The sequence below is a fragment of the Elaeis guineensis genome, chromosome 3 (genome assembly GCF_000442705.2).
Source record: "Elaeis guineensis isolate ETL-2024a chromosome 3, EG11, whole genome shotgun sequence".
In the NCBI taxonomy this organism is placed as follows: domain Eukaryota; kingdom Viridiplantae; phylum Streptophyta; class Magnoliopsida; order Arecales; family Arecaceae; genus Elaeis; species Elaeis guineensis.
In genome coordinates this window covers 120,123,769-120,195,569 of record NC_025995.2, presented here as the reverse complement: position 1 = coordinate 120,195,569, position 71,801 = coordinate 120,123,769, and the positions used below count along the sequence as shown (strand labels likewise).

The window sequence follows — 71,801 nt, the reverse complement described above, 5'->3', positions numbered from 1 at the left end:
TGCAGAGTAATTATATCTTAATTCTAATTGATGACGATGAAGATGTCAAAGAAATGCTGACATTTCCTTTGAAATATTCAGAATGTCGATTTTTAGAATTATATATTGAAAAGGAAAGATGTACCGAGCTTTAGATACCATAGTCGGCTTTTAACTCAAGCGGACAATAATGTGGGGCCTTTCTCACCTTTCGTAACTCCTATGATGCAAACCGATAGTGTTGAGGCCGTATTTGCAGAACAATATTCCACTACTGTCGTCCTAGTTGTCCAATTATTCAGAGTCCTATGGTGACTTTTCCTGTGTCTTCTGCTATGGTGACTTCTCCTTTGCTAGAAGTAGCGATAAGTGCGGAAGACGACACTCATATAGGAAACGATGACTGAGTAGTCGGTGGAATAAATTTTGATAATCTAGATTTTGAGTCAGATGAAAGCGGAGATGAAGACTATTGGATGGATGAGGATAGTAGCAGTAATGATGATGGTGGTGAAAATGAGAATAATGATGAAGATATTCGAGCTAATATTAATGTGGGAGAACCTCAACCTCGTTAGCATGAATCTCCATAATTTTTTAACGATATAAATTTAGATGATGGTGGTTGTGTTAGTGCTGGTCGAAGATTGAACTCTGACTATCAGTTTTGGGACTCCTTGATGACTGAATTTTCTAAAGGTCTAATATTTGAGAGTAAAGATTATGTAAGGTGAGCTGTTGATCTTTATCACATTATGAAGCATCGATATACAATGTAGTTCAGTCGCATTCAAAATTATGGTCCGTACGATGCGCATCATCAGATTAATATTCAAAATTATAAATGGAGGCTTCGTGCTGCATTGTTGAAAAAATATGGATATTTTCAAATCACAAAATATGAGGGTCCTCACACTTATTTGTTTATGAGATTGAGTCGAGACCACAACATGTCAGTGGAAGAATGATTGGCACATTAGTCCGACATATTGTTGAGAAAGATCACAGTATTAAAGTTGAAGCTATTGTGGCAATCGTTAATGATCAATTTAATATACAGTGTTATACAGGAAAGCATAGTATGGAAAGCAGAAGGCATTGATTGATATTTATGGAGAATCGGAGCCGTCTTATGCTAAATTATCCTACTATATGACTGTACTTCAACATGCAAATCTCGATACAGTTGTTTCATGGAATTTTTTTTTAAACTATGAATTTCAATGTCCGAGTTTTAAATTATATTTTCTGAGCTTTCAAACCATCTATCCAGAATTTTACGCACTACCGTCCTGTAATCAGCATTGATGGCACGCACTTGTATTGAAAAGTTTAAAGGTAAGATGTTAATTGCAACAGAAATTGATGCAGAGAATGGGATATTTCTATTAGCATATGTAATTGTGGATGAGGAGACGACTGCAAGTTGGAGTTGGTTTCTTTTCCAGCTCAGAACACATATCGTCAAAGATAGAAATGGAATATGCTTAATTTCTGACAGACATCCAGGTATATTAAATGCCATTGCAGATGAGTCTATTGGATGGAGTCCACCACATGCCTAGCACCGATACTGCTTAAAACATATCTACAGTAAGCTCAGAACACATATCGTCAAAGATAGAAATGGAATATGCTTAATTTCTGACAGGCATTCAGGTATATTAAATACCATCGCAGATGAGTCTATTGGATGGAGTCCACCACGTGCCTATCATCGATACTGCTTAAAACATATCTGCAGTAATTTCAACACTCATTTTAAAAATGTGCAGTTGAAAAGAGCAGTATGGCAAGCAGGAAGCACTCATTAAGTTCGCAAGTTAACTTTATCATGGGTAGGATCAGAACAGTGAATGAAGAGCTTGGAGCTGGTTGTCCGAGATAGAAAAAGAGAAGTGGACGTTGGCACATGATGATGGCCTACGCTATGGTGTCTTAACTACAAATTTGTCAGAGATTTTTAACAGTATTTTATGAGGAGCTAGAAATGTATTAATTACAGCTTGTGTTCAAATGACATTTTATTGTCTTGTGAAATACTTCGATACGAGGCATGCCCAAGCCTTGAGATATGTAGAGAAGAATTCAAATAATCTTTTTACTACTCATGTTGCAATTAAGATTGCTGAAGATCAAGTTAAAGCTAACCAGCACCGAGTAATAGCATTCAACCTTCAAAGAGGCATATATGAAATGCTTACGAGGAGAGCAAGCGCAGGGTTATGAGGTGGAAAAATTCTCATACTGTTACTTTAGCTGAAAAAAAATATTCTTGTGAAAGTGGAGTATGAAAAAATATCCATGTTCATACGTCTTAGCTGTGTGTCAAGAAATTGCTGTATTTTAGTGGTTTTGTAATGATGCATATACAATTACAGCATATATGAATACTTGGAGTGGTGACTTTAATCCATTACCACATGAAGATTATTGGAATGCATACACATATTTCAAATGTATTCCTGATCATCATCATTTGAGACCCAAGCAGAAAGGTAGACCAAAGTCAACAAGACTACAAAATGAGATGGATGATAGGCAAATAAGAAGTAAGAACCACTGTGGTATTTGTAAGGAACAGGGTCATGACCACCGTCGCTATCCTAGGATACTTCAACACACTTCAACTTCAAGCAATGGAAGAAATTAAAAGCTCCAAAGATATATTTTCATCATTGTTTTATGTATTTCTGTGAGATTGTATTTGAATATACGTTTAATATCCAAGATGAACTGAATTTTGTGTTTAAGTTGTATTGTGTGACAATATTGTGTTTAAAATATATTTCTCATAAAATAAATGGCTATCATATTTCTTATTTTTTAATACACTTGTGATAATATCATTATTTTAAATTCATTAGTGTATTATGGCTTACCATCCACGATCTCGATCCTCAAGACAGTAGTATTCTTACATTGTAGGAGCACCATCGATCACAGATTATTTTAGATGGCGGTGTAAGCATTTCAATCTATTTACTATTTAAATTTTTTTTTGAAAAGTTATATATATTATCTAATTATTATATTTTATTGCAGGAGCCCAGATATCTTCGTCTACGACGATCCGATGCTGACTTCTAGAGGACAGAGGACATCCACATAGAGTGCTGGATTATTTACGATATCTTGAATTTTATGGAGTATATCGGATTGGTTGTATACAGATGGACATAGTCTTATTACTGCTTTGCTTGAGAGATGGCGTCCAGAGACACATATTTCATCTTCATTTGGTGAGGCGACCATCACTTTACAGGATGTCAGCATTCTTACTGGACTACTAGTTGATGGTGATCCAGTTACCGGAGTTGATCCCATGCTTACCATTTCGGAGTGGCAGGCTTTGTGCTTGCGATTGCTAGGGTTTGAGCCCGACGCATACTTTTTCGATCATTCACGACTCAGGATTGAGTGTTTGGATGATCATTATCGATATTTTCATATTACGGATGATACACCAGAGGAGATGGTGCAACAGTATGTTAAGGGTCAGGTGCTGCGGTTGTTAGGTGGTGTCCTGTTATCCGATACTTCATCGTATAAGATGAAGTTGATATTTTTTCATTATTAGAGGATTTAGACTTCGCTCATAGACTCAGTTGGGGCAGTGCAGTACTAGCTTGCCTGTACAGAGCTATGTGTTGGGGTTCTTATGCTGATCAGAGCGAGATTGATGGTTATCTTATATTATTACAGGTATATGAATTAAAAATTTTTATTTTTAATATTCAATTATATTTCACATTGGGTATATCATGTATAATTTTTTTGAAATTTGCAGATTTGGGTATGGGAGCGTATGTCGACTATCAGTTCATTACGATGATAGTTGCTCGAGATGCCATCAAAGCAGTATGATCCTGATGTTCCATTCAGACTAGACGGATCATTGGGATATAGGTATAAAAATATTATTTTTTTTATTTTAAACTTACTATTTTAAATCCGATAAAATTTATTTAACATGAGTAGATTGTGAAATAGATGGAACGTTGCATTCAACGTTCATCACGTATCGACGAGAGTGGTATGGGTTTATAGGTGCTAGTTGGATACATTAGTTGATATATATAGATGGATAAATTTTAAATTTTTTACAAATATCATTTTACAGTATTCATAATCTATTAAAATTTAGCTTACTATTTTTTTTTTATTTTAACTTTATCAGTTTTTGTGAGAGCCATATACAGATGAGATATTGGCTATATTGTCGCAGATGTGTATAGTTAGACATGACATATGGACTGCTAGGGTGCTACTTATTTGTTTTGATGTGGTAGAGTGGCATCTTTTCGATCGTATCCTGTGGCAGTTTGGCCAGATTCAGGGTATCTTAGAGCAGTTTGATACCAGCCAGTGACTTTATCGTATTGATCGATGAGGGAGAGCTCATATTGACTGACGTATCAGACATGCAGAGTACATCGATATTTGGGATATACGTCGAGATCACATTTTTCATAGTGATCTCATTTTGAGAGGCCGTTTATATACCGAGGACTACATGGCTTGATTTTTTAGCATTACAGTGCGAGTCATTGGACAGCCTCGGTATGCAGTTTTCGGATACGAGGGTAAGAGTTCTGCTGTGCGTCTTTTGGTAAGACTACGAAAATTAGTTTATGTGTTTGTGTTATATTTTTGTTTTATATTTTACAGTATATTGACTGTTTTATTTTTATTTTGTAGACTGATTCTATGTTGGATCTTGTGTTGGACGCTCATCATGCTTTATCTACGACTGATGAGGATGAATGGATTCGGATACTGCGTGAGATAGAGAGAACAAGTTTCGAAATATTGGTGATGATTGGTGTTGATCCATTTAGCTGTGCGCCTTGGTATGGAGCAGCCGATGTGCCAAATATGAGATATACGTCGTTACCATATGTTCCACGTATGCCATCACCGCATATTCCGCAGATGTCATCACTAGATGCTGCACAGATGTCACTGCCTTTTGATCCACAGATAACGACGCTTTCTTCTTCCTACATCCCCCAGATGACATTATCGGGTACCAGTTGGCTACATGAGTATGATACTTTCTTTTTAGGCCCATCCGTGTATCCAGATAAGAGTTGAGCGGGTCGCTCAGTCCGTAGATAATTCGACAGCATCAGTTATTTCTGAGCAGCATGACCAGCAGACCTCCTCCACTGATATAGGGGAGAGCCATCACAGCAGGAGCAGGAGCAGGAGCAGCCGTTGAGGACCTTCCTGAGAAGATCCAAGCGACCATGGACACCACGATGCCCTTGTGGGACTTAATCTTTTTTAGATTTGTACTTAGTATTTTTGAAACTTTTATTATACTATTTTTTGTATGCTTGACATTTTTATTCTATTTAATGTTATTAATTATTAATTTTATTTTATATTATTTAATTTTAAGTGATCGGATATTCTACTTTATGGATATGGATACACATACTCTAATGTGTCTCAGAACATAGGAGAAAAAAAATTATGCTAAAAAGGCTATAAAAATTATAATGTAAATAATAATAATATATCGAATAATTTAATTATGAGATGAATCAGACCGTACTGGCACATCTCGATCTAGTACGGATACGAACAGCCACGTACGGTGCGATATGGAAAAAAAATAATTAATTTGAAATGGAGAAAGTAATTTGAAATAATATTTTTTATTTAAATTAAAATTAAAATTTTATTTTTTTAAATTTAAAATTATAATTTTTTATTTTTTTCTTATTTTTTATGGTATTTTATATTTTTTAAAATTTTTAAGATTCTTTTGGGATATTTTTTTAAAAAAATTAATTTTAAATGGGAAAAATAATTTGAAATTATATTTTTTATTTGAATTAATATTTGAATTTTTATTTTTCTCCATTTAAAATTATAATTTTTATTTTTTCTCATTTTTTCTTCTTTGTTTGGAATATGTTTTAAAAAAAATAATTTAAAATAGGGAAAGTAATTTAAAATGATATTTTTAATTTTAATTAAAATTAAAATTTTAAATTTTTTTTAAAATTTAGAATTATAATTTTTATTTTTTTATTTTTTAAAATTTTTTGCTTCTTTATGGAACTTTTTATTTTTTATTTTTTTGATATATTTTTTTAAAAAAATAATTTTAAATGGGGAAAGTAATTTGAAATGATGTTTTTATTTGAATTAAAATTAAAATTTTTATTTTTTAAATTTCAAAATTATAACTTTATTTTTTTTCATTTCTTTCTCATTTTTTCTTTTTATGGTATATATATTTTTTAATTTTTTAATATTTTCTTTGAAATATTTTTAAAAAAAATAATTTTAAATGGAGAAAATAATTTGAAATTATTTTTTTATTTGAACTAAAATTAAAATTTTTATTTTTAAAAATTTAAAATTATAATTTTTATTTTTTTCTTATTTTTTTCTCATTTTTTTCTTCTTTGTTTGGAATATTTTTTAAAAAAATAATTTGAAATGGGGAAAGTAATTTGAAATGGTATTTTATATTTTAATTAAAATTAAAAAATTTATTTTTTTAAATTAAAAATTATAATTTTTATTTTATATATATTTTTTTAATTTTTTTGCTTTTCTATGGCACTTTTTTTAATTTTTTATTTTTTGACATTTTTTTAAAAAAAATTAATTTGAAATGGGGAAAGTAATTTGAAATGATGTTTTTATTTGAATTAAAATTAAAATTTTTATTTTTCTAAATTTAAAACTATAATTTTTATTTTTTTCTTTTTTTATGATATTTTTATTTTTTAATTTTTTAAGATTTTTTTTGGCATATTTTTTTAAAAAAATTAATTTTAAATTTACAAAATAATTTAAAATTATCTTTTTTATTTGAATCGAAATTAGAATTTTTATTTTTTAAAATTTATTCAAATTTATAATTTTTATTTTTTCTCATTTTTTTCTTCTTTTATGATATTTTTTTAAAAAAATTAATTTGAAATGGAGATTGTAATTTGAAATGATGATTTTTGTTTGAATTAAAATTAAAATTTTTATTTTCTTAAAATTTAGAATTATAATTTTTATTTTTTTTCAATTTTATTATATTATTTTTATTTTTTTTATAATAATTTTTTAGATATTTTTTTAAAAAGATAATTTAAAATGAAGATACTAATTTGAAATGATAATTTTTATTTTTATCAAAAATATAATTTTTATTTTTTTATAAATTTAAATTTTTTTTATTTTTTTATTTTTATTATTTTTTTTGAAGAAAAAATTAAAATCGCCAAAATAAATGGTATTTTTAAAAATATCATTTCAAATGACGTTTTTAAAAAATATCATTTATTTTGGCAATTTTTTTTTTTTAGCGTCGTCTATGTAGAAAATAGAGGGTGATATGGCGATGATAAAATACCATTCAAAATGACATTTTATTCTTTTTGCATCAATCTGATAAATAAATTAAAAATTAAATTATTTTTATAAATAATTTTTTAAAAAATTAATTAGGCAAAGCACTCTGCAAAAACACATGGTTGAGAAATGAAAAATAATTGACCTAACAGTCAAAAAACTAAAGATGGCTGTTGATAGTACAACCTTGTACGAAAAGAAGTAAGTAGGGATCTACATGTAAGGTATGAGTTCTCCATCATTTTAGACCTCATATGGACTTAATTGTAAAAGTTGTAACAATAATAAAAGTTCCCACCATCTCCAAGGGCTTTCAACGGAAGCTATTCCTTGAGCCAATAAAAACGGCGGAAGGTGATTAGGAGTTCAGTGGATGGTAGGTGTTGGGATATACCGACTGACCCCTATACGCTGACTTATTCTCGGATCAGCCCAGCCGACGCCCGACTCTACCCACCGGATAGACGGATGACTCCGACATTGACTGACGGCAATGACTGCCGACAATATCCGGTCGAACGATCGAACCCATATCACCAACTCACTGTCGGGGATGGCAGCCGACGTCTGACTTTCACAAAGCACCAGATCAACCGACAGTTTTTCGAGTCGTCACCCGATGTCCCAACAGCCGAACACCATATATAGTCGGCCAGCCCGTTTAAACGCCGTACAACCGCTTTAGGCTGTTGTCCTGTCAAGGACATGCTGTGCGACCGCCCTAGGGCATTGTCCTGTCAAAGATATGGGTTAATTCTGACGACCTGACAACCCACGCTGATTTGATAGCCTCCGATGATTTGACAACTCTTTAGTTGTCTGCACCATTAATGGCGGGCCCATACCGCATTCTACTATAAAACGGGATAAGACAACAGTTTTGGTAAGCCCTCTCAAGCTCTCGAAAAGCTCTCAAGCTCTCTCTCTCCTGCTGAGCCCCCTGATTTTTTTTGACTGTTGTCTAGTCTCCTCTCTAACTTGACCGTCGAAAGGTCTCCGCCGAAGGCATCTCCGATCAGTGAGGACTTTCCTTGCAGGTGCACGTCCCCGATGATCAGGCGACGAGGGGATTGACCGCAACAGATTTGGTGCGCCAGGTAGGGGGGTCGACAGAGGTAAGACAGCGAGCTCCATAGAGCTTGAAAAATCTCTCGAGATGATAAAAATCAGGGTTCAGTGATCAAGAGCTACCGGATCGACGAGGCACTCTTCCCATCAGAAAGAGGCCCCTCCTTTACCCTCCATAGCGAAATCCAACTCTCTGCATCTGGTGGTGACCATGGAAGCACAGATCGCGGCGATCGTGCGGCAAATGACCGTTCTAATGAATGCGGTCAAAAATCTCCAACAACAACCGATTCAGTTGCCGCAACCACTGGCGGAACGACCGACGGTGCACCCTATGCCGTCCAGAAGCAGCTGCCGACGCCCTCGTCAACTTTCGTCTCCTCCTCAAGAGCAGCCATCTCAGCACTCCCATCGAGAAGGGGGAGGCAGCCATGGCGCGACACCCATCGATCTCGGCATTCTTCTCCTTCCCAGCTGGAGCGAGCGAGGAAGGAGAAGTGGCCGCAGACACCATCCGCCTCACTCTCAAATTTGTCGAGAAGTTCGACCCCTGGATTTTTTAACATCGACGGTTGGACGACTACAAACGTAAGTTCGAAGAAATCGACCGTCGGCTTGTCCAGCTTCAGGCGGATGGTCAGAAGTCTTCAAACGACGTCCACTTTCAGACTACCCAATCTCTCTCCCGATTTATCCTCGACGAACCGATCTCTAGTCGGTTCAAGATACCTCATGTGGAGCCTTACGACGGCTCCACCGACCCAGTGGACCATCTGGAGAGCTACAAGACTCTCATGACAATTCAAGGGGTAACCGATACCCTCCTCTGCATCGGCTTCCCCGCCACACTTCGTAAAGCTATGAGGGCTTGGTACTCCAGCCTCCACTCAGGGGGTATCCACTCCTTTGCACAGCTCGAGCATTCTTTCGTGGTCCATTTCATCACCAGCCGGAAGCCGCCACGAACCTCGGACAGTCTTTTCTCCCTCAAGCAGGGAGAAAATGAGACACTCCGACACTTTGTGACCTGATTCAATGCGGCCACACTTGAGGTCTTGGACCTCAACGAAGACATGGTTATCTCGGCCATGAAAAGGAGATTAAGGGGGTCCCGATTCGCATATTCCTTGGACAAGACCCTCCCCCGGACGTACGCCGAATTACTGGGGCACGCGTACAAATACATGCACACAGACGAAGGAGCTTCCGATCGACGTCTGACCGAGGGCACGGGCCAGAAGGAGAAGCGAAAGAAAAATCGGGCTTCTACTAAACCCAGCAGGCCCCCCACTAATAGATAGATCTCGCCCCGACGGTGGAGTCCGAGATCGCCCCGACGGTGGAGTCCGAGACCGATGCATCACAGGTATGACTCCTACACCCCTCTCTCCACTCCTCGAATGCAGATCCTGATGGAGATCGAAAGAGCGGAATATTTGCGACGGCCTCCACCTCTGAAGGCAAAGGGCCTCGACCAGAGAAAATACTGCCGATTCCATCGGGGCCACGATCACAATACCGAGCAATGCATCCAACTCAAGGATGAAATAGAGGCCCTCATACGATGAGGATATCTTGAAAAGTATCGAAGGGACCTACCGGCTCAGCCCCTTCCCGACCGACAACCCCAACCGACTGAAGAGGCAGCGAATAATCAGCCTACTGCTAAAGTCATCAACATGATCTCCAGACGACTGGACCGAGGAACGACTGTTGAAGGGGAGTCGATGAAGAGGCCGTGCCAGGATGATGTAATCATCTTTACAGATGAAGATGCTCGGAGAATCCAAACTCCCCATGATGACGCTGTTGTTGTCTCGACAACAATAGCGAACTATGATGTAAAAAAGATTCTTATTGATAATGGAATCTCGACTAACATTTTATTTTACTCGACCTTCTTCTGAATGCGACTGTCGACCGACCGACTCAGGAGAGTCTCTACGCTCTTAGTGGGTTTCGTCGGGGAGGCCGTCGCAATGAAAGGAGAAATTACTCTTCCCATGACAGTTGGGGCCGAACCACGACAAAGCACCATCTACATGACCTTCACGATCGTTCAAGTACCTTCGATCTACAACACCATACTTGGAAGACCCGGACTAAACGTCCTCAGAGCGATAGTCTCGACATATCACTTGCTGGTCCGGTTCTCGACTAAAAATAGAGCTGGAAAATATATGAGGATCAACAGCTCGCTCGACGATCCTTCTAAATCTCTACTCAAAATAATAAATCGAAGGACTCCCTGTCCGTCGACAAGCTGGACCAACGGGAAGAGGAGGAACAGGGTGAACCGGCTGAACAGCTGATTTCCATCCCGATGACAAAGAATCCTAAACAGGTCATCTGGCTCGGGTCGCAGTTGTCCGACCCAGAGCGACAGCAGCTGATGGAGCTATTGAAAGCCAATGCTGACATATTCGCTTGGTCGGCTGTGGATATGTTCGGCATACCTTCGAAAATAATGACTCACCGACTCAACATTGCCCCTAGCATGAGACCGATGAGACAGAAGAAACGATCTTTCGCCCCCGAGAGACAGAAGGCCATCGACGAGGAAGTAGACAAGCTACTCGAGGTGGGCTTCATCAGAGAAACCACATATCTCGACTGGCTCGCCAATATCATCATAGTGAAGAAAGCCAACGAAAAGTGAAGGATCTGCATCGACTACACTGACCTGAATCGAGCCTGCCCGAAGGACAGCTTTTCGCTATCAAAGATCGACCAACTGATGGATGCGATGTCCAATCATCGACTGCTCAGCTTCTTGGATGCCTTCGCTGAATATAACTAGATCCGGATGGTGCTTGAGGATGAAGAGCATACGGCCTTCATGACCGCCAAGGGCCTTTATTGCTATAGAGTGATGCCCTTCGGTCTGAAGAATGCCAGAGCTACCTACCAACGCCTCGTCAATAAGGTCTTCAAAGCTCAAATCGGATGCAATATGGAGGTGTACATGGACGACATGTTGGTAAAGAGCGCTCAGGCTTCAGATCATATCCCAGACTTGGAAGAAACCTTCCGCACTCTTCGGTGACATTGGATGAAGCTAAATCCGATCAAGTGCGCGTTCGGGTAACTTCGGAGAAGTTCCTCGGGTTCCTCATTTCTCAACGCAGAATTGAGGCCAACTCCGAGAAGATAAAGGTGATTATCGACATGCCGCATCCGCACACCAAAAAGAAAATGCAGCAGCTCAATGGAAGGATCATTGCACTCAGCCGATTCATTTCTCGATCGGCTGAGAGATGCCTCCCGTTCTTCAAAACCTTGAGGCAGACAAAGGACTTCTCTTGGCCGAATGAGTGCCGGCAAGCCTTCAAAGATTTGAAGAAGTACCTGACTTCTCCACTCCTGCTTGTAAAGTCAGAGGTCGGAGAAATATTGTACCTTTACTTGGCTACCACCCCAGAGGTGGTTAGTTCGGTGCTTGTCCGAAAGAATGAGAGCCAAACTCACCAACCCATATATTATACCAGCAAAGTGCTCCACGAAGTTGAAACTCGGTACTCAAGGGCAGAGAAGATGATATTTGCCTTGGTTATATCCGCGCAACGACTCCGTCCGTATTTTCAAGCACACGCCATCGTGGTCCTCACCGACCAGCCCCTGAGGGCGATCCTGTATCGCCCCGACACATCAAGATGACTGACAAAATGGACGATGAAGCTGAGCGAGTTCGACATCTAGTACCGACCGCAATCTGCTTTGACAGCACAGATCCTGGCCGACTTCATCGCAGAATGCCCGACAACCGACCAAATGTCGGAAGATGGGAGCTCCAAAGAAGCTGTGACCTCTGAATATAACCTCAGGTCAACCTGGGTGTTACACATAGATGGAGCTTCCAATGCTTAAGGGAGCGGGGTCGGGTTCCTGCTCACCAACTCAGAGAGAGTAGTTATCGAGTACGCCCTCTGATTCAACTTTAAAGCCTCCAATAATCAAGCCGAGTATGAAGTGCTTCTCGCTGGCTTGAGAGTGGTGAAGGAGCTCGGATCGACAGCCTCAGAGTCTTCTTCGACTTCGAGCTGATTATAGGGCAAGTTAGAGGTGAATTTGAAGTGCGAGATCCGACCATGGCAAAATATTTTCAGAAGGCGAAGGATCTCGTGACACACCTCAAGTATTTCGAGATCTCCCACATTCTCAAAATGAAAAATGCTCGGGCCGATGCACTCTCCAGGCTCGCGATGTCCGCCCACGGTGCTTTGGGCCGGACACTCGTGGAGAGTCTCGAGCAACCAAGCATCGATAGGGCTGAGGAGGTGCTACAACTGACAACCGAGCCAAGCTGGATGGACCCGATCGTTCAGTATCTGACTGACGGAACCAGCCCCGAAGATCCCGCAGAAGCCAAGCGACTCCGTGGATGGCCTCCCAATATGTAATGATGGACGGACGACTTTACAAAAGATCGTTCTCCCTTCCCTTGCTAAGGTGCCTGGGACCGACGGACGTGAACTACACACTCAGAGAGGTGCATGAAGGGATCTGTGGAAGTCACCTGGGGGGCAAATCTTTGGCCTACAAAGTCCTACGACAAGGTTACTACTGGTCCACTATGAAGAAAGATGCAACTGATTTGGTACGGAGGTGTGAGCCGTGCTAAAAGTATGCCAACATACAATACCGGCCCGCCAACCAACTAACTTTCATTGTCGCCCCGTGGCTCTTCGTCCAATGGAGAATTGATATACTCGATCCTTTTCCTCCGACGTCTGGCCAAAGAAAGTTCATAGTCGTCGTGATCGACTACTTCACCAAGTTGGTGGAGGCCGAACCCCTGGTGCAAATCACTGAGCGTAAGATGGAAAACTTTATGCAGAAGTCTATCATCTTCATATTCGGACTGCCACACACTATCATCACCGACAATGGGCGACAGTTCGACAACCATGACTTCAGAGAGTTCTGTGCGAGATTTCATATTACGCACAAGCTGACCTCGGTCGGACATCCACAGTCCAACGGAAAAGTTGAAGTAACCAACCAGACCATTCTGCATGGGTTGAAGACTCGACTGAACGAAGCCAGAGGCCTTTGGGTCGAGGAGTTGCACTCAGTCTTGTGGGCGTATCGAACGACACCTCATGTCCCAATCGAGAATCTCCTTTCGGTTTGACCTATGGGATGGAGGCAATGATCCCACTCGAAATCGAACTGTCATCGACTAAAGTTGAGCAATACTGTGAACCGGGCAACTCCGAGTGTCAGAGAGCTGACTTGGACCTCCTACCCGAGCTCCGACGTGAGGCTCAACTCCGCATGGCTTGCTACCGACAAAGAGTATCCTGATACTATAATGCTAAAGTTAAGCCGAAGTCTTTCAGACCAGGAGACCTGATTTTAAGGAAGACAGAAGTCTCAAAGCCTCAGGATCAAGAAAAACTGTCCCGAACTGGGAAGGACCCTACAAGATAGCAGACACCTGTAGACTGGATGCCTATCGACTTGAGACCCTGGAAGGGACGGCCATCCTCCGGACTTGGAATGCCGACAACCTGAAATTGTATTATCAGTGAACTCTGTATGCCTTTGCTCGAAATACAACTCAATTTCAAAATCCCAAAGTCCACAAAATTTGGCTCTCTGTCGTGGATCGCCTTCACCAGAAGTACGAGCCTCGACGCCCTGACTTGGGCCCAACATCTCGTTTGGAACCTATGGCTTGATCGCCGAGTCTACGGCTCGATCGCCAAATCTACAGCTCGATCGTCGAACCTATGGCTCGATCACAGACGACACATCGGACTCTTATGAGAATCGTTCTGTCCACTCTAATGGAAGGCTAGCGCTGGTGATGAAACCTCTCTAAATCGAAGCCGCGCTCCTTCCACAGTCGACTCTCAATCAACGCGGTTGGCTAACTTGCTGACTTAGCTTCGGCTAAAAAAGACAAAATGCCAAGATGACCACAGTCGCACTCGCGACATACCGACTCGGTCATAATCGATCGAAGGATATTCGGCTTGCCACCGTCTATCATACATCATGACGTATACGCCCGACCTAGGGCTGGATGATGGATATTGACTTGTCATGTTATCCTAACCGAATACGTCGGACACCACTCGACTATCAGATCCGACTCGATCATGATCGATCGAAGGATATTCGACTTGTCATCGTCTATCATACATCGTGACGTATACGTCCGACCTAGGATTGGACGATGGATATTCGACTTGTCATCATTATCTTAACCGAATACGTCGAACACCACTCGACTATCAGATTCTACGAAATGATCGTGTCAACGAGCTACGTTTGGAGATTGGTCGACACTCGGTCCGACGTGCACGCTCGATCAAGGTTCGGGCAATGGACGCTTGACCTACAGTCGGGACGGCTCTTGACCATCGAATCCTGCGCTATCTGTATGACAGTCGGGACGCCGACCTGCGATCGGGGCTTGCTTTGCCCTTAGCATGGCGCATGCCACTGACTACCTTGATCGACTACGCTGGACCCTACCGAACGTCCTAACGAGGTATGTCGGGGCTATGACCTATGCTCTCGAAGATGGCTCGGTAAGACATACACTTTGAACCACATGCGAAAAAAAATTTGAAAAGTCTTTGATTTCATTTAGTTGAAATTAGACTTACAAAATTGGGCCGAAGTCCGATTACAAGTATCAAAGGCAAAACAAAAAAATAACAGAATACAAAAATAATAGAGCAGACACTCCGACTATTCATCGGAATCGACTTCCTGCATCGAGAATAATTCGGGAGCAATCGATGTACCCACTCGGGTCGGAGTGGGACCAGAGGTTGGAGCCACCTCACTTTTGGCAGCTCATTCCTTCGGCCCAGGTCGACGCTGCTCAGGTCGAGCTCCGGGTGTAGACTCTGAATCATATCTCGGGCATCCTCGTACCCCACTCAATAGGAGGCGAAGCCGCTCTCGAGAAGCTCCTCCCGGTACTCGTCCGAGCCGTGGATGTCCTCCACTGCCCGACTCAGTGCCTCTTTAGCCGACTCCACCTCGGATTTCGCTATGTCAGCGTCGGCTTGGGTGGAGGACAGATTCTCCTCGGCCTTAGCCAGATTCTTCAGGCTAACTCGAAGTTGTTCGCGCTCGGCCTCGAGCTCTCTGATGCAGCCATCCCGCTCACGCTGTAGCCAGTGAACAGAACGGGTCTTGCGCTGGACCTGCTCGCGGGCCGACTGAAGTTCGACTTTCGAGTGGCTAGGCCGTTGGTGAGTCAGAAAATCTTCTCCTCAAGCCTAGCCTCGCGGTCGACCGACAGCTTCAGCTAGTCCACCAGCATCACCTTTCCAGCTTCGACGGTTTTGGCCCTATCCTTCCAGGTCGTTCGGACGTCTTCGAACCTCTAATACTCGGTCTCCAACTCGGACATGTTGTAGATCAGCTGCGAGTAGAAGACCGGTCATCAAAAAAATAAGATGATAAAAATAATAATGGAAAGGAAAGAAAAAAGAAGAAAAACTTACTTAGATTATGGTCGGGTAGAAGGAAGAGAGCATCTCGATCACCGGCCGACTCCTCAAGAGCTCCCGATCGGTCGGGAGAATGGTTGCCTGACACAACCTCCTGGCCAAATTATGGTTGGCCAGGGCCGACGCTCCTTCGAGAACCCGAATGTCGGACGACGTGATGCAATCCACCGACCTTGTGTCGTCTGCCGGTGCCATCAGGGCCTTCCCTTGATCAATCGCCCAGGCCCGAAGGTCAGAGAAGGATGAAAAACTTGAACTCGACTGAGTTCCTCCCGAGCGTGCGACGGGAGCCGCCGCAGGTCGTTCGGGCTCACGTGTTTCGACCCAAACCTCTTCCACAGTCGGGGGCACAACACTTCTTCGGCTGCCCCTTTGCCGCCCCTTCCTCGGACTGCACCTCGGGTGGCACCGTCGGCACCGACAGGGAGATGACCGGTTCAAAGCCCGACACCCGTTCGGTGTCAGCCTATGCAGCCGCCCTCGCAACGGCGGTCGGGATGATGTTTGGGGCCTCTTGGAGGGCCGTAAAGGTCCGGCCCCGAGCGTCGGTCTCTTCCTCGCTGCATGCTGCCGAATGTCGGCATCTGTCAGTCTTACTCTCGACGGCATGCTTGTAATTTCAATAAAAAATTAGCACAAGTCCGAAGATGGATGAAAAAACCAAAGGACGATCGACAGACCGAACTGTACCTAAGTAGGGAATCGAACTCAGGCCGGCATCGTACAGAGCTTGCTCGGTGACGAGCTCTCTCTGCTTCGGCACTGACACATCCTTCAGTCGGTGAAAGTCCTCTCGGTCTCCAGCCTCCACCTAACTGTTTTTCGTTCGGTTGAGTTCGAGGGTCGCCCCACCGAGAAGGAAACCCCCAGGTAGCGAAGAAGAAGCAAAGAAAAATTGTTCTTCCACCCGTGAATCGACGATGGAAGATGGTAATGAACGAAAGGCCCTTCTGGAGATTGAAGAACCACCACCCTCGACTTTCGGGTGGGGTCGGAGGACAAAGAATGCCCGGAAGAGAGAGATGCGGGAAAAGATCGACAAGAGCCGACACAACAAAGCAAAGCTGATTATTAACTGGACTAAGTTTGGTGCCAGTTACGCCAAGCAAAGCCCCGAATAATTTAAGACATTTCGGACGAACTCCGAAATTGAGAAGTGAAGACCTGCTCGAAGGTCCTCGACATAAAAGACCACCTAGTCTGGAGGCAGGTTGTTAACCCGACCTCAGCCCTAGGGGCGAAAAGTCCGAATTGCTCTGGGATACCATATTGCTCCCTAAGCCGTTCGACGTTTGGCTCCGAAAGTGAAGAAGCCTCCACCTCCGGGGTCGACCGAAAATCATCGGTCGGATTCCTCGACTGACTTCCTTGATGAGAGTTCTAGCTATAATGCTAGCCCCAAGAAAAGAGAACAAAAAGAAAATGCCAAGGAAGTAAGGACGCAAGGAGACAAGAATGAAAAAACTTCGAGAAGAGCTTCCAAAAGAGGACGAAAATAACTACCTGAAACTGGAAGACAACTCGACAGGGCCTCAGTGCCAGAAACAGAGCAGTAAAAAGTGAAGTTTTGGATGTAAGTGGCCGCATATATATAAGGCCCTTCAACGGTCGAGATGAAAGCGCGCCGAATGAGAGTTTCCCGGATGTCGACATGTGGCGATGCCTGAGCCCTTCCTCGTCCGATGGTTTGACGTACCTACCCCAGATCGAGCCACGTCGCCTCCATCCGCATGAACGATTTCGGCCCAATAGCCCCCTAACGCGTGGCGAAAAAACTGCGTCTCGAAATTAATTAACCGACGGCAGTTTGCGTTCCCAATGAGACGGCAGTTTGCGTTCCCAATGAGACATCTGATATCGGATCGTCCATTGGTATGGTCGCCAGAGTCGGAACATGACGTGTGGAAAACCACTCCTTTCGCCCGAGGCCATCATCCACGTGTTAACGCGGGCCAACGCGACATCGGACCAGGAGTGGGGGCAACTGTTGGGATATACTGACTGACCCCTGTACGCCGACTTATCCTCGGAGTCGGCCGATCGTGCGGTTGAGGACTTCCGGGCCTCCGACCGGTACAAGGAGGAGATGCTCCGAGTCGGGCTTCGCCTCCTACCGGGTCGGGTTCGAGGACGGTCGGGATGCCGTCCATGCCTTGTACCCGGAGGTGGACGTCAGCCGAGTCGTCCCGCTACTCGCCGAAGAGGAGGGAACCGAAGAGGAGGCCGACCATCTGTCGGGAGCGTCATCCCAGCGGAGGAAGCCATCCCGGAGCAGGAGCCGACCGAAGGTCCCTTGCCGACTGAAGGACATCCTTCTTGTTGCTCCTAGATTGATTTTGATGATTACAAAGCAGATTGAAGGGATACAAATATTTTAAATTGAAAAAGGCTTTATGCTCTTCAAGGGCAAAATCGTAATTTTGCTAAAATCCTGATTTGATAATATCATTTGGTAGAACAAAAGATTTGTGATCCAATGGTGAAAATTTCATTGTGTTGGACTAATATTTTTGAAGTTATGAAGGTTTGAAGTGCATGAGTCGACTCATGAGTCAACTCATGGCACTATGAGCTGAATGGCACGAAAAAATTCCCATGGCACGCTGGATTTTTGGCTTGGCACGACCTGTGAGTCGACTCATGAGTCGACCCACAAGGCATGAGTCGACTCATGAGTCGACCCCTGCTGATTTGAGCCGAAAAATTCAGAAATCAGATCTTCTGGTCTGTTGCAACAGAAGTCGACTCATGAGTCGACTCCTTGAAGCATGAGTCGACTCATGAGTCGACCCCTGCGACGGAAATGTCAGCAACGGCTATTTTTTTGCCCGTTTTAATTGCCATTTATGCTTCCTAAAAATCCTCTAACGGCTCTTTATCTGCCTAAATTGTTTTCTCTTGCTTCTAATGCTACAAAATGCTTTAAATGATGAAAGAAATTGCAGATTAAATAGCGGATCAAACGTGAAATCAAATGAGAAGAGAAAAGAGAGGAAAAGAGAAGAACAGAAGAGAGGATCCGAAATTTGCAAGAAAAAGCCTGAGATCAACGAAATATCCATAAGAAAAAGAGAGAGGATCCACAATATTACCAGAGAGATTGTGAAGAGAGAAAAGAAGATCTTTCAAGGAGAGAATTCTTCACGCCTATCGTTTCAACCTTGATCTAGAGATCGTTCAAAGCTTTCAAGAGATCTTCAATCAACAATCAACCTCTTCTCAAGCATTCAACCGTTCATTCATCTTGAGAAAATCTGAAAAAGGGGTTCTTCATTTGAGTAAAGCTTTTATTGTTATATTTGCTCATTTAAGAGCTGTTATTGTATTCATCTGTGCTCTAAATATTCTTACTCTTTGTGAGTTTTTGCTCTTGTTTTTGGAGGATTTCCAAAACAAGGAAAGGTTGATCCGAACCTGAAATCGGAGTGTTTTGGGTTGCTTTACCCGGGAAACAAGTGTTCTAGCTTGGGATAGCTAGGGTCGGAGTTTCGACGTCCTGTATTCTAGCTTGGGATAGCTAGTGTCGGAGTTTCCGACGTTTTGTATTCGGGTTGAATACAAAGGATAGTGGATTAAAATTCCAAGTGGGATCTTGGGGAGTGGACGTAGGTGCAAGGTTAGCACCGAACCACTATAAATCCTTGTTTTGGTGTGTGCTTTATCGCTTTATCTTATTTCTTTATTATATCCTTGCAATACTGCTTTAGTTAATTAATAATTGATTTAAAGCCATTGTTTTGTTCTTCATAAGTTATCTGTTGGGCTTAAAATTTTAGAAACCCAATTCACCCCCCCTCTTGGGTTGCATAGCTGGGCAACACTTCTGCCGTTGACCCAGCGCCGCTCATGGTCGAGACGCCGATTCTTCCCGATCCTCCGTCGGTCGAAGAGATTATCCAGGACGAATGATCGGTCCAGCCGACTGTCTTCCTTTTGTTTCTTCTTGAAAATACATGTAATCGGCTTCGGCCCGACTTTGTAATTTCTTTTAATCAATGAATGAAATTGTCTTCTCTTTTCCTTCTTGTTTGTAATGTTTCTTATCGCTGTAATGTCGAACCCTAGTCACCAACTTAGAGAAGTCGCCAACTCGGGTAAGTCGGTAGGACTTAACCGGCTTGCACAGTTCCGAAGTAGCTTGTATCCCGACTTTAGGTCGGTTTCCAATAATTGTAGTCGCCATTCGGGCGCATCTGTCAAGTAGGGAGCCGACCGAACCTAGTAAAGGTTCGGCAGCCGGACCTCCGTAGATGCACTTAGTCGGTCATCATCCGGCGCAGTGTCGGGGGTATGGTAGTAAGTCGGGTCCCCATGCTCTTGCGTCGGATTTCGTGTCTTTTGACAGACGGTGGCAAGCCGAGTGTCGTTCAGCCGGCCGTAGGTCGGTCGGCGAGTAGTGGGGGCGACTAAGGTCGCGTCATATGATAGACGGTGGTAAGCTGAATATCCCTCGACCGGCCGTAGCCTGGTCGGAAGTCGCGGCAATAGCCGTGTGGGCTTTTAGCCTTTCTCCGGTCGGGGCCCGATCGGCTAGTCGGCCGATGGATTCTGCCCGAAAATTCGACCGTAGAAGGAGTATGAACTCCCGTCATCATAGATGCATCGGTCCGTGTAAGGGGCCGATGTGTCGTCGGTGCCAGGTCCGCGTCGATGCATCGGGGCTGAGCGCCGATCAGTAGTCGAAGAGTTAGAACTCCGATTTTTCAAACTGAACTTGTATTCCGATGATTGAATTACAGAATTCACTGGTAATACAGCTTCAAGTTGTTGGCGTTCCAAGTCCGGGGAATGGGTTTCCCCTCAAGGGTCTCCAGCCGGTAGGCCCTCGGCCCGAAGGTGTCAGCAACCTTGTAGGGTCCTTCCCAGTTGGGAGCCAACTTCCCTTGGTCCAAGGGCTTCGACACCTCCGCCTTCCTCAAGACTAGGTCGCCAGGTTTAAAGAGCTTTGGTCTGACCTTGGCGTTGTAGTACCGGGCGACCCTCTGTCGGTATGAGGCCATTCGGATTTGAGCCTCATCTCGCAGTTCGGGGAGAAGATCTAGGTCGGCCCTCCGGCTTTCGGAGTTGTCCGGCTCGCGGTACTGCTCGACCCTTGAAGATGGCAGGCCAATCTCGAGCGGGATCATGGCTTCTGTCCCGTAGGCCAAACTGAACGGCGACTCTTCGGTTGGGACGCGGGGGGTCGTTCGGTAAGCCCACAGGACGGAGCCCAGCTCGTCGACCTAGAGGCCTTTGGCTTCGTTCAGTCGGGTCTTGAGTCCATGGAGCAGGGTTCGGTTCGTCACTTCAACCTCGCCGTTGGATTGTGGGTGCCCGACTGAAGTTAGTCGATGACGAATGTGGAACCTGGCGCAGAAGTCCTTGAAGTCTTGGTTGTCGAATTGCCGTCCGTTGTCGGTGATGATGGTGTGCGACAATCCGAACCTGAAGATGATGGACTTTTGGACGAAGTCCTCCATCTTCCGCTCGGTGATCTGCGCCAAGGGCTCGGCCTCGACCCACTTCGTGAAGTAGTCGATGGCGACAACGATGAACTTCCTTTGGCCCGACGCCAGTGGGAAGGGGCCGAGAATATCGACTCCCCACTGAGCGAAGGGCCATGGAGCGACAATGGGAGTGATTTGGCTGGCCGGTTGGTGCTGAATATTGGCATACTTCTGACATGGCTCGCACCTTCGGACCAACTCTGCCGCATCCTTCCTCATGGTCGGCCAGTAGTAACCCTGTCGTAAGACCTTGAAGGCTAAGGACTTGCCCCCCAAGTGATTCCCACAAATTCCTTCGTGAACCTCTCGGAGGGCGTAGTCAGCGTCGGTCGGTCCCAAGCACCTGAGCAGAGGGAGGGAGAACGACCTCTTGTAGAGTCGGCCGTCCATGATCACATATTGTGACGCCGACCATCGGAGTCGCTTGGCCTCCGCGGGATCTTCGGGACTGGTCCCGTCGGACAGGTACCGGACGATCGGGTCCATCCAACTTGGTTCAGACGTTAGCTGCTGCACTTCTTCGACCCGATCGATGCTCGGCTGTTGGAGGTTTTCGACAAACGTTCGACCCAAAGAATCATAGGCCGACGTTGCCAATCTGGAGAGAGCGTCGGCACGGGCGTTCTCCGTCCTGGGGATGTGGGAGATCTCGAAATGCCCGAAGCGGGCCACGAGATCCTTTACCTTCTGAAGATACTTAATCATGGTCGGATCTCGCGCCTCGAAGTCGCCCTTGACCTGCCCTACGATCAGCTGAGAGTCGGAGAATGCCCGGAGGCTGTCGACGCCCAGTTCCTTCGCCATCCTCAAGCCCGCGAGGAGTGCCTCGTATTCGGCTTGATTGTTGGAGGCCTTGAAGTCGAACCGGAGGGCGTATTCGGTGACTACCCCATCCGAGTTCGTGAGCAGGAGCCCGGCCCCGCTTCCCTGAGCGTTGGAGGCTCCGTCGATGTGAAGTACCCAGGTGGAGATCGGGTCTGGCTCAGAGACCGAATCTCGTCCCGGGCCTTCAGCGATGAAGTCGGCCAAGACCTGAGCCTTCAAGGCAGGCCTCGGTCGGTACTGAATGTCGAACTCGCTAAGCTTCATTGCCCACTTAGCGAGTCGTCCGGATGTGTCGGGTCGGCGCAGTACGGCCCTCAGGGGCTGGTTGGTGAGTACCACGATGGCGTGGGCCTGGAAGTATGGTCGGAGCCGCTGCGCGGAGACGGTCAGGGCGAAAACCATCTTTTCCGTCTCTGAGTATCTGGCTTCGGCGCCGTGGAGCACTTTGCTGGTGTAGTAGATGGGCTGATGGGTTCGGCACTCGTTTTTCCGAACGAGCACCGAACTGATCGCCTCAGAGGATGTGGCCAAGTAGAGATACAAGGTCTCCCCGACCTGCGGCTTTACGAGCAGCGGCGGGGAAGCCAGGTACCTTTTCAGGTCTTCAAAGGCCTGTTCGCATTCATCCGACCAAGAGAAACCGTTCGCCTGGCGCAGGGTCTTGAAGAACGGGAGGCACCTTTCAGCTGATCGGGAAATGAATCGGCTAAGAACGACGATTCTTCCGTTCAGTTGTTGGACCTCCTTCTTGGTGTTCGGATGACGCATGTCGAGGATCGCCTTTATCTTCTCAGGGTTGGCCTCGATCCCTCTCTGAGAAACGAGGAATCCGAGGAACTTCCCCGAGGTCACCCCGAAGGCGCATTTGGTCGGGTTGAGCTTCATTCGGTGTCGTCGAAGGGTGCGGAAGGTCTCCTCGAGATCCTGAACATGGTCCGGGATCTGCGTGCTCTTTACCAGCATGTCGTCCACGTACACCTCCATGTTACGCCCAATCTGGTCTTTGAAGACCTTATTGACGAGTCACTGGTAGGTGGCGCCGGCATTCTTCAATCCAAAGGGCATCACCCGATAACAGTAGAGGCCCTTGGGGTCACGAACGCGGTGTGCTCCTCGTCTTCAGGCGCCATCCGGATCTGATTGTACCCGGCGAAGGCGTCCATGAAGCTGAGCAGCCGAAATCCGGACGTCGCATCCACCAGCTGGTCGATCTTCGGGAGTGGAAAGCTATCCTTCGGGCACGCTCGGTTGAGGTCGGTATAGTCGATGCAGATCCTCCATTTTCCGTTGGCTTTCTTGACCATGACGACATTGGCGAGCCAATCGGGATACGTGGATTCCCGAATGAAGCCTGCTTCGAGCAGCTTGTCCACTTCTTCGTCAATGGCCTTCTGCCTTTCTGGGGCGAAGGACCTTTTCTTCTGCCTCACCGGCTTCATCGTCGGGTCGATGTTGAGTCGGTGAGTAATTGTTTCTGGAGGGATGCCCGACATATCTGCCGCCGACCATGCGAATATGTCGGCGTTGGCCGTCAGCAGCTCCGCCAGTCGGTGGCGTTCGGTGTCGGGCAATTGAGACCCGATCCAAACTTTTCTGTCGGGATTTTCTCCTATCGGGATCGCCTCGAGCTGCTCGGCCGGCGAACCCCGCTCTTCCTCCTCCCGTTGATCCAGTTTGTCGATTGTCAGGGGATCCTTTGTCTCGTCGCTTTGGGCGGAGATTTGGAAGCATCGTCGGGCGAGCTGTTGATCTCCGCGCATCTCCCCGACTCCGTTTTTGGTCGGGAATCGAACAAGGAGATGGTACGTCGAGACGATCGCCCTGAGGGCGTTCAGTCCGGGTCGCCCGAGTATGGCGTTGTAGGCCAAAGGAACTTGGACGACCGTGAAAATGAGGGAGACTGTGCTTTGCCGTGGTTCGGTACCGACCGTCACGGGCAGGGTGATTTCTCCTTCTGTCGTGACGGTGTCTCCGGCAAAGCCGATCAAGGGCGTGGAGACCCCACTAAGTCGATCAGTCGGTAGTCGCATTCGGGAGAAGGTCGAGTAAAACAAAACATTTGTCGAACTTCCATTATCAACAAAAATTCGTTTTACATCATAATTGGCTATTGTCGCCGACACAACAACAGCGTCGTCGTGGGGAGTCTGGATGCCCCGAACGTCGTCTTCCGCGAAGGTGATTACGTCGTTCGGTCGTGGTCTTTTCGTCGGCTCTCCTCCTGCAGACGTCCCCGGGCCCAGCCGCTTGGAGATCATGTTGATGACCCCTGCCGTCGGCTGGTTAGTCGGCGCCTCTTCAGTCGGCTGGGGGCGTCGATCGGCAGTCGGTCGGGTCGGCGGACCCTTTCGAAATTTGCCGAGATACCCCCGGCGGATGAGATTTTCGATCTCATCCTTCAACTGGATGCATCGCTCGGTGTCGTGGCCGTGGCTCCGATGGAACCGGCAGTACTTCCGATGGTCGAGGCCCTTTGCCTTCAGAGGCGGAGGCCGTCGCAGGTATTCTTCCCCTTCGATCTCCATCAAGATCTGCGCACGGGGAGCGGAGAGAGGAGTGTAGGAGTCATACCTGGGACGCACCGACCTCGGAGTCTGTCGGCGGGGTGATTTTTGGATCTGTCGGGGTGGAGAAAGCCGACTATCGGCCGGGGGCCTGCTTGGTTCGGCGGGCTCCCGACCTTTTCTTCGCTTCTCCTTCGGACCCCTGGGCTCGACCAAGCGTCGGTCGGACGCTCCTTCGTCCGCGCGCATATACTTGTATGCGCGCTCCAGTAGCTCGGCGTATGTCCGGGGAGGGTCTTGTCCAGAGAATAAGTAAATCGGGACGACCTCAGGCCCCGCTTCATGGCTGAAACCGCCATGTCTTCGTTGAGGTCCCGGACCTCGAGCGTGGCCGCGTTGAATCGCGCCACGAAGTGTCGGAGCGTCTCGTTTTCCCCCTGCTTGAGGGAGAAAAGGCTATCCGACGTTCGCGGCGGCTTTCGGCTGGTGCTGAAATGGGCCACGAACGAGTGCTCGAGCTGCGCGAAGGAATGGATACTGCCCGATCGAAGACCGGAGTACCAAGCCCTGGCAGCCTTGCGAAGTGTAGCGGGGAAGCCGATGCAAAAAAGAGCGTCGGTTGCCCCTTGAATTGTCATGAGAGCTTTATAGCTCTCGAGGTGGTCGACTGGGTCGGTGGAGCCGTCGTATGGCTCCACGTTCGGCATTTTGAACCGACTGGGAATCGGCTCATCGAGGACCAGTCGAGAGAGAGGCTGGGCGGTCTGGAAGTCGACGTCGTTCGAAGACTTCTGGCCGTCCATCTGCAGTTGGGCGAGCCGGCGGTCGATCTCCTCGAACCGTCGCTCGTAGTCGTCCGCTCGTCGATGCTGGGAGACCCCAGGAGTGGAGCCTCCGGAGGATTCTGAAAGAGAGGCCGACGGTGTGCGCGGCCGCTTTTCCTTCCTCGCCCGTTCCAACGGGGAAGGAGAGGGCCGCTGAGACCGTCGGTCGTCGCGCCGCGGTCGCCCCTCCTCCTCTCCGTGGGAGCGCTGTTGAGAGCGCTCGCTTGGAGGCGACAGGGGTCGGCGCGGCCGTCGGCGGCTGCTCCTGGAAGGCATAGGTCGGGCCGCCGGTTGTTGCTGGAGGCTTTTGACTGCGTCGGTCAGTACGGTCATCTGCCGTACGATGGCCGCAATCTGGGCCTCCGTGGTCACTGCAGGGCGCGGAGAGCTAGGCTCCGCCGCCGGTGGGGCGGGGAGGCTTCTTCCCGGCGGGAAGAGCGCCTTGCCGACCCAGTGACTCTCGATCGTTGAGCTCTTGTCTTTGTCATGCTGTCCCCTACCTGGCGCGCCAATCTGTTGCGGCCAATCGCCTCGTCGCCCGATCGCCGGGAAGCGTGCACCTGCAAAAGGAAGTCCGTACTGACCGGAGGCGGCTCCGGCGGGGACCCTCCGACGGTCAAGTCAGAGAGGTGACTGGGCAACAGTGAAATGCAGACAGAGAGCTCTGAGAAGGAGAGAGGGAGAGGAAGAGAGAGGAGCGAGCCTGCGTATGTGGGAGAGACGAGCGGATCCCCCCTTGCACTGTTGCCCTCCCCGGTATATATAGTGGAGCACGGTATGGCGCCGTCATTAATGGCGCAGACAAGTGAGGAACTGTCAACTCACTGTAGACTGTCAGAGCCGCCGTGAAAATGTCATATCGCCGTGTAGCCATCTAATCACCAGGGTTGACCCGGCTCTCGGCGGGACAATGCCCCTGGGTAACTGTGCCGCATGTCCGTGTCAGAGCTGACAACGTCTGGCGGCCGTACGGCGGTTGGTGGAGTCGGCCGACCCAAGGTCGGTGGCCAGCAGAGTGGCGTCGGACTCCTCCGTCGGTCGGCGAGCTTCAAGTGGGTCGGCTACCGGACCTCTGGGTTTAGTCGGTCGGGAATGGACCGTGGAATGGCCGCAGTTAGCCGCTGCCAACGTCCGTTGGCCTGTCGCCCGACTTACGATCGGCCAGTCAGAGTCGTTCGTCGGGCCGTCGGTTAGTCGGTCGGGCCGCCAGCCGGTCGGGACCTCCGATAGTCGGTCGGTCGGTCGGTGGTCGGGCCGCCAGCCGGTCGGGCCCTCCGATAGTCGGTCGGTCGGTCGGTCGGTATCCCCCAACAGGCCTAATCATTGAATCTTTGGGCATTGTCTCTGATGACTTCCTCCACTGCAAAGGGGCCTGTTGTTTTCATTTGCGTATGGGGTCTTCACCTATTTGATTGACATCTGTTTTATTCAATTTCTGTGCAGGCCATTACAAGGACACTGAGGTTGGATGTTCCCATGGAAATGAATGTTGCATTTGATAATGGCAGAGCCTCAGAATGTAAAACCAGGGAAACTTCCATATATAATGTTAATAAATATGAAAAGATTGAATTTTCAGTATTGCTTTGCAATGGTGATTTTATTGAAAAACTAAAAAAAAAAAAAAAGACTGGTGAGATGAAGACCATGCTAATTAAGTTCTTTCTATGCTGCAACCTATTCCTGAACTTGATCTTCCCGTGGTAGGGAATTCTTTTGAGTCAAGATCTATCTTGATGTCTGTGCTTGACTGACTTTTCTTTCACTTAACGTGCCTCTTTTATCTCTGAAGCTGTTGCTAGGGTATAGTAATTTCTGTTGAAAAGCTTCAGGACAAGCAGAGGAGAGAGAGGTCATGCACTTCTTGAAGAGATAAGAATCTTCATGGTTGGTTCATCAGCCTATCCAGCATATCTTTTGAGTTACTTTTGACTTTCGTTTGAGTGGATTATGCATTTTTTTTTAAACAAATTAGATTATTATTTTGTTGAATATCTTGCACGTTTTCTAATGGTGTTGATTTCTTTTGCATTCTATATGTTTGTTGCCTTACATATCATTTGCCTCCCACCATTTTGCATATGTTCAATTTTATTTCTATTACCTAGACATGGAGCTAAACTTCAGGTCCTCAGCCATTGACACATGAAAACAAGGCCCCCAATAAATATTGTATATAATGACAATGTCTAATCAAAAGATAGATAATCAAGAAAGACATGGTTTTGTGCAACAAAGATTTTGGAGCATAGTTTATTGTACTGGTGCATACTGGGTACACTGTACCCTGCCAATATCGAACCAATATGTGATATGTAGGGGGAATTATACCATGAAATGCTGAAGCGACTCTAGTGCTGTGCATATCGACACTGTACCAAGATAGTATCGGTATATGATCCAATATCAAGATTGCGAACCTTGTAATCAGGAGGCCTTGGCGAGGACATATCTCATATTTACATTGTAGGGGTGGGAAAGAGAGGGTAGTGTATGAGAACTTGGATGAAAATTGTGAAAAAGAACTTTGAAGAGCTTTAAGGATATATATAATTTTTTATTAGAATGATGATCAAAGAAGAATTGACATAAGATAACATGTTTTAGGTTTCCTTTTTGTTGTTTGTGTGATGTAGTCAAGACAGCATTTGCATTCTATGACACAATAATTTATGCCATCATTTTTCCTGCATTTGTTTGTGCAAGTGAATTATCATTAGCATCTCTACACTTTTGGTCACACAGATTATAAGCTCACACCCTTAAATCAAGATACGGTAACTGCCTAACTGCTCCGTGTTAATTAGGTTCATGGCTTATTGCATCTTTTGGGCTTTGATCATGAAGTCAGTGATAAGGCAGAATCAGAAATGGAGAAGGAAGAGGAACTCATTCTGAACAATCTTCGGTGGAAGGGAAAAGGTCTGATCAAGAGTGCATGTGATGCTGTCGCCAATCAAGTCCATCAAGCAGATAGTGTTCAGATGGTAAGCTGTTCTTACTTCATATTTCACCAGTACAAACTTTCCACATTACCACATGAGCATTCTGTAGTACACCTTGAAACAAGATTTTGAAAAGTCCTGGCAGTTTGAGAAATTTTGTGGGAGAAGCTGCAAAGAATATCAATCAGGAAAGGTGGTGGCCTTGATTTTTGCAAAACAAACTTCAGCTATATCTTTTGTGATATGTATGGTAAGATGAGATGGCATATCGCTTAATGTTTCTTGAGTGTTTGTGTTTGTTTGTAGTTGTTTTCTTGTAGACAAGGTACTCTTCTGAATGGTAAAAGTCAAATTACTACAAGGCATCAGAAGCTTTAAGGGAAGCAATCTCAAGGAGAATTAAAATAGTCATTGGCTGTTGGAGAAGTGATACTTTTTTGTCTTAGCTCCAATCCTCTATCAAAGGTATGCTTACTTGTTACTGAGCTCTAAATAAGCTTGCTGTGTGATCTCTCCTTTGAGTTGGCACTAGTCTGTTTGCAAATGATCATTTTGTTCTGTGGTCAGAGCGCTACACTTTTATTGGGTAGACCAATATATCCTTCCTTTTTTTTTTTTGTTGAGTCTAATGACTAATTGAAACTGAAAAAATGAGGAAGAAGAATGATTATGATCCATATTTGGACTTCTATGCTGTTGTCAGCTGTAAGATAATGATTTTGCTAAAGAAGTAGATGGTGCTAATTACATTATTTTGTTGAATGTCTATAAGCACACCCATTTGGCCATTATGAGAGTTTTGAAGGTGGCAAGTTTGGCAGGAATAGAGGGTCTTGTCTCTGAGACATCACCCGGCATCTTCCTACAGGTTAATCCTTTTTTTCTTTCACCTCATATTTATTTTAGAAGTCAGAATATGCATAAACTGTGAATATAAGACAAATAGTTCGCCAAGCTTCCAGCCATTTGGCTTTATGGAGGCTCTCAGTATGAATTTTTAATCACATGATTGGAAGCATTTTTTAAGTTTAAATTACTAAAATTACATTGAAGTTAAAAAAAATAATTACTTAAAAATATTTTAATTTTAAATATTTACTCTTGAAAATATTTACCTTTTCATGTCTTCAGTATTCTTTAAAAAAAATTAGTTACTCTTCTATTTTAAGGGGTAACCGTTAATGCGATAAATATTTATCAGAGAAACACTTGTTCAGAAGAAAGATACTGATAGAATAATGCCACTGGCTACATGCTCCCACAAGCACATTTACACAAAAAGATGGGGTTTTAGGGGTGGGCGGCGCTATAAGTTGATCACTCAACTGATGTACATGGGTAATCTGGGAAAGAGGGAATAAAATTCTTCCAAAGATCACATACATGAGAAAATTAACAGCGATTTTAAAAATGACATAACCAATACCTCTTTCATGGATTTTGCTAACAGGAGAAGTTGCTGTTTGTACATTTTGGAACCTGACTTATCTGTTAGCTATGGTATGTCAAATTTTGAATAGTACAATCTCACCATGTGGCTTTATTGAATTAGAATGTGTGGACACGAAGAGGTTATTTGATTGGCATTGCATGCCCAATTGTCATGATTTATTGGATTTTGGATAAGGCTCCATACTGAATTGAATCAGCAAGGATAAATCTGCAAGTTCATGTATGGAGGAAACAACAATTGATCATATTCCTCATCAATCTCTAGTATCTACCGATCTATATCGTAATTATTACACTATTATTCGCTCCCTTCTGTCGGTGTTATGTCCTGGATGACTTTTTTCAAGTCATTCGTCATACTCTTTACATGCTGTTCCTTTCCCTTTTGCTGGATTTCTGGGATTGCTAGTCTATGGGAGATGAGGTAAAGAAATGTACAGAGAAACTTTACCATAGTGTTTGCAGAGAGGTAAAAGGCCATTTATTGTTGTTAAGACAACTCCCTGCTGTATAGCTTGGACTGACGTCTCTGATACCTTTAATTTTGTGTTATTCTGAAAACTTCTCTGATATCTCTCTTTTTGAATATATCATGAAAGAGTGCTTTGGGAAAAAGTGTTCTAGGTGGAGTATTATTAGGCATTAGTTCAGCGGGGCTTTTACTAATTTAGGGAAAGATATTATATTGGTTAAACGGCGTTGAAGGCTTCTAACTGATTAAAATATATCATTAAGTGAAATTTATGCACAGTGTTGTTGGGGATGGATTTTGCTTTATCATTGCTCTTACAATGTTACTAGTTGGCTTATGGGCTTTTTCCGAATGAGGATAACTCTGTCCAAATGAAGGTCTGTGTTTCTTTTTCCAAATGAGCATAATTCTTTAAGCGGATACACCCTCCCATAAGGAATAAGGGATGGTGAGAATTAAGGCTCTTCTAAAACATAATAGTTATTCCCTCTGAACTGCTTGTAGGAGATGTGCATTACGTTAAGTTGGAAAACACATCAAACTTTGAATTGATCTAAGAGATTGGCTTTTATGTTGAGACCGACAACATAGCAAACTCTTACTTGGTGCTAAAAAATGGCTAATGCCAAACTGTGTAGCTTTTGGATCAGGATTGTCATAATTTCTTACAGAATTTCAGAAGAGCTCTATCCAGCCCTTTTGTCTTTCCACATGTACTCATCTGAAGATTTAGTATTTAGTAGAATCTGGATTCTCATGTCATGCAAATGATCCTTTGGCATCTATTGCTAGCCTTTATAAATGGATGTTTCTTTTAAGCTAGGCTTGTTATTGCTTGCATAAAATTGGTACTTCACATGTGCAGTATGCGTTTGCTGTGTACTGATATGAAGCACTAACATTTAATGTAAATGTATTGAAGTAATCTGAAATTTATGTCGGGCATGGAACCTTTTTATCAATATTTTTGTATCAACAGCACATGTAGTAACCTCCACCCCTACCCCCTCTTCCCCCCTCTCTATCATACATGCAAACAGATTATTATATTCTCTCACACATGCACATGCAGATTATTAGGTTGTGTCTGGTTTTTGATGATTTATTTTGAAAAACATGCATTTTTTGTATTCATTGGAGGATGAGGATCCTTCAATAGCATTGTGTCAGGACTAGAGCTGTTCACGTGCTGGATGGCTCTCCCGGCCCAAGCCCTTTTGGGTAGGCAAAGGCCGATGGTTGTAAGCCTGCCGGCTTATGCTGGTTCTGGAAAATAGGCTTGTTTAATAAACGGGCTGGGCTCGGGATTGGAGATTAAAGGCCAGTCCAAGTTCTTTTATGTTTCTTTTGTTATTTGCTTATATTTGATGTGTCTGTAGACTTAATTGACAATTGTTATTGATGTCTAAACTAAATAGGATGATAGACATGCTTTAGATTGTTGGCAATTTTTAACTGGTCATATTTGGTATCTTTAAAAAAAAAAAAGTATTTTTAGTACTTCTAAAAAAAAAAATAAAAAATGATCATGAAGCGCGAAGCCTGGCTCAAAGCCCTAAGCCTGAGTAATAGCAAGGCTAAGACCTAGAAGGTAGGCTTGAAAGGTTGGATCTGGTCCTAAGAAAATTGGGTTGACCTTTGGGCCAAGCCCGGCACGAGCCCAGCACTACCCAGCCCATGAACAGGGCTAGTCAGGACCGATACTCAGCATTGTTTGAACATCCTTTGGTTGATTTGCTTCATACTGTATATCACGATCCAAAAGGTGGTTATAGAATATGAGGTCCTTTGCAAGATATATCTCTTTGATCTAAGCATCTACATGTTCTAATGCTGAACACTTCTCTTTGCAGGGAGAGATCATGCCTTCAGTTGAATCTCTATATGTTTTTTGAAGCATGTTATGAATACATATTTGTGCATCTTTGCTTGTCATAGAGTTTGTTCTATAACACCGAGAAAAGCAAGCTGAATCAGAGCATGCTTTCAGTTTAACAATGCACAAAAATTAAACACCTTGCTCAATGACCTAATGGAGACCAATGGCAGTGCATTAATTTGTGTCTATTGTCAATGTCCTCAATTTTAGTTTATGTTCTCTTTCTTCATTCCATAGTGAACATTAGTGTCACTGGAAGGTGCATATCTAGACCCTTTCATATTATACTCTCTCTTAGGAGAAGACCTTTCTTTTTCTTTTTTTTCCTATTTTTGAGTGGAAATTATTGAAAAATGAAAGTTCACATAGGAGAAAGAAAGGGAGTAATGACTCTATCAATTTAGTACAACAAAATTTGTATAGATATAATTTGACCACCAGCATCTGCAATATAAAGATCTATAACATATTTCAAAGCTGCAAAAATTACAGAAAAAGAGAAATAAATTCAATTTTCTGTTGGAAAAATGTCATTGAGGTGTATGAATCCATGATCTGTTATATCCAAAATCCAGGGTGAGCCCTCGGGCCTAAACAGAGGCAAAATAGGAGGCAGAAGTAGAAAAAAAGACAAAATCAAAGAATTTTATTAACTGAAAGTTCTGTTTTGTATTATTATTATTTTTATCATTCTAACTGGATCAGAATAATTTTAGGGGCCATGATAGTACACTTTCGAACCTTTCTAATAAAAGATAACCAAAGATTTCCTAGTAAAGTTGCACTGGGTGAATTGTGCTTCAGTCATTATGAAATCCAGATCCTCATCATCTGCCTTGTCTCTTAATCTACCAATATAAGTAAATGACAGGTTTTTCAAAGCCGTGCTCAATGAGGAAAAAGCTAATAATATGACGAGGATGAAATCATTTACTCAGGAATGATAACTGGTGTTTTCAGGCACGATTGGTGACCCTCGATTCCGCCGGTTATCCCAATTCAATTTGTTGTTTTCAAGTAATAAATTTAACAAGGGCGATAAAATTCTACGTGCCCTGTTCAATGTAATGGCCAAGCGGCTAATTGTCTAGTTCGTTATGGGCCGTCCTTTTTCGCTTTTCTGCCATTTCCTTCGCCATTAAAACCATCAAGGATGAGTTTCAATTCCTTTTCCAGTCAGGGTCCCGGTTTTTGACCATTCACTGAACATCTAATAAATGTCATCTCTTCTACCGTATAACATGAACTCTCGTATCGTGTCTGTATATGCATCACCTGCATTTTTTTCCCACCTTTTTATCCCGCGTCTCATTTCCTTACATTTCCCGCATCCGGTCAAATCTGGATAAAAAACTTGAGCATTTAGTTGATAACGATAAGGTTTAAGGTTTAAGTCCTTCCTCTAGAATTATTATCTATTTAATTTTTTATTTTTATTATACAAATAAAAAAAATATATATGCTTCGCATCTGCCACATTCTAGTTCACAGAAATACCAATATTGGCCAAAAATGTCTTACTACGTCGCATGCAATTTTTTTTTCTTGGACCAAAACTTCTTAACATCTACTTTGTTCTGGGCTTCTTTTTTTTTTTTTTTTTTTCTTTCCTTTCTTGACTCTAGGCTAGACATGTCCTTGGAATGTTTGGTATCATAATTAATCCAGCACATAGGTTCCAGCCAGACTCTAACAAAGCAAAGTTCTGCACCTTGCACATTAAATTTTGCTTTGCGAAGGCATGACGAAGCTATCATTGCTGAGGGAGTCAGCAACGATATTTTTGACTAAAGGTAGGTTGGAATCAAGGTGAATACCTTACTTTTAAAAACATTTTTGTATTTGCAGAAGCTACTTTTTCTTGAAACGTCTGAGGGGCTATCATCCACCTTATGGCCATGCTGGTTGGAAGCAACAAGAGGTTGTGCAAATATTGCCCAGACACTGCCATATATGCTTGAAATCATCCCCTCTGGAACTTCAAAAGGTGGTGGGATAAAAATCCTGCGAGATCAACTTGGAATTAGCACAAAATAGGTCCAAGTTACCACGGCGTCACCACCTCTCATGACCACCATGATGGTGGAGAAGGGGAGAACTGGGAATTCTGGAATGGTCCGACGGGTAGATCACCTTCCACCAATTCATGGCGTCACCATCTTAACCATGACGGTGACAGTCCATCTTCAGATCGATGAATCTCCAACAAAAGAGGGAAGAAGAAGGGTCCAGACTGGTGGGTCGGAGTTTCCCACAACAGAGCTTCATCTGACTAGCTCCTCAGATTCGTCGCTTATTTTGGTGCACCCAGAATCCGAAGTGCACACATTCATGCTTAGCCCATCAATTTCTGGAACCCTTGATCTCAACCATCGCCTACCCTAGCTAGATCTTCCTTCCACCAACATGGTTCAAACAACAGCTCCAATGGCCACCTACAGCCCTACTGCCATCTATTACAGAATTGTCTTTTTCCGACGTTGTGTTCAAACACACGCCGGTTCAAAAAGAACCTACGCTCACCTCCACTCTTAGCATAGATATTCCAATACACAAGGTCGCTCACCTCCACTCTTAGCATAGATATTCCAATACACAAGGTCTTTAAAACAATTCTAGCCGACCTAGAGAAGGGTCCGTTGCCTGATGGGGTTAGCCCTCACAACATCATGCATCCCTCCACATAAGCAATGGAAACACCCCCAGCTACTCACGGACACTACAAACATAGCCTCAAAAGAAGTGCTCGACTTCGGGCAAAGAAAATCAAGTTCCTCGGCATTGAAGAATCAAATCTCCTTCCACAAGACATCTTATTCTTGAACTCCCTCACAACAACAGAAATAAAATCCGTGGGAAACCATTGCGGACTGTTGTTTAATGGTTCGGAGGAACAAGTGCTAGCAAAGCTGAAAGAAGCTGAACTTCTTCGATGCAGTGCACCTTCAACCCCAGCGTCAGCAGAACTACAGCAATCTCGCCATGCCGCTGCAGCCTTTTGGAAGCTAGTGATCAGATCATGGAATTTTGTATGCTAGGAAGGGCAACCTTTTCACACCTATCTCCCAACTTGCTGGGATCCTCTCCCAGGCATGCTGTAAATCTGCTGCTATCCTGTATCTACCTTTGGAAAAGTACTCTAGTAACGATGCTTTCAGTTTTAATTAGATCTGAACTTTGCAATGGCACAGAGTAACATAGAAATTTTATTCTGGAATGTTAGAGGATTAGGACAACGACAGAAAAGACGAGCAACACGTGACACCATCTCCCACTCGACCCGCACGATTGTACGTCCACAAGAGACAAAACTTCAGTCGATCAATGCAAGTATTCTTAGGTCATCCTGTGGATCAAAATTCGATTGTTGGCACACGATGGATGCGAACGGCTCTTCGGGTAGAATACTCGCATCATGGGACTCTCTGGTACTGAAAGGAACTCTCTTACACCACGGACTCTTCTCCCTGAGCATTATCTTCTCCTCAGTGACAGCAAAATCTTCAGCAGATACATTGGTAACAAATGTTTGCGGTCCCATAAATAGAAGCTTAAGCGCAGAATTTCTAAATGAACTGAGGACCATTCGCCAGATCTAGGATGGGCAAAGGATACTCATAGGTGATTTCAATCTAACAAAATTCTCCCACGAGAAGAAAGGACCATCTGGTGAGGTAACAGTTTCTCACCAATTCAACGTTTTCATAGATCAACTACAACTCCAGGAAATCAAGCTGTCACAAAGAAAATACACATGGTCCAATCATTGCGGCATTCCGATATTAGCACATCTAGATTGCTGTCTGGTATCAACTGATTGGTCATTCCACCATCCATTAACCATGATAATACCTCTAGCAAAGATCGCATCGGACCATTGCCCTTTGCTGTTAAAAGAAAGCACAAGACGGCAGGGACGATCGCCCTTCAGGTTCGAAAGCTTCTGGACAATTATACCAGGATTCAATGATGGTGGAAGGAGGCACCATGTTCAGATGATGCAGCAACAAACCTTGTCAGAAAGCTAAGTTTCCTTCGATCAAAAATGAAGAAATGGAACACCCAACACAACGGCAATATAATCAGAAGAAAGGAAGAGATAAAAAGACAACTATCTATGCTAGATCAGGAAGAGGAACATAATAGCTTAGATGAAGACAGACAACAACTGAGAGAGCAACTAAGGAAAGACTTCTAAATTCTTGTCAAACATGAAGAGCTGCTTTGGAAGCAAAGATCACGAGTGAATTGGCTACGTCATGGGGATAGAAACACAAAATTTTTTCATGTGACAGCTAGCGCCAGAAGGCGAAAAAACAGCATTGAAAGCATGGTTCATAATGGAGTTGAGACCACTGATCCCAAACAGAGTCAGAAAACCTTTTTAAACTTCTACAAGAATCTTTTTGGACCGAGTGTGCGCCCTCAGATGGAGGCAGATTGGGATTCTCTCCTCCAACAACAATGACCAAACCTTCAAAACCTTGAAGAACCATTTACAGAGGATGAGATTAAACAAGCAGTTTTTGGATTAGCAAAAGACAAGGCACCGGGCCCGGACGGCTTCTCGAGCAACTTTTACCAAGACTTTTGGGAAATAATTAAATCAGACCTCTGTGGCTTCTTCACTGCTGTTTACAACGGATCTACAAACATTTCAAGGCTCAACTATTCCTACATAGCCCTCATCCCAAAGAAACAAGACAATTATAGGGTCAGGGATTATAGGCCGATTAGCCTCATTAACGGAGTAATTAAAATCTTGACAAAAGCTCTGAGCTTCAGACTTGCAAAACATATGGTTGCTCTCATCTCACAGCCGCAATCAGCTTTCATCAAGGGAAGGAATATTGGAGACAGTTATCTAATGGCAACAGAAATATTGAACCAATGCAACAAAAAGAATTTCAAAGGTCTGATATACAAGCTTGATTATGAAAAAGCTTTTGACAGCATAGATTGGAACTTCTTGCTAAAACTATTACCCGTCCGTGGATTTGGTCAGAGATGGATATCCTGGATTAGAGAAATTCTTCAATCGGATAGAACAGCCATCCTGATTAATGGAGAAGTGACCAAGTGGTTACATTTACACAAGGGCCTAAAACAAAGAGACCCTCTATCCCCTTTTCTGTTCATGCTTGTTGCCAACATCCTAGCACGCATGATGGATAGAGCGTCCTCAAATGGTCTAATTCGGGGAATTGGAACGGAGGAATCTATGACACAAATTCATTCACTACAATACGCGGACGACACCCTGCTCTTCTGCAATGCATCAAAACTCCACGCCGCCAACCTCAAGTTCATCTTATACAGCTTTGAAATATTAACAGGTATGAAGATAAAATTTGACAAAAGCTCCTTAGTAACGATGGGTCTAGAGGAAAAGCAAGCACCGTGGTATGCAAATCTGATGGGATGCCGATTGACAAAGCTTCCAATAAAATTCTTAGGCTTTCCACTTCATTACAAAAAACTTAGCAAATCCGACTGGAACTTTTTGGAGGAAAAAATTGATAAAAAACTAGCAGGTTGGAAAGGCAAATTACTATCAATGGCAAGAAGAATTATCCTGACAAATGCTGTCCTTGGAGCCATTCCGTCATACTGGATGTCAACCATTTTAATACCAGCTGAAGTAATACAAAGAATTGAGAGAAAAAGAAGAGATTTCTTATGGTGTGGGGAAAGAAACTGCAACGGGGGGCACTGTGTTGCCAACTGGGCAATGGTCTGCGGGCCTAAACAATATGGAGAATTGGGAATAATCAAATTACGGTTATTCAACGAGTGTCTACTGATGAAACGCTGGTGGAGATACTTTACAGAGCATTCCGGAGGAAACTCATTAATGAGATCTACCATAAAAAGCAAGCCCCAAGCATCACATCCTCAACAAATCACAGACGCCGATCAGCCACATGGAGAAGCGTCGAAGGGACAAAAGACTGGTTTTTTCAGAGCATAAGGTTTGAACTGGGTAATGGGAAACAAATAAGTTTTTGGGGTGACACATGGTTTGGAAACAGCCCACTGAAAAATTGGTTCCCAATGTTATACTCACCGAAAAAAAAGACAACGGTGGAAGGTTTCCTCCAAAGGATGCATCACCAACAAGGACAAAATCAAATTCTAAATCAAAGAGGGATTGAAGAGGCAAACCAATTATATCAGATTCTATAAAATATACAGCTCAAGGAACAGCATGATCACATAACATGGAACTGGAACTCAAAACCAAAGGCTTTACGGTTAGAGATGGCTCCAGATTTTTCAGTCATGGAGGCCTACTCTCACATTTTGCAAAGCTTAACTGGCTCCTACCTCTCCCAGAAAAAACCAAGTCTTCAACTGGTTAGCTGTTCACGACAGAATACTAAATAACTAACAAAAGTAAACATGAGAAAGAAGAACTGGGTTCAATCAACGGCATGTGTGATGTGTGGAGAAGCGGATGAGACAGCAGACCATATCTTCTTTACATGTGCTTACACGAAAATAATATGGTCTCAAATACAAAGGCAGTTATCTATTCATACACTACCAGACACCGTGCTTCACATGTGGAATTCATGGAGATCAAGAAAGAACACCACAAGACCGAATGAATTGGACTGCTTATTTACCACGTTGATATGGTTGATATGGAAGGAAAGAAACGTCAGAATTTTTAGATGGGAAGCAAATTCGCCTTGGCAAATTCTGAAGAAAGCAATCAACCTATTGGAAAGCTGGACTGAAGCTCATAATGGAGAACTGAAACTAAACATTCAAAACTTACCCAGACGCTCAGCAATTAACAAAACAACATGAAGCTTCAATGACGAACCTTTACAGTAACAGCCTCACAAACCCACCATATATTCCAATCTCTCTCTTCTCCAACTTACTGTACTTACAACTTTAGATTTAACAATGGGTTATGGTCTCCGTGAGGCAGTCGATTGTGGGGACGAACAGGCATCGTCAGCTGTGAACCTCACCAAAATCTGAAAACCTCTGTACTGAGCTGCTTTTATCAATAAACTTTGGGTGGTTACTCTCAACCTCCCAACATTTCCATCAAAAAAAAAAAAGGTCCAAGTTATCTTTTTTTATTCCCCTTTCTACTTTCCCTGGTAACGGTCTTAAGGAAATTTCCAACGTCTCATTAGATTCAGTATAAAGTCCGTTTGATTGGGATATGTCAAATTACGAATTAACTTTATCATTTTTAAAAATTATTTATCTAAAAAATAATTATATAAAAAAATAATTTTTATTATATTTAGTTAATAAAAAAATTATTGTAGAAAATAATATTGAAAAAAATTATTATATCTACTGAATATCTTTTTGTAAGGTCATTTATGTTGGCTAGATTATCTAAAAGCATTTTGTTTGAAAGGCTAACCTATTGTGAGAAGGGCCTCTTGTCCATGATATAAAAGTGACAATGATAAATCTAAGATGATTGTCGATCGAGAGGATGATGATGATTTACATGCTGGTGCCATCCCACTGGAGTTCTTTTTCTTTGGCAGTTAGAGTAGTATTTTAACTTGGTTAATGATATGGCATGAAATCAGCATATCCATCATGAATGGACATGTGGTAGGAAAAAAATTGAATTCAAAAATTAAAAATTTTTTGTGGGATCCAAATAGGAAAGGAGATTACAACAGATTTGAATCCAAATAAGAAAGGAGGTTATAACAATTCCTTAATTTTAGCCTCCAAATTATGATAGATCCATGCTCTCTTGTTTATATAAATATGACCAAGGAGATCCTCTGGTAAGAAGCTTCGAAGGGGAGAAAATCCTATAGTTTAAAGATCCTATCGTGAGAGGCTCTCAAGCCTTCACTCATCATTCTGCTTCTCTTTTTTGTAGATCCATAGGCTTATGAGTAGTAAAAGCTAAGGTGAAGGTCAAGATTTAGGTGAAAGCCAGGGTCGAAATAAAAGGTAAGACTAATGCTGAGGGGAGGAGTTCGAAGGCTGAGCTCTCAAATGCTAAACTCCCAAAGGTTGAGCTCCAAAGAGCTGAACTTCCGAGGGTCGAGCTTCTGAAGGTCAAGTTCCCAAAGGCCGAACTCTAAAGGGCTGAACTCTTGAAGGTTGAGCTCCTAAAGATCGATCTTAAGACCAATTCAAGAAAGCTAAAATAAAAAGATCGAGGTAAAAGTTGACCAAAACTAGGCCGACTAGAACATGATAATATTTTACACTATAACTCTTTATTATGCACTTTATTACTATTCTTCTAAAGTCCGATCTAACTTAGACATCAAAGAGTCTGGTTGAAGTCAATCCGACGAGCTTTTCTCTTTTTTGTTATGTATGCAGATTCATGGCTTGAATTCACAGCCTTTCAAGAAAGATTAGTACTCTATCTTTTACCATCATGAGTCGAACGGATTGATCAGCATCCTCCAAGCTATCTTAGTTGGATCGTATTTTGGTAGCAATAGATTGGCGCTGCCTGTGAAAATACAAGAACGTATCCATCTTCTTCCTTTGCTAGATCCGAGCATCTTCGATAATGATCTCATTGTCGGTATATAAGCACGTTAGTGGTTAACCCCTCTTCCACGGCCGTCCTCAAGCGTTGCCACTTTTCTGTATGAGACATGTGTCTTGGTGGACTAGGATGTGTCTTGAGAGATCATGATGCAAATCCTATGAAAGTCATCCTTCTGCACCATCCAAGATATGAGCATCATGCATGCAAGATGCAAATTATTCCTCATTCGAGTATGAGGAGAATATGACAGATCTCTCATTCGAGCATGAGGAGAGCGCATGACAGATCTCTCATTCGAGTATGAGAAGAGTATGACAGATCTCTCTTCGTTCGAGCACTAGGAGAGCACGATGGAATGTGATAGACCTCTCTTTGCTGAGCATGAGAAGAGCACAACGGATCTCTCCTTGTCTGAGCATGAGGAGAGCGTGATGGACATCTCCTCATCCAAGCATGAGAAGAGCGTGATGGAGTGCGACAGACCTCTTCTTGTCTGAGCATAAAGCACAGTGGCGTAGATGAATCTCTCTTCATTCGAGCACAAAGAGAGCGCAACAAGTACAAGGAGAGCGCAATGTACGTCTCCTCATTCGAGCACGAGGAGAATGTAATGGACCTCTCCTCGTTCGAGCACGAGGAGAATGCAATGGACCTCTCCTTGTTCGAGCACGAGGAGAGTGTGATGGACCTCTCATCGTTCGAGTATGAGGAGAATGTGATGGTTCTCTCTTTGTCTAAACATGAGGAGAATGTGATGGATCTCTCCTCATCCGAGCACGACAAGAGCACAAGCCAGCCTTAGCCTATTTGAGGGGATAATCCAAAGTGGGATCCTAAAGCTCCTTGTGCAAGATGCTAGTTAAGCAGAAGATGAAGCACTTTTTGTCTGAGTATAAGCTAAGCAAAAGCCAACCTTTAGCAGATGGAGGAGATAACTTAAGCTAAAGTCCACTCGTCATATTAGATATGAGTTCAGCCTAAGCCTGCTCCTCATACTAGACATGAGTCGAGCGAAAGTCCGCTCCTCATATTAGATACGAGTTGAATTCCACTCTTGGTGCTAGATACGAGTCAAGCGAAAGTCCGCTCATATTAGATACAAGTTGAAGCCCACTCTTGGCGCCAAATACAAGTTGAGCCGAAACCCGCTCCTCATATTAGATACGAGTCAAAGCCCGTTCTTGGTGTCGGATATGAGTTGAGCCAAAGCTCGCTCCTCATACCAAATATGACTCAAGCCGAAGCCTTCTCTTCATACCAGATATGAGTCAAACTGAAGCCACTTATATTAGATACGAGTCGAGTCGAAGCCCGATCCTCGTACCAAATGCGAGTTAAGCCGAAGCCCACTTCATGTATCAGAAGTGAGGAGAATAGAATCCGAACTCTGGCCACTCAAGAAGGAGACACATCAAACAATAACCAATGAGTGGGGGGCGAAAGTCCGACTAGACCATAATTCAAGTTTGAGCATACTCCTAAAAGCATCTCAACCTCACTCAGCCATATCTACATCTAAATTTCCAACAAGTCAATGCTCAATTTTACTAAGCATGTGCTAAACCAACATCACCATATCCTGGAGTGACAACCATCATCCTCAGGTATGATCAGCAATCCATTCATTGGAGGTAAGGCTGTGGATGACGACATGATGGTGGGTTTTACTTTACAGTGCCAGGGTTGTAGCCACCACTGTCGAGGGCAGATATTCATTCCTCAGGTAGAAGTACTATTGATCAAGGCTGATGCTAGAGAAGGCCACCAACGGCAATGAAGAGATCGATCCCTTGCACTTGGAGGTGGCAAAGAAGTCCCATAACAGCAGCATGGGGGGTCCTCGACCTCCGCACCCTAAGTGTCGTCTCCTCAGCATACTTGAAGCTTACATAAAGTATCTTGACCAATCGAAAAGTTTACTAACTTTGAGGTTGAGCTTTATGAACAGATTGAGCGATCCTTACCGACAACCCTAAAAAGTATCCAGGTCTCATCGCTCTCGACACCATTCCCTCCATCGTCAATCTTGTTAGCTACGACAACATCGCCATCGATGTCATCAACCCCCTCTTAAGGACCTCACGAGTGAGTAGGCCCTCGAGAACAATGACGAGCCCGCTCGCATCCTCATTGACACCCTCATCGGGAATAACAACTTTGAGCTCCTCATTTGGAACTTTTGGCATCTCTCTAATGGGGCTGCCGCCATCTACAACATCCTCACCACCACCAAGAATATGATTGAGATCAAGTCTACGACCGCCAAGCTCGGTGCTGTGCTTGGTAATCCGAATGAAGGCAATGGGGTGATGGAAGTTACGATGGGCTTCACACCTTGGATCCTAAATAGGTTGGGTCCATGCCATGCATGAATCATATATTTATGTATTGATGGATGGCTCTAATTGATAAGATATAGCTTTCTCCACTCGCTCAGAGGACCATCACTTGGCTATTCATCGCACCCGACCTCAAATACAAGCATTACAAGAGAAATAAGGTATAAGTACCAATAAAATTTCTTTCAATGATGCTCAGAATATTTGATCATGAAACAAATTAATAAGCAATGGGACTAGTTCCTTCATCCTAATCAAAGAAAACGGCTTGGGCTTGGAAGTAGGGGCATATGATATGGCATAAAACCAGTCCACCTATCATGAATGGACATGTGATAAGAAAAGATTTGAATTCAAAAATTAAATTTTTGATGGGATCCAAATAAGAAAGAAATTCACAACATATTTGAATTCAGATAAGAAAGAAGGTTACAACAATCTCTTGATTTTCACCTCCAAATTATGATGAGTCCGTACTCTCTCACCTATATAAACAAGACTAAAAAAATCCCATGGAAAGAGGTTTCAAAAGGAAGAAAATATCATAGCTCAAAGATTCCATGATGAGGGATTCCCAAGCCCTCACTCGTCATTCTACTTTTCTTTTTTACAGATCCATAGGCCTATGAGAAACAAAGGCTAAGGTGAAGGTCGAGATCGAGGTGAAGGCTAGGACCTAAGTGAAAACTAAGGTCAATGCTGAGATGAGGCTCTTGAAGGTCAAGCTCTCAAATGCCAAGCTTCCAAAGGCCAATCTTTAAAGGGTTGAACTCCCAAAGGTTGAGTTCTCAGAGATCGAATTCTAAAAGACTATACTCTCGAAGGCCGAGCTTCTAAAGACCAATCCTAAGGCCAATCCGAGAAGGCCAAAATAAAAAAATAGAGAAAAAAACCAACCAATACAAGGCTGAGTAGAACATGATAATTTTTTGTACTATTTTGACTCTATATTATATTCTTTTTTTTATTAGTGTTCTTCTAAAGTTCGATCTAATTTAGGTATTAGAAGGCTTGATCGGAACCAATCTAATGAGCTGTTCTCTTCTTTGTTGTGTATGCAAATCTATAGTCCTTCAAGAAAGATTAATGCTCCATTTTTCACTATCATGAGTCGAGCGGATCGATCGGTGCCCTTCAAGCTATCCTAGTTGGGCCTCATGTTGGCGGCAACGGTTATAATTTGAGAATTCTAAATTTTGATAATTAAATATTTTTTTTACATATGCTCTTTGACAGTCTTTCGCGTATTCTTTAACTGACATTTTACGCTTGTATCTAGTATTTCCAACAAAGAGCCTTGGATCCTAGAACAAACAATGATTTAACATCTTTTTATCTTAACTTGCCATCTCTCCAAAATTCTAGTACTGGTCCAGATCATATGTGATAGTCCCATATCGGACATATTAAAAAGGTTGTCCAGCATATAATAGTTTAATAGTTACTAACCAATAACTGAGCCTAAGCATTTTGGGCCGCGTGATTTAGATCCGATCCAGTTGTTGATTGGTAATTTATTTAGGTTTGGGATGTTACAAATGGAATCAAAGCTACTTGGTTGATAATTTATTTAGGTTTGGGATGTTACAAATTATATCAGAGCCACTCTCGGGGATACTATTGTATGGGGCCACGTTGGAACAGATTATGTATTTCGATGATGTACCTTCGATCCGATGAGAAGAGGTTGACCACCGTGGACGACGACAGCGGTACTGGGAGGAGATACTGGGGCCAAGAGGGCCTTGACAAGGATGCTTGAGATTTAAGTAGGAGAGATTGTGATAGTCTCACATCGGATAAATTGAAAAAGTTGGATAACATATAATAATTTAATAGTTATTAATCAATAATTGGGCTTAGATATTTTGGGCCGCATGATTGAGGCCCAATCCAAATTATTTAGGTTAGGGGCGTTACATCATGGCTATTGGAATATTGTGATGCTACAGCTAGCATCATCCAACAATGCACTTGGAAATGGATCAGATACTGCTAAAGCTGTGGCTGATATGATTGGGGTTACCGATGACGAGGATGGTGTTACACAAGCTACATACCTGTATGCTCTCTGACATAAAAATGCCGGAGGGTCATGTCGCTTTTTTCATGAATAATAGGCATCATTGGATTCAACCATGCTTAAATTTTTGTATACTAACAGGGAATAGTTGTAGCGGAAGAGGTCCTTTTTATTGGTTTGACCATGAATTATTGGAGCTCGATGGTGAGCTCGATGGAGATTAACTATTGATCTAAGAGTTGAATCTATTTGTGTATTGAGCCTTTTTGTTATAAAGGAAAAATGGAAATGTCAAGCATTGAAAAACATTTTTGTGTATGAGCAGTTAAACACAATTAAGTGTGATGCAATGTTCTCTGAAATGCTGTAAATAATTTTTCATTAATTTAAGCTGGGGGAAACAATTTGCTTCCTCCATTTCACATCCAAAAACGGGGTGTGCTGCAACTACAGATGACATATTAATTTTTCTCAGTTTGAGATGTCACTCTATAATACTGTATCAATAATGATAAAACCCACTGAATACAGTGCCATGCTTAAAGAAAGGGTCCCACTTCTCTTTGTGGTTTCCCGAACCGGTGGCTCTTTTATTCATAGAACTATTACTATTACAAATAAAGAAGCACGACAACTGCTACCTAATTTCTCCTGTGAAATAAATTGCCAGTCATGAAATCAGGCAGCATCTCTTCTTCATATTCTATAATTGAATACAAAAACAATTACAGGTTTTTATTCACAGGTATGGGAGGTGGCTTGCTAATAGATAAAAGGCAACTGCCGCTTCTCCTGGAAAGTAGAGAACCACTAGAACCGCTGGAAGTTTTCTTGGCTATGGTCTTGTTACAAGGCCCTGGTGTATAGCATGGCTTTTGGCTTGCATCGAGACCTCCTGCATAGCTTTTGCATGGTTTCATCCTCTTCTTGTAAGGGGTCTCTTTCTTGGCAAGATCATCTACGCATCTGGCATCGGACAGGGATGTAAAAGACTGTGATTTCCCATGGAAGTACTTAGATAGCCCTCTCCTGCAGACACCCAGAATTCCATCGTAATTTCTCAATCTAATGCGAAGTAAACAAATGTGTAATCTGATAAATGGACCAATCATGAAAATAACAGGAACAAAAAGTTAGCTTTGGAAAGTTATCAACCTTGACAGAAGTTTTAGCCACAATTAAATTTCTGGAAATAGTTTTTTTTTTAAGGAAAAAAAAAAAAAACCAACATGGTGGCTGATATATTGATTATCTTTTTGATGGAAGGGGGGAAAGAACCGCCCGAGAAATTATGATTATCATAACTTTTATCTTGTTCGTATTGTTTGTGTGAACCTCTGCGTTGCTATATAAATAAAGCACGGCAGATTAAGAGTTAAAGAGTACTGATGTACTCACCGGATGGGAAGCTGAGCCGCGAGCGAAGTTAGCTCGAAAAGAGGTCCGTCCGAATTCAATTTGGATGGATTCGATGATGGCGAGAATGACTTGGGAGACGAGGAAGTCGCATCATCTGTGAGGTCGGATGAAGATGAGAACATGGATTCGCTGGAGTCAGTTGAGGGAGATGCGGATTTGCGGAGCTCATCGGCATCTTCGGCTCGTGGCGATGGGACTCCACGAAACATTTCCTCCAGACCTTCATCCATGTATCTAAATTTGGAACCTCAAGAGAAGAAAAGTCTAAATCTCTCAGAAAGCTCCAAGGATTAAACCAAAAAAAAGGAAGCCCCCGAGTCCTTGCATGGATGGGCAAATGTATATAAACTGCTTGGAACTTGAAGCTCAAGGAACATTTCTGTGGGCCGTAGTTTTTTTAGTTCTTAAATGAGATGGACTGACTAATTATTTTAGAACATTTGTGGATAGAGTGCATGCCGTACCTTCATTATGCTGCACTCCCGAGATGTACGTAATTAAGATGTTCCGCGTCAGAGAAAGCATGTGCCGGTTTGTACCTTGATTAGTCAAAACCGAACGGTGAGGGTGAAGAGTGAGGACGCGGAGCATCTTAAACATGCCATTCCCCGTGGACAGCCTAACAAATTATTTATTAACTTCGACGGTTCCACCCCGAGTAATGTGGTGAAAGAATGGAAGAAACATTTGGCAGCTCCAAACTTTTACCGGTGTCATTACAAAAGCTAGAAAAGCAAGGTCCTTGGACAATACCAGTGGTAAAATACTAAAATTTACCAAGCCCAAGCTGGTGTTTAAATTTCTTTGCGCTATTCTATCAAAAAAATATAAAGCGAAATGACAACTGGTATAAAATTTTTGAAATATCGTTTTGTCCAGGATAAGTCACCTTAATGGTGAAATTGTTTCTTCCCCACCACTTTTGGTCCCCACTGCAGAAAGAACGTACTTGAGATAAGGGAAGGGGTTCCGATGCGCCAAAAGACAGCCATCGGTCCGGTCCAGTGTATTCCATATGGGGGCATGGGCGGGGGAAGAGAAGGGAATGGGTGGGAATTGGGGAGAAGACAAAGGAAGTCGAGGATGGCAGGAGCCATGGAATTCTTGGTCAGAACTTGAACAGGCATAGCCGTATTGGCCCCGCTACCACATGGAATAAAGAGACCATCCTTATCTCTTCAGAGGCGCGCGCACCTTCGGCCGTCGGCACAGGAGCAATGTGTGACGTGAGTGGGCACCTCGGATGGGTGGCTTCGGTGTGCATGTGTCACGATGTCGTTTTGGATGGATATTGGGTGGGGATTCAAGTTCAATTTGATTACTACCTGTCTATCTAAAGTTCAATGATCTAAATTCTAACTCAATGATAGCTAATTCCATATATATCGAATATAGGATTTTTTTTTTCCCGGTCAATTAAATATGAGCAAAATATCCAAATCAGTGATCCCGTTCGATAACTTGATCGGGTTTTAAGGTGGGCTGGTGATCGAACTAAACCAGCCTTCTGCACCCACCTTTATTTTAGTATTTTTCACATTTAAATGTGATTCATATCTATATAATTTTTGTTAAATATTTTGAAAGATATTTTTGGAATACTTTATGTTTATTACAAAAATGTTCTAACTTGCCGGACTCATTGACCAACCAAGATGATTGGACTAGTCACTGAATATAATTTAAAGATGATATTCTTCTCTTGAGATCATTCTCCCGTGCATTCTTCAGACGTAAACTTCAATTAAAACTTCAAGAGATAAAATTTATATGTTGGGGGCTGTGGGGGGGGAGAAAAAAAAAAAAAACAAATGCATTCTTCAGACAGAATTGGAACTTCAAGACACCATAACTCACCAGTTAATTACAACTTCCAATCATAATGTCAGTAAAATGGAAAGAAAAAACAATCAAAGTGCCACTCTTGAGGCGCGTACACAATAGGAAGTAATCCATTGACAGCAGAAATTTGAACATTCAATTACCCTAATAGAAATGATGACCAAAAAATGAAGCAAAAGTATCCGGTAGGTAGCCCCATAATTATCATTGTTAATCTGCAGCAGACATGACATTTTGTCTGTGTGAGATTTTTACTGCTATGCTAGTTGTCGTACTGGTATAATTGTCTAGCAAAATTGTCTTTCAGAATTTCCAGAATTGTATTTACCTTTTTCCCTTCCGTTGGAAATCTTGACTATTTGTTTTTGACACAGACTAGTTGCTCGGTTGGGCTTGAAGAATGAAGCGAACTCCTCTATGCGGCTTAACAGCAGCACGGATGTAGCGGCTCCGCGCCTTGATAGATGTGGATCACTTTTACCAGCATATTCTATTCATCCCAATGCCTGTCAGTAAAACTTCGAGGCTATTTCCCAAGCATCTCTCACATGGACTTCAAAGTTTTGAGATGTTAGAATTATTCTTAGATCGAGGATTTGTTTTATTATGTAATTCGAATTATAGAGCAGAGATGATGTTGTTTGACTGCAGATGCCATTTCTGTGCATAACGCAAGTTTTAGCACTGCATGCATGTGGAATATTTTTGGCAGCTGGTGTTATGTACGTTGATGAGACTAGTTGTTTCAAGAAGCAGATGCATGGAGATGGCCTTTTTGGAAGAAGATCTGTTGGAATTTATCGATTAATTCTATCTGAAAGTGGTTCACTCTAACACGGCATTGGAATTTGTTAGACATAATTTTTGTTTTTTTATGGAATTTGGAAAGATTTCTTGTCTTATGCCTTCAATCTAGCAGTGTTTGAGAGTTGGGAGTTGGAAGCTATCATTACAATCTTCAGAAAAGACTTTCCATGTTTAGTTTTTTTCTGGCGAAATAAATGGTTTGAATATTAATTCACATGACCACTATATGCTCTCTTATCACTGTGCATGACAGAACACATTAAGTAGTTATGCTTCTCCACGAAATGATAGTCCATGGGAGCAGAATTTCTAAGGAAATTGCAGCTGTTAATGCCGTAATGCCCTGGGCCCTTGGTGCTTGGCCTGTGGAGCGTGGGCTTCATCATGCGATCTCCCCTCCTACCCTACTTAGCTAGCAAACAGATCTAAATTAGAAGATGCCCTAATTGTAAACAAGTATCATCGTTCCCCTTCTTCTGCCCTAACTACTAGCAATCACCATCCGTCCTTTAAATGCTATTCCTTAGGAGGTTGCAGTTTAGATTCGCTGTAGTACGTAGAGAGTGGAAACAAATTTTTAACATTGGGCTTGCTTGCATGCTGAACTTTAAGGATTTGCGTAAGGCACCAGAAAACATCAAATGGGGATTTAATTTTCACAACACGATGCAGACCACAAGTGAACTTATATTCAACCTTTTTTTTTTTTTTTTTGAGGCCCCGTTTTATTGAAATGAAGTATTTAGCAAGTAATGGCTCTCCGGGAACTCTTTCCGATCTCAGGCTGTTGTCTCGTTCTGCCTTCGCATCAGTCCAATATCGTTGACATGCGCCTTCTATAGATAATTCAGTAGACAAAAAAAAGGAAAAAAAAAAGCAATTTGCTTCTTGAATTTTTTAGCAAGACTGCTTCCTAAATATATGTAAGGTATGCACTGCAGTCAAGAGACAGAACGGACCGTCCACTTGAAATAGTTGTTGGGCAATTCTGACCAAGTACGTGGAACGTGTAAGGCGTAGCCTGCACCCCTGAAATGAAGGCAGACGTGGAGGACACGTGTTCGATCGGGGGGAACGGGTGGTGGAGCAACAGCCGAGATGCGGTCTCCGTCCCCTACTACTACTCTTTCTGAAATCCCAAATTTAGAAAGGTGAAAGCAAGAGCAATACAAGGGGAGAGACAGAGCCAAGAAGAGAGAGAAGAAGACGAAGAGAGAATACAAAGAACAAAAGATGTCGTGGCAACCGTATGTCGACGACCATCTGATGAGCGAGATCGAGGGCCACCGTCTCACCGCCGCGGCGATTATCGGACACGATGGGAACGTCTGGGCCAAGAGCGATATGTTTCCAGAGGTATACATCTTTTTCTTTTCTTTTTTCCCCTACCCATCTCTATTGGGTTTTTAGAAAACAGAGTGTGTCATGATAATGGTAATGATGGGAGGTTTATGATTATTATTCTTACGGTTCCGTTGCAGTTTGTAGCATTTGATTAAAATTTTGCATGCAATGGTTTTGTTTAATTGATTTAACTTGTAGCAAATCATGTAGTTGAATTTTTGCGGTGTTGTCCATTCTCTGATCTGGTTACTGTTGGTCTCTTATCGGCTAATTTGACTTGTTCATGTTTTTAGAAGGAAATCTAATAGCATAATTATCTTTTTTGACTGAGTCTAAGATTTCTTTTTTTATATATAGTAAAAGAAAATTTTAAAAATGTTCCAAATGGGATTTTTGGATTTTCACATGCTCACAGACAATTACAATATTTCACAGCTCTCAAGTGCTATCCCGTAACTAGCTAACATAGGAAGTTTATTTTTGTTCATAACAAAGTGGAAGATATAATTTCTGGTTTCTTATAAATCAGCCATAGGATAAAATATGACCCTCTCACAAATTTTTTTCAGACCTGATTATGACATTCTCTCTCTCTCTCTCTCTCTCTCCATAATTTACACATGTTCTCAAACAACTGGTTTGTCTTTGAATTGGCATTACTTTTTTCTTTCTTTGATGGAAAATTGGCATTACTTTTCTGTTTTGTTAATTGCTGAATACTGTCCTTTACTAAAACTTTATTGCATTCACTAAGGGCTGGTTCACTTTTTGTTGCATTTGTAGTTCAAGCCTGAGGAGATCACCAATATTATGAATGATTTTGCGGAGCCGGGGTCCCTAGCCCCCACTGGCTTGTTTCTTGGATCAACAAAGTATATGGTAATTCAAGGAGAGGCTGGATCAGTTATCCGTGGAAAGAAGGTGATCATTTCATGCATCATATGCTTTTCCTGTTTCTTATCTCCATGCCGAATATTCTCGGGCTTTCTTTGCTCTGCTAGTCTTGTATTTTGAAGATTCTATGCCATCTTACTGTTTGCAAGTTCATTGTTAGCTTTTCTTATGGTATACATAAAAATTGACAGTTTATACAAGATGAGGCATATGTTCTAAACGTTTCAGGCGTATTTCTATTAAATTTCTTTTGCCCAGATTTTGTCTTTAACAGAAAAGTGGGTGTCTCTCTTATCTGGTGCAGCTCTTCGTGCGCATAAAATATATTATTTAAGTGGTAGGTGCTGCAGTTAGTTTTAGTAAAACTAGGATTGTTCAAATGTTCTCTTGCACCATATATATTGGCAGGAACTAGCTTATTAAGAAAAGGATAATATTTTGGGCACTCATAAATTGCATAGAAAAGTTCACTGGTCTACAATCACTTACCTAGCAAGTCCATGATCAATCAATCCATCATGTTTGGCAACAAGTACATTAATTTTGTCAATCCCCACACCACCTGGCATGAGGAATATTCTTCATATGCATTTGACGATAGTTGCGCACTTTTAAAGTATAATGAAAATATTTCTAGCATATAAGTTAATTATTAATAATTCACTGAAACCTATAGTTGAAGTTTTTTTTTTTGGGTGGAACTCAATCTTTGATGGTCCTTATGGTTATAGATTTAGAATTTTTTAATTCAGAGAACAAAATCTGGTTGAGGAACTGAAATGTCGGCTTATCCTGGTCATCAGTAATAGCAGTAAGTAACTTGCTTATATGCTTCTTTGGCAATGACATTTTCTTCATATGAAAGTAGCAACAAGTAAGATCTATCCCGAGACACCACAGGGAATTTAGTACATATATATACATGGTCGCCCATAACATCTGCCTCCATACTGGAGTACCAGTGCACTAACCAGCTTTCTAAAGTATCATTTCCGAGATATCAAGTTCAAAATTTTATTGCCATCATTGAATGCCCATGCACGTTTGTCCAACTGTAACTTCCAGGGAAACTCTAGGCCATTGGCAAACTTTTGATGCATTTGTTTGTGCACCATTGTCCATTTATACATTGATTCTGTATTCCTCTATTCAGGTCTAGGTCTAACAAAGAGGTATATGGCTATGGTATTCAATGTATATCTTGGGAGTTAAAACTGCCATGATATTACATGACTGCATGGTGAAGTATCTTGCATAGATTTAACGAACAATTTTTTGTAATCGTATATATCACTTTGGTTATGTAAAATTAGCATGATTTATTTCCTATTTTTCTACTGATCGAGTAGCATTGATCATTGCTTGTCCCCCATGTTCGCATGGTAAAAAGAGACAGAGGCATGATCCTGGTGGTAGTATATGATACTTGCTCGAAGTTGAAATGCTTGTTACATTTTCTGTTAATGTAATACCATGGCTCAGTCATTCAGACTTTTGCTTAGGTAACTCTTTTTCCATTTTTGTTTACGATCAAATAATTAAGCTGATCCTCCAATGTCATATCAAATATATTCCACTGATCATTTCCATGCATGGTAAAGGAAAAGGAGTTTAATGTCTGCAAAAAAATGATATGTTGGTTTCTTATCCACGCATCTAATCTGCCCATTAATTATTCTTGCTTAATGGTCCTTACCTGGTTCTCTTCATGTTCTTTCTCAAGTCCTACCACCCTAACTAAAGTGCTTTTCTTAATGGCAGGGGTCAGGTGGCATTACTATTAAGAAGACAAACCAGGCACTAATCTTTGGTATCTATGATGAGCCCATGACTCCAGGGCAGTGCAACATGGTTGTTGAGAGAATGGGCGACTACCTTATCGACCAGGGCATGTAATCTACAGTTGAACTTTTTTTTTTTTTTTCAAGTCCTTGCAGATGTCAGTTCTCTTTTCTTTCCCCCATTTTTAGTACCCATTTTCCATGATCATTAACTAACAATTGCCATTTCTGTTTTGAGGCAATAATTTTGTGGACAGAGGATGAGGTTGTAAGTTTTGGTCATATTCTTTGTCATATGTTCCTGATAAGTGTCTTTGGATTGCGTGTTTGAAGGTTAAAATGTAATTCTCATCCATATTTAGTTATAGTAATTTGTGCTTTCTTGCTGCTGTTTGTTTCTCAACAGTTCACCAATCCATATAGTATTTATCCTTGGAGCTGTTTCCCACGCTTTACTTTTTTTTTTTTCCTTTCTTTTTAATTTTTTTCACGGCCACGCAACCTGGGGCTGATGATAACCAGAAAATAATATAATCATATTTGGGTGCTTGATGAAGGAATTATGATCGGAGCACGTATTTTCTGGTGTCAGATTTTCTGGACTACGTAATCTCCTAAAGTTGTCAAATTGTTTTGCTACATAGTAAGAGATTCTTATTCTTTTTGGGTGGTTATAATATTGGTGTTGCATGTCTTTTCAGAACAAATGGAGGAAATATGAAATGGTTTAAAAGCATGTATCGAGACAATTAATACATGAGTCCAAGTTTACTGAGTCTGCACTGACATGAATTATGTTAGTTGTGGTATTTATTTTAGTCATATCAGATCAATGCATGTTTGAGAAATAACCACGAGCTGGTGAGGTGTATCTCCAACTTAAAGACATTGCTTCTTCCGAATACTTCAGCATGTATCAACTAATTGATCAAAAAGTACTAAGTTCAATTGAAACAACAGGGATGGAAGGTCGCGATGGAGGGAGAGGTCGATGTATAGAAAGAGGAAGGCCGGTAGCTCCCCAACCGTGTTAACGAAGGGGTGGTTTTTTTCTTTTCTTTATTTTATTTTATTTTAAAGATAAGGGAAGAGAGGTGCAAAAACCACCCAGCTTTAAATCTCACTCTCCGACCCGTTCCTGTCTATCACCACTGAGAGAGGCCACTTAAGTTTCCACAAATTGGGGAAAAAAATTAAAGTGTTCTTATTAATTGTATTCATAGTTCTGAAATTTGCGATGGACTCCCTTACAGCTCTAATGCAAATTGCAGTTCTCTGTCATTGCTAGGGTTTTTTAATATTTAAGCTAGTTTTAATGCAGCCAATGTGGAAAAGGTGCTATTTTCTAAATCGAGATGAAAGACCAAGAAAAATTGAAACTACCAGATATAGAGATGCTTTGACTTGCTAATAATATTTGGCATATCAAAAAGACAACAAATATAGCGGACACAATATAAAACCAGCATATAACTTGCACGATGTGTGGATATGAATTTTTTATTTATTTTTAAATTATTTCTATAGTATAATAAAGTGGTATAATAAATTATGTTCAAAATATTATGTAGGTTTATCAAAATCATCATGGTATCATTATGATATTGTATACATGCTATTTGAAACCACGAAGTAAATGATATATCTGTAAGCTACAGTAGAGATTATAAAAAAAAATTAAAGCCATAGATATGTCGATTGACTTGAGTTTAAATCAAAACTAAATCATGAACATATAATTATTATATAATATTTAATGAATTGTTATAATAAGTTTAAAATATATTTATTATATATATTACTTTATTTTATATATTTATATTATATTAAAGAAATTATGGATTTTTATCTATGTTCAAATTATTTTTGAATATAATAAATAATATAATAAATTATATTTAAAATGCTGCTTGAAACCATGTTGTGAAATGACTTATGTGCAAGCTAGAGTATAGATTATAATAAATTTCAAAGCCATGGATGTGTAGATTGATTTAAGTTTGAGTTAAAATTAAATCATGAAGATGTAATTATTATATATTATTAAATATATTTTATAATGAATTTAAAATATGTTTGTTTTATATTTTTTATTATATTTCATATATCATGTTAAAGAAATTATAAATTTTAGATATATTTATTTCAATTATTATATAAATTCTTTTGTAATTGCAATAACATTTAGTATCAGCTAGTTTGTTTCATTGATTTAATTAACATATGACTTTCTCTTCATTAATAATAATATGAAATATAAGAAGGATTTGTAATTAATTAATGTATGTTTTCACTTCATTAATGATAAGAAAGATTTGATTGTTATTATTAATATTAGTGTCTACTTGATAAGTAATGAGTTTGGAGCAAGCAGAACCTCCACTTATATATACATAATAGATAGATCGAGATATTAATCCGTCGCAAGTGAGATGAAGAGCTGATTGACTTTTATTGTCCAAGATATCTTGATATATTGACTGACATACAATAGTTAAGATATTAGAAAATAACTAAATCTATATTAATTATCCTGTCTATTCTAATATTTAGTAATTTTGGTTAAATTAGATGCCAATGTTTGTAAACAACGAGAAGGAAAAGGTAATTTTTATCAACATTCTCAAACTCATGCATATAAGAAGTAATCACATAATGAGTTGTTCAAAACTATAAAAATGCTTGAAATGGTTAAAAGATTTGAAAAGCTTAATCACAATAGTGAGTCAAGCCATATCCGATAAAATTACATGTTAGACTCACATTTGATGGGCCGTTAATCCAAGTTGAAAATTAAATTACAATACTCATCTACAAACTAATAAAATAATAGGGTTGGTACATAATGTTTCAGGTCAAGTACGCTTAATGCAAAGACAATGAAGCTAAAGCAATTTAGATGGTTGGAATGGATATAGTTTGTGGTTAATTAAACAATTATGGGTTAGATAAGGCGGATTTGTGTGCAAGGTAATACTTCAAAATAATAGAGTGAGCATGCCTATAGTTTAAAAGCCAATTTTAGCACCACTGTTGATGCATGCCTATAGTTTAAAAAATTTCATATAAAAGGATTGCAAGGGGAAAAAAAAGAAAATAATTAAAACCAGTAGAAAACATGTACTCGAGCAGCAGAATATTGCGGCCGGCGAGCTCACTGAAAGCGAGAAGAGCACGTATTCCCGGACGCCAAGAACATTTATTCAATTAGAGTTAAATTTTAGGGAGCCACCAGGCCCACCTCTTCGTATCTAAATTCCAGAAGTTTCAGAAAAACCTTACGATATCTGGTCCCATTTTCGGTGCCGCAACGCAACCATTTCATTTTCTTTAACCCCTGGGGATCCTTTTTTTTTCCTCTGGGGATATAAAAGCCCCCACCGACGTTTGAAAGCAAGAGACCCACCCATCCATCTCGCGCGAACCCTCGCCGAGAGATTACGGAAGGAGAAGCAAGAGAACCAGCAGCAAGAAGAGAGGAAAAGTACTAGGAGGAGGAGGAGGAGATGTCGTGGCAGACGTACGTCGACGATCATCTGATGTGCGAGATCGACGGCCAGCACCTCACGGCCGCCGCCATCGTCGGCCACGACGGCAGCGTCTGGGCCCAGATGGCAAACTTTCCCCAGGTATATACATCTCGATTCCAACCAGATCTTTCTTATATGGGGTTTGATTCCGTTCGCCACCGTCCCCTAATTTCCCTCTCTTGAGTGGTTTGTTACTTTCCTTTTTTCCTGTTCTTTATCATGGTTTCTTGATCTGATACGCTGATTTCGTTGGTGTTTCTTTTCCTCTTCTTGTTTGATTTGGGTGAGGAAGGGGAAGATGGTTCTTGATCTCAGTCGGTGGTATTTGACGCACCGTCCGAGATCAATATTTTCTTTTTTTATGTATTATTTTTCTGGATCCATCTTAGAATTTGTCATAGGATCTGGACGAATTTCTTGGAATGCTTTTATGATGTTGATATTTGACTCGATGATATGGAAGGCTTTCAAGAAAGTATCGTTGGTTGTTTTTCTTGAACAGTTGCTTTTTCTTCTTGTGAGATGTATTGTAGCAGGGCGCATCATTGAATAATCACTTGTTTTATGCTCATATATTGGCATTTTTTTGTGTTTGTTGTTGGTGCTGTTTGTTTTTAAATCTCGCATTAACTATAATCACCATCAGGTCTTTTGATGCCAAAATCTTGGCTTCAAGATTGTGTGACAGATCTTGGAGGATCTTCTACGGTGGTGGTGTGATTATTATAGTTTTCATATTTCTGTGGGTTTCCAGACACTTGATTTTGATAAGAAACTTTACTATTAATTACTACTAGTGAATCATACTGTGATTGCCTCACTCTGAGATTATAATGCTGGAACACTGAATATGGTTGTACATAAATTGGTAATATATCTGTCTGTTCACTGTGCACGTAAATGATTACTTTGAGATGTCTTACAGGCTTCAGCATGGATGTATTCATACCATTCAATTCATGCTTTTAGAAGTCTATTTGTGTTAGCGGGAGCTTTTCTGTTTTGCTTCGGAATGCTGTTATCAAGGATCTGTAACAAGGATGTTTGATTATATGTTATGAATCATAAAATAATATGTATCTGCTGCATTGTAGATGTTTCTTATTTCATTTTTACTTATATTGTATATAGGTTGTTTGTTGAGTTCAGTAGGTGGCATATGTGTATGATACTTTTTTCCTTGTGCATTTGTTGTCATCAGTGGGGGGAACATCCCTTCAGATAGTTTCTTAGTTGGATAAATGCACCGCATGGAATAACTGAGAAAATGAAATTATCCAGATCATTAAACAGTGGAGGAAAAAACACACTTATAAGCCTCAGGTAGTCATCTTCACTAGCGTTCCGCATGTGCTATAATAATTTTGGGATTTGAAAATAGTCAGAAAGAAAAAACCATTGAGATTTTTGAGAGATCGTGATTGGATAGACCTGCATTCCAGGTGCTTTCCACATTCTAGAATAGGACTTTAGAGGATTGCTGAATTTTTTGAAACTAAAAAACATTTCTCTTTTATGTGTTGTGTTGGAATTCAAAGAAGGGCAATTTAGACATAAAAACTTTAGCTACTTAGAGATATTTAGGTCACAAAGAAAACTCTGGTCATAAAAACTCCTCTTATTATAATAGTGGATATAAGATTAGCGTTGTATATGAAGACCTCAATGTGTGCATGCATTTTTGTTTTCCTTTTATATATATATATATATATATATATATATATATATAATATATATATATATATATATATATATATATATTATTATTTTTTTTTTTTTTTGAGTGGGGTGGAGGGTCTTTAAGGGCTTTCATATGCTATCATGCTTTTATTCCCATTCAGTTTAAATTCCATGCAATGCAGGGATTATTTAATTAACTTGTAATTCAATTATGTGTTACTGAACAAGGAAAAAGAAGACATTCAAAGTAAGCACCTTTTATTCGGAGTGCAACTTCAACTTATAAGGATTGTTTTTTCTCTTTTTTTTTTTAAAAAAAAGAAAGTAATTTAACCTCTCTCTCTTTTTTTAATCAAACTATCATGGTTAACAATTTTACTTTTGACTTCATCTATTTCGATCAGTTTGCACATATAATCGACCTGCATAAGGTGAGGTTTATATCATTTGGCTAAAAGCTGGTTAACAAAAGACCTAATATAAAAAGAGTTCATATTAAAACAGCTTATGGAGTTTTATGAGAAAGAGGACCTGGCCCCTTCTTTTTTACAAAATTATTACTCAAAAATCGGGTTTACAACCAAAAAGATGATATGCAAACAATGAGATGTTATGTCCTTGTTCACGTGCAAATTTTATTCCGGATCATATTATATATATAGCTGTCTTTCTTGGTTTCTTACTACTACTATTTTTTCCTGATGATGCAGTTCAAGCCTGAGGAGATCACTGCCATTATGAATGACTTTGATGAGCCTGGATCCCTTGCACCAACTGGTTTGTACCTTGGTGGCACAAAGTACATGGTGATCCAGGGTGAGCCAGGATCTGTTATTCGAGGGAAGAAGGTTAGGACACCATGTGCTATCTATCACCCAAATACATTTGCATTTTGTCAAATGATTCTCATGAGCAATGATGTTTGTCTGGATCCTTTTAAGCCATTTGAAGTGGTAACACTTGAAGGTATATGATATACATAGACATTCACATGTAGTGCTATTTGGGCAATTTTTTGGTGCAACTGACCTTAGTTTAGTCTTAATTGCATTTTAGAATCATGTTTTAAGAATAAACCAGTCTTCTTTTGAACCCATGACCTTTGGGTCACAGTGGAGATGTCAATGAAAACACCATATAGAAAGGCCATTACCTAGTGATGTTCCCGACAGTCTGGAGTCTTGGGAGGGTGCCTCAAAGTGGCTACCTCAGGACTTAAACATGTGCCATTGTGCAGCTGTGCTTGAAAGTCTATGCCTTACACCAAACAAATCACTCCTAATGGAAATACCATAAGTAGGTATAAGTTTGACAACACTATGGAGAATTAGAAAATATGAAGCCTACAAAGTCTGAATTCATACTAATAGATTGGAAAAGCTGTATTACGAAAAGAATACTCTGCCTCCTTATGAGCCAATAAATTGTTACAGTCTGTTATTTTATAATCTTCTGGTGAGCAGAACAGAGTTAAGATTAATTAGGATAGTGCTATTAGTATCTATTTTTGAGTAGGAATTAGTCATCTAAATTTTATGCATGAAGAAGATCAAGAATAAAACAAGTGTCTAGAAGTGTTTGAACCTGGAACTTATGGTTAAAGGCTGAAGGTAGAAAGTAGATATATGTCATCACACTGTGGTTAGAAAATTGAGCAGGCAAAGGTATACAATCATCAAGAATATAGACAGCAGCAGTCCTACAATGTGAAACACTAAATCCTAGGAGTCAAGTAGACTCATTTTACATTGAGGAGTTGATGCACTGGTGGTAGAATTGATTGGAAGGCAATCCTGAAATACACATGGCATGAAGAAGCTTTTGGGTTGCTATATGTGATTCGGTCTATCAGAATGCTGATAAAAGATTGGATTCTTGTCTGATATCAGATTTTAATATTATCGGTTTTCAATTGAAACTTATGAAGATTTTAAAGAATATAAAACAAAAACATGATGGGCTTTTATAAGGTCATCACACCTGTGAAAGTTCAACACCATTTTGTTCTATTCTTGATTCCTTTTTGTCCTTATTTGCTAAAATAAAATTTCAAATTACAGCTTTTCCTACAATAACAATTTAAAGTGCATACTTTAAGGATGTGGGATCCATGAAAGAAAAGGAAAAGAAAAGAAAAAGTAAGCAAAGCAACATTTTGACAACCATATGGTGCTTGTTACTTAATAAGCGCCGAACAAAATTGTCAAAGCTTCGCTTAGAAAAAAATTGTACCACATTCTCGTAAAATTGATTCCCCTTTTTGTAATCCTAAGTGAGCTGGAACTTCCTACAGACTGCTGGAGTTTCTGTGAACATTAAGCAGTAAACATTCCATCTGCTTTTATGAAAACAGTGGGTCACTACAATGTCAGCAGGGACCTAATCCACCAAAATACCAAATAGATTCGATGAACCATAGCAATGTGCAAATCTAGCCTGTGAACTGCCTTAGTAACTTCTAGACATCTTGACCTCATGTTGCAGACGGGAAAAAAAAAAAAATCTTATCCAAGAAAAGGAAAGAGGTGTTTAGCACCCATTTTGGTGTCTTTGTTTCATGAATAATGATATGTTGTGTGGCATCGACTTTCCAGTCCATAAATAACCTTTCTTTCTTGGGCATCTTAGCTGTCAATAGCTGTTTCAAAATCAGTCTAGAACTCTCATCTCCATCTTGGATCTGTAAATGGATGCATGTGAATTGTTGAATACCTAGATTATTGATTTTAAACTTTATTTCAGTTGTTTAGGCCTTTAATTTTCAGTTTTAGTGCTCTTTTATTCGTAAAGTGTGGCAACTTAGATGATCTAGTAATTTCGAGGGTTTAAATTAGTCAAAACAGTGTGGCAACTTAAGTTGCCAGATCATTAGCTTATTTAGTTCTGTGTTATCTATATTTCGTGTCTGAACACCCTTATCCACTGGTCCCTCCCTTCTTTCCCTAGAATTCTCCTGGTTGGCCACCACTTGGTGTACTTTTGGGATTGTGTCTAGGTTTGCTATCATTTACCACGCAAACAATTTCAGTTCAAATCATCTATTGTACTAAGAGGCTGCATCACTATTGTACTACTAAAATGAGATTCCTCTCATGAATGTTTCCATCTTTATTTCCAAAAATGCCCTCCGTGCATCTTAGGCTGCCTAGAACCCTGTGTTCGAGGTTTTAAGAGGCAATGTGGAATTTGAATACCTTCACCCATGCTTGCGGGATGTGGCAAATTTAGTAATTTATATGATGGAGGGCAATCATGCTGTGTCGTGTTGCTAGACCATTGCATCATGAAAAAAGTCATTTTCGGCCTTATGTTTCGTATTTGCATTTGTTATTCGATGAGACATATTGGTGAACGTGACAAATCATGAAAGACTGGATCATCTTCCTGCCACTATGACAAATGAGCAGGACAATGCAGATTGCTTAACATTTAAGTTATGCAAAGATTCTTCTGGGGTAAAATCTTTGGATCTTTTATTTCTTCCTTGCCCTTGATAGTTCTCCTTGCAAATCTAAGATTCCGCTATAGATGTCATCTTCATTTTTTTGGTGGTTTTGTCTAGAGTTGTATATGAATCCTGCATCTTCTTCGGTATTGAAACTACTTTGTCCAACCATTTTCTTATATCATCCCACTTCTTGCTCCATGGTTACATCTCATCAGCTTATGACAATTGAGCTTCTAATGTAAATCAAAAGCCTAAGATTCTGCTAGGGTTCTAAAAAGCAGCTGAAGAGATTGTTGTCGTTTGAAATGTTACAATGCATAATTTAGATGGTAAGATCTGGATTATTTTTTATCTCAAATAATGTGCATGTTGTTCTTGTGCATATATGGTTTGTATTTGCTAGATCCATACTGTGGATCATGCAATCCTATGAAGCATAGGACCCATCCATCTTGTTCTTTTCCATATTTGGATAATAAGTCATTACGGTTTTTTGACTTACAAGAATTTTTTTAAAAAACTTATAGTTCATGGAAAATCAAGGGACTTTCTTTTGCATCCATATGTTAAAATTTAGCCCTTTTTACCCTTAAGATATCCTAATTAAAGATAATTTGATTGATAAGTAGTATATTAACGTATGGAATAACTGTAATAGGTATGCTTTATATGGGTTTATGACGGTGGAAACTAGCCTTCTTATATTTATGGCTTTTTATCTTTCATTCGCATGAGTGTAACTCTTTTTCTTTCTTTTTTTTTTTTTTTTTCAAATTTCACTTTTATGTTAGATATTATTTTTTTAGAAGAAATCAGGAAAGAATGTTACATGATTTGTCGATGCCCCGATCTTATTAACCCTTCCTCTAATATTTGGCTTAACATTAGTTATGGGGATATATGGGTGGCTGGGATACCGCACGGCATGTTGTATAACTCATATGTGGTATGTGGGTATATATTTGGGTGCAGATGCATTTGATATTTTTTTTAAAAAAAAATTAAAATACATATTGACAATTAGAACTAAATATGCAAAGTTCAGAAAAACAGAAAATGAAATAAAGTATCGTAGGAGATGTCTCCCTTCATCCATCACAAGAAAAAAAGAAAAGGAAAAGATCAGGTTTCAGTTATTCAGCAGCGCTTTGGCTGTCTGTGTTGGGCGTCTTGGTCTATACTGGTGCTTTCCAGACTGCTGCATGGATTGGCTGTATATGGGGGACCATGTTGATCCTATAGGGTACAGTCATCAGACTTTATGCACGCGGGCGTCACATGGATTACATTTTAGAATAGAGCTTTTGGATCATGATTCGCATTTATTGGCATGTTGGTGTGGCTAGACATTACCAGTCCATATTTTGGCTGTAAGCAACTTGTTTCTCTATTGCAAATGTGATTTTCTCTTGATGAGATTGCATCTATAAGTCATTCAAAATGCAATAGATGGTTGGATTTTGAAAAAAATAAGGGCTCAAGAGAAACTCAGTCATATCAACTTGTTATTTACCTGGTTATAAATTGTAAAGCTTCTCCCATGACTGCTGGGTGTAGCCACCAAATTAACATCACCATTGCCTAGTGCCCTTTCCAACAGTCAGAGCGCTTTTTCATTTTGAAAAGTTAATCATGCTTTCTAGGGATAAGCCATGAAGGATTCAGCAAAACAAGGATGTGTTTTCCATTCTGCACCTTGATTTGTATATTTTTTGTGCTTGTCCCTTAGAATTGGATTTAAAATGTTGCTTGTTTTGAATATTAATTTACTTGCATGTAATTAATTATTCACGATTGTACAAGTTTTAGCTACTCATACATAAATCTCAACTTGCATTGAAGCATCTGAAATGTCTATAGTTTTGTGTTCATAGCTACAATTATTTTGTGAGAGAAGTACCCTTTATCACCCATCTACATGCATAAAAATGCTGCTGATATTCTGAATAACATTTATAAGAAATTGTAAGGCGATGACTGGACGTGAATTGGGTTTAATTCACTGAAGAGGAAATAACATTTATAAGAAATTGTAAGGCGATGACTGGACCTGAATTGGGTTTAATTCACTTAAAAGTGGATGTATGGTTCCATGGGCAGCAAAATGGAGCTGCCATATTTCATATCGAGCACGTCCCCTCTTTATTTGAATTACTTAATTTGTGGTTGACTTTGCTCCTGTTTTTCTTTAAAAAAATCTTTCAGGGTTCTGGTGGTGTCACTGTCAAGAAAACCAATCTGGCCTTGATCATTGGCATATATGATGAACCAATGACTCCTGGTCAGTGCAACATGGTTGTTGAGAGGCTTGGTGATTATCTTGTTGATCAGGGTTTTTGAATTTAGTCGTTTGGTACTTTGTTTTGTTTGATCCGAATCTTTGACATGGGCATGCATCTTTGTGGAAGAATCAGGTTTGTCAGTTCAATTGTTCCTACATTAAACTTTGTTGGCTATAAATTTTTATCTCACAAGCGTTAATGACATTTGTTGTATAAACGGTGTAAATTAACCGTGTATGCTGCTTATATTTTAGATTGGTTGGAAACTGAGCGCTGATCATCATTGCTTATGCTAGGATCCTTGTCTGATCATTTTGAGGACCTATCTTTTTTTTAAGATAAAGAATTTATTTATTTTAATAAAATTTATTTATAAAATAATAGATCTTTAATTATATGTTATGTCTTATGTTGTCTTTGATTTAATAGACATTTGGGTAGTTTATTTATATTTTGTTATATATTAAAAATAATTTAAAATTTTATTATGCATATTTTTTTGTATTACTATTTTTTTAATAAATTACTAAAATCTATCAATATTTTTTATAATATTCTTTATTATATAAATATTATTATATATAATAATATATTATATTATAATAATATATTATATTATGTTATATTATATTATATTATGATTACTATATTTAATATATTATTATTATTATTATAAGATCAAAGATATATTAAAAATAAATTGAAAAAATTATTTTTTTGATTAATGAGAAAATGATTTAATCATTTTTTATGTAAATAAAATTTATTTAATGAGTGATTATTGTCTATGAGAAAGTATCTTGTTTATCTTATATTTATTTATAAAATAATAGATCTTTAATTATATGTTATGTCTTATGTTGTCTTTGATTTAATAGACATTTGGGTAGCATGAACTGCGGTAGCATTATTATATTTTACTAATAAACATGCTTATTCTGCTAATCAGTCAATTGCTGATGTTCACAAACAGGTGTCAAGTGGGCTGGTTCAGAAGGCATATGACTTAAAGGAACTTTGATCTAACCCCCACCCCCCCCCCAAAAAAAAAAAAAAAAAAAAAAAATCTTTGATCTACACAAAGAAAAAAGACGCCCACGTAAGCTGATCCATCTTGTGTGACAGGTCGAGGTTTGGTAACATGGTGTGTGCTTGCATGCAACATCATGCGACCACGCACCCCTTAAAGGATGATGCGTGCTGCCGGTAGAAACTTTTCCGATTCCAAGATTTTTCTCCAAGATTTTTCTCCAAGATTTTTCTTTGATGAATGGAATCCAAATTCTTGTGGTTCTAATCTTAGTGATCTAAACCAGCGGAATCAAATCTCGTCTTGCAAGAGCTTTGATGTTTTAGGCTCTCTCTCTCTCTCCCTTTCTTTCTTTCTTTTTTTTTTTGGTGTGTTAACTTCTCCATTTGCAGAAGTAGGGTTTTATAGAAAATAATATAAAATTTCTGAAAACTTATTCGGAAGACAGCTAGAGATGATTCGGCCGCTTTTGTTAGAGGACCACAGATTATCCAACTTGGAACGCGAAAAATGCTTCTAGCACTTTGCTTCCGCGCCCATAAATCAAACCTCCTCCATTGGAAATCACTACGCAGCATGGATTGCAACCATGGCTATAAGGTGATGATGTTAAAACACTTCCCAGTGATTATTAAAAAAAAAAAAAAGACACTACCCAATAACTAAAAACTAATTTATGAGGGTGTTCTTAGAAACTAATTTATTGGGATATTTGGTTAGAGTTGAGACCAAAAATTAAAAATGACAATTGGATCGGATTAAAAAATCATCAATCCAAATTTGATCTATTTATTAAACGAATCAAAAATTCAAATCTGAACTCAACTTATTTATTAAACATATAATCCAATCCGACCTATTTAATCTATTTATTAAATAAATTAAATAGATCGACTTATATGAGTCATATGAATCGAAAACAGATTAATTAAATTTTAAACAGATTAAACAAATCAAGTTAAATAAATTATAAATAAATTAAATAAATTAATATATTTATGATCTGAATCTATTTACAGCTTAAACTCAAATATGTTTATGACGAATCGAATACGAATCGAATTGATAGATCGAATCATATTTTGCTAGTCATATAAAAAATGACTGACTCTATTACTGATTCTAATTTCAAGATGGAACGAGAGTAATCTAAATGCTCTAAAATCCAAATTTAAATTTTTATTTTAATTTCAATTTCAATTCCGATCCCACCTCAAGAGGTATGCTTATTCTGATTTCCATCCCAATCTTCTAATTCCGATCCAATAAATTAATATATTTATGATCTGAATCTATTTACAGCTTAAACTCAAATATGTTTATGACGAATCGAATACGAATCGAATTGATAGATCGAATCATATTTTGCTAGTCATATAAAAAATGACTGACTCTATTACTGATTCTAATTTAAGATGGAACGAGAGTAATCTAAATGCTCTAAAATCCAAATTTAAATTTTTATTTTAATTTCAATTTCAATTCCGATCCCACCTCAAGAGGTATGCTTATTCTGATTTCCAAACACCCCCCTTTTCAAAATCCACTTCAATTAACCATAATTTCGATCCTTTTGAAAATATAATTCACCACCCCTACCTAAAATAATTGCAGCAGGTTGTTGATTGCACTGATGTCCCAATATATTAGCAAGCTAAATCAATGGAGACAAGCGAATGACAGATTCTGCAGAAGTCACATGATCGCACCTGAACCGAGCACCTAGTTCTTGATCCAACTTTGTTTTGGACTCTAGCATCTTTAGTCGATGTTAACACTACTTTCTAGTTGAGCATGAGTGCATGGCAATAGTTAATCATTGTTTAATGCTGTGACACATTAAACAGGTGCATGATGAGTCGTAGCACCTCTCGGTTTCACGCGCACAGGGTAAGGCAATAAGCCGGCTAATTATATAGCAGGATGTTTTGCGCTCTTCAACACGAGGTCATCTTCCAACTGGCTAGTTCCACTTTATAACAATATGCAAGCAAATGGCCGGGTACTGAGGTGTGTATTGAGTATTGGTATGCGAAACCAACCTCCTATGGGATATATATCAACACTGTACTAACATAGTATTGATATGGGATCCGGTAAAGGTCAAAAAAAAAAAAAAAGAGGAGGGAACTCGCACTTACCATACCAACAGAGTGAATGTTACTGCTTTCCTTGAGTTCCCCACAAGCATGAAGTTGTCTCCATGTCATAATAATTGGCATCAGACTTAGGACACATCTCACCAACCTGAAGGGTTTGACAAGCACAAGATATTTTAAGTAATAAATTGAAGAAGATGGTTAACATGTGACAAGTTACTTGACGGATGTGATTCCTGGAGAACAATTAGCTAACAAATTATAAGTTCATGCAAAATTACAAACTAGATGCCCTAAACTTATAACAGAACAATTTCAACTGGCATAATAATAGAGTTTTTTTTTTCTTTTTTTTTGACAGAATGCATAGACGAGGAACAGATCTTTGTACTGAAAATGAATAGTACTGGAAAAATATTTATCTTGCATTACTATACTAGAAATGTGAAATGAGATGCTAATCACTTAATCATAAGCTAAAAATCAATCAGCAAGAGATAACATGATACACTAAAATGCAGCCTAAAAATTTAAAAATGCTTAAAGATGCGTAAATAACTTTGCTCTAGGTATTGCATTATAAAGATCACAAGCATGCAAATTGAGCTCAAATATGGAATCCAGTTACACTAGGTTCATGCTGTGTGCACCATTGACCATTCCATATAACCCTTTTAGCATACTTAGTGGATGAACCTAGTGTAAGCAAAATGACATGATAAGAAAGAATCCACATGTAAACAACATAAAAGGTCATACTCCAGCTTCCTGAGAGAGACTTTCAGGTTCTGGATGTATACTATTGAGGTTCTGAACGGGCAACTAAGTTCTAGGCTGCCCTTTCTTTCTCCAGTTATTCTGACAGCTCAGCGTCCCTAAGAATTTCAATGACTTCATTATTAATTTGATGTATGAACCAAGAATTCTACAGAAAGAATGCAACACACTAGAGAACAAAAGAGGGTGGAATCGTACCCCATAAGCCAGCATATCTTAATCCACAGATGGATTCTGAAGCCCATTATCCCACGCATACAAATACTTGAAGTCCTGTTAATGTCCAATCTCCTAAGCATCCATTCCATACCATTCATATCCAACATCTGCACTTAGACAACTATAGCTGAAAAATTTGTGCTATCGTTAGCCATCTTTATGTTGGTGGACTTTGTGAGATTTGCTAGTATTTGATATACAATATGTAAAAAATTGGAGCTTATTGACGGCAAGAAAAAAAAGAAGAGGCTGCTAATAAACGGTTTTTATAACTAGGTCACAAGGAACCACATTTGCTGCAAGTGGCACGCTTTGTCAAACTAAATCATTCCATGTAATTTGAAAGATCTGCTTACAAGGGAGGTTATTAGATGAAAAGTGTTGGAGAAATGATGACATACAGTATCCTGCATTCATGCATCATGTGTAGCAATAATACTTCTCTGGCATAAATGAAAAATGAACAATTGTGAAGGATTTTTTTTTAAAAAAATTAACAAACTTCAAATAAGGTGGTACAGATATTTTGCATCCATAGACTATAATTAAGATGTTTTAAATACTTCCCATCACTTCAACTAATTCTGCGTACAGCTCATTACTGTCACATTATATGATAGCTGCAGAGGCTTCCTCCTTTCTAACTTGTATAAAAGATTAGCCTGCATTTTCGTCTTTTGAAATCATACCTTGCTTCTATAGGCCTTGAAAGAACACAATATCTCGTGCATCAATTCACCTCATCATTACTCTACACGCAAACTTTTTATGAACATAAATACCATCTTGATGAGACACATACATTGGATTTCAAATGAATGGATGGAAATTTCATTCCTGAAGTATCATTTTTTTTCTGAACAAGCTTTTAATGAATAAACTTACAGAGGCTTGATTTATTGATATTGCTTCAGTAAGACCCTGAATAAATGCAATGAAGCTTTTGAACTTCAGATTCATCATACTTGTATGTTAAAAAGATTAAAATCGGATTGCATCAATTAGCAACTAGTGCCATGGTAACACAGAAATCTCATACAAAGAGAGTTGGTGTAGCTCTTCTATTGCTCCTTTTTTGGTTGTCACAGATGGCTGCCATCTAACTTCCTTGTCTGCGACTTGCATGTTGGAAAAGAATTAATTTTGATGAATTAATGTGTCTTATAAATTGACTTTACCAAACCAAATATTTCCTACAAGATCTTGACTTTTCACCATCCAAGAATTCCAAATCACTGGGAGCCAATCCTTGGCAATTTAAGCATAGAGTTGGCCATCTCAGTAACGGGCTGGCCGGTAAATCTTGCTTGGTGAGGTACAGGTGCAAATTCCCTGACCTTGAACTGCAGAAGTTTCTTCAAACACAGGATACAATGGGACATCTACTATCTTGCCTGTCGCGACATGGAGCATACCGTTCCACAGAAAAACCAGAATGGTCCTATCATGCAGTATTTTAAAACCTTGCTTATCATATATACCATTGCCTATCGGACTAGGCAATCGTTAGGAAATGAATTTAGTATAAAGTCATCATTCACATCATGATGATTGGAGATTTGTTGATAAAAAATCTTGGAAGTGACGATCCTTCACATCATGATGATTCAATTGAAGATGCATGACTTCTAGAAAGCCTAGTTGAGGAGATTGAAAGTCTCAAAGATGTAGTTCCAAATCAATTTATAATTGATAAAGGCATAAAGATCTGACAATGAAGCATAAAGATGGAAAACATCAAAACAAGGTTTGCATACTCAGTACCGGAGCCCATGCCGGCCAACCAACGGGATGGCTCAGTACCGGTCCGTACTGGACCATATCGGTGCGAACCGACAGGCCAAAGAAGGGAGAGGGAGAAGAAAGAGAGGGAGAGAGTGGGGGAGGAGAGGAAGAGGAAGAGGGGGGAGAGGGAGAGGAAGAGATGCCGCTGGAGACCTCTCCGACGGCCGACGAGGCAGGGCGGAGGGAGTGGAGGGTGCCTGTGGGCCACGGAGGACGGCCAAGGGCCATAGAGCACCGCCGCTTCGAAACAGAGGTTCGTTCAATTTTTATTTTTGAGGTTTAACGAGCAAAGTCGGCAACACTGAGTATTTAAAAAAAAAAAATTGATGAATTCGGCAAATGATTTGCCGCCTTCAAATGAAATTTTTGAAAAAATACAAATTTGCGAAGTCGGCACTTGGTTGCTGACTTCACGCTTTAAAATCAAAAAAAAAAATGAAACAAGGGCAAACCCCTGTTTCAAAAATGAAGGGGGCGGAGCCGCGGAGGCCCTCCAACTCGACCGCCCTCAGGCCCGTCATCGTGAGCTCGCCAGCCATCGAAGACCTCATAGCGGAGGCACTGTCTGTGTGGAGGCCTCTGACGACCTCCAAAGGCCCAATAAGGACCTCCCACTCTCTCTCCTTCCCTCCCTCCACACATACCGACGTCGGATGGCCTCCGACGGCAGCCCGAGGCCCTTTCTTCCTCTTCCTCTCCTTCTCCCTCCCCCCCTCTATGTTCCTCTCTTTCTTCTCCGTCCATTCTAGAACAAATTTCAACGTCGGAACCATCCCGATTCCTCGTCGGAATGGCTTGATACGGGGTGTATCGAGCAGCTCAGCACGGTTTGAGAACCTTGCATCAAAAAGATTTTGGGGATGAGATCCGTAGAACAAAAGCGTGTGATGAAGTCAAGGGTCAAGATCGCACGACAAATTTCCTATTATGATGATTTAAGCCCTCCTCCAACTGCTAGGATCATCATAAGAACATATCAAAGCATCAAAGTTATCTAGTGGTAGAGATTTGATCATATATAAGTTTGTTATTGATGGATGGATGTTAATTTGGATGCCCACATATTTTGGATTTACTAAGGCACGCCTTAGCATGCACCTATGCCCCTGCACTTTGGAAACGACATGCAACTTAAGTGCCTATCCAACACTTAGTTGTACAACCCAAGACCTCACCCCAAAAGGCTAAGCCAAAAGGTATTCGAGTTCTTTGGCATGGTATAAGTATCTAAGATCTACCTAGCTCATAGCCTATTTGAGACTAAACACATGTCCGCATAGGTCCTCACATACTTAAATTTAGTTTATTAGTTATATTTTATGATGAGATTCAAATATTTAGTTTGTTATTAGAAATATTTAGATGATAGCCATCTACCTGAATAGGTAAAATGCTGATGAGAGATGAAAAATCAAGTAGATAAGAGCCAAATGTAGATGAGTATAACATTTGATTGATAGTTGTTTGGTGATTCAGCTAAAAAATTTACTCTTCATCTAGTAACCAATGCACGATAAGTTTCACAATGTTTGTTATGAGTATGTGATGTAGGACAGCAAGGGGTTAGGGCTGCCTACATGCTTTGGTAGTCCTTAAGGTGAAAGATTAGAGTTACAAAGGACTTTATTGCCAGTTGTCCAGGTTCTGACATTATAAAAGTCAATAAGAAAACTTGAAATTCAGAGCAATGACTATTTAAGAAATTTAGGG

General features: G+C 40.8%; 3 protein-coding genes and 2 long non-coding RNA genes across 22 annotated transcripts in view; 3 read left to right on the top strand and 2 right to left on the bottom strand.

Annotated features, from left to right (window-relative positions):
• The first annotated feature begins 26,919 nt into the window (after nt 1-26,919).
• LOC140856647 (uncharacterized) lies at nt 26,920-35,465 on the top strand. Of its 3 annotated transcripts, none has more exons than XR_012140202.1 (3): nt 26,920-27,422; nt 28,343-28,945; nt 34,132-35,465. It is a non-coding gene; the product is annotated as an uncharacterized lncRNA (long non-coding RNA). The 3 variants fall into 3 exon arrangements; XR_012140201.1 differs by lacking the exon at nt 34,132-35,465 and adding an exon at nt 32,258-32,461; XR_012140200.1 differs by lacking the exon at nt 34,132-35,465 and having other exon boundaries at nt 28,343-32,461.
• Nucleotides 35,466-45,690: 10,225 nt separating this feature from the next.
• Nucleotides 45,691-47,216, bottom strand: LOC105040513 (uncharacterized). Its single transcript, XM_010917068.4, has 2 exons — nt 46,553-47,216; nt 45,691-46,183 (listed from the first exon to the last, which is right to left on the bottom strand). Exons 1-2 carry the CDS (start codon nt 46,801-46,803, stop codon nt 45,880-45,882), a joined length of 555 nt encoding a protein of 184 aa, XP_010915370.2. The 5' UTR covers nt 46,804-47,216; the 3' UTR covers nt 45,691-45,879.
• Nucleotides 47,217-50,194: 2,978 nt separating this feature from the next.
• LOC140856646 (profilin-like) lies at nt 50,195-53,630 on the top strand. 2 transcript variants are annotated; one of them, XM_073254671.1, is made up of 4 exons: nt 50,195-50,578; nt 51,350-51,487; nt 51,735-51,797; nt 53,222-53,347. In XM_073254671.1, exons 1-3 carry the CDS (start codon nt 50,456-50,458, stop codon nt 51,792-51,794), a joined length of 321 nt encoding a protein of 106 aa, XP_073110772.1. In that variant the 5' UTR covers nt 50,195-50,455; the 3' UTR covers nt 51,795-51,797; nt 53,222-53,347. The 2 variants fall into 2 exon arrangements, with proteins under 2 accessions (XP_073110772.1, XP_073110771.1); XM_073254670.1 differs by lacking the exon at nt 51,735-51,797 and having other exon boundaries at nt 50,214-50,578; nt 53,222-53,630.
• Nucleotides 53,631-56,497: 2,867 nt separating this feature from the next.
• LOC105040515 (profilin) lies at nt 56,498-64,447 on the top strand. Of its 2 annotated transcripts, none has more exons than XM_010917070.4 (3): nt 56,498-56,870; nt 59,162-59,417; nt 64,105-64,447. In XM_010917070.4, exons 1-3 carry the CDS (start codon nt 56,748-56,750, stop codon nt 64,161-64,163), a joined length of 438 nt encoding a protein of 145 aa, XP_010915372.1. In that variant the 5' UTR covers nt 56,498-56,747; the 3' UTR covers nt 64,164-64,447. The 2 variants fall into 2 exon arrangements, with proteins under 2 accessions (XP_010915372.1, XP_010915373.1); XM_010917071.4 differs by having other exon boundaries at nt 56,541-56,870; nt 59,162-59,299.
• A 3,435-nt stretch (nt 64,448-67,882) lies between these two features.
• Nucleotides 67,883-71,801, bottom strand: part of LOC105040516 (uncharacterized) — a 12,332-nt gene continuing 8,413 nt past the window's right edge. For 11 of the 14 annotated variants that reach the window (XR_012140188.1, XR_012140191.1, XR_012140189.1 and 8 more), the window contains 2 exons: nt 68,286-68,433; nt 67,883-68,185 (listed from right to left, as the gene is read on the bottom strand). This is a non-coding gene — a long non-coding RNA (uncharacterized lncRNA). The remainder of the gene's footprint in view (nt 68,186-68,285; nt 68,434-71,801) is intronic. The other 3 variants (XR_012140190.1, XR_012140192.1, XR_002164166.3) reach the window with 1 other exon arrangement.

Excerpts from the sequence above, each read along its gene's own strand:
- LOC105040513 (XM_010917068.4), bottom strand. The coding sequence starts at position 46,803 with ATGGATGAAGGTCTGGAGGAAATGTTTCGTGGAGTCCCATCGCCACGA. Across the intron at positions 46,184-46,552 it reads GCGGCTCAGCTTCCCATCCG|GAGAGGGCTATCTAAGTACT; the intron begins GTGAGTACATCA and ends GGGTGTCTGCAG.
- LOC140856646 (XM_073254670.1), top strand. The coding sequence starts at position 50,456 with ATGTCGTGGCAACCGTATGTCGACGACCATCTGATGAGCGAGATCGAG. Across the intron at positions 50,579-51,349 it reads AGAGCGATATGTTTCCAGAG|TTCAAGCCTGAGGAGATCAC; the intron begins GTATACATCTTT and ends TTGCATTTGTAG. Across the intron at positions 51,488-53,221 it reads CAGTTATCCGTGGAAAGAAG|GGGTCAGGTGGCATTACTAT; the intron begins GTGATCATTTCA and ends TCTTAATGGCAG.
- LOC105040515 (XM_010917070.4), top strand. The coding sequence starts at position 56,748 with ATGTCGTGGCAGACGTACGTCGACGATCATCTGATGTGCGAGATCGAC. Across the intron at positions 56,871-59,161 it reads AGATGGCAAACTTTCCCCAG|TTCAAGCCTGAGGAGATCAC; the intron begins GTATATACATCT and ends CTGATGATGCAG. Across the intron at positions 59,418-64,104 it reads TGAAGTGGTAACACTTGAAG|GGTTCTGGTGGTGTCACTGT; the intron begins GTATATGATATA and ends AAAATCTTTCAG.